Source organism: Phyllobates terribilis, unplaced genomic scaffold (genome assembly GCF_046119375.1).
Source record: "Phyllobates terribilis strain yellow unplaced genomic scaffold, ASM4611937v1 Scaffold_94__1_contigs__length_6153435, whole genome shotgun sequence".
NCBI classification, from domain to species: Eukaryota; Metazoa; Chordata; class Amphibia; order Anura; family Dendrobatidae; genus Phyllobates; species Phyllobates terribilis.
In genome coordinates this window covers 4134559-4206647 of record NW_027362854.1, presented here as the reverse complement: position 1 = coordinate 4206647, position 72089 = coordinate 4134559, and positions in this window count along the sequence as shown.

Below are 72089 nucleotides of genomic sequence, written 5' to 3'. Positions count from 1 at the left end.
GTGCATTGCGGAGGTCGAGGTCATCAGCTGAAAACATCTCCATCCCAGAGAACAAACAGCTGAGTGTTTCTCCACCAAACACATCACTGGATACAGATGGACCAGGTAAGATGGAAACTGCTCAGTGTAATAAGACTGGGGGTGAGGAGGATTATACTCCTAATATTATGTACTGGCATCAATTATCAAAAGTGCAGAAAAACTGTCCTTGTTGCCCATAGCAACCAATCACAATGCAGCTTTCATTGTTCCATAGAATGTTAAGAGATGGAATCTATGCTGTGATTCGTTGCTATGGGCAACAGGGACAGTTTTATTATTGGACAGTTTTGATAAATGAGAGCCCAAATATTAGACATTTCCTGCTCATTTACATAATTGTATTTAAAATTATAATATTTTCTTTTAGCTATATTTGTTAACCCCTTCTTGACCGGGTAACATTTCGTTGTTTTTTCCTTCCTCCTTCGAAAACCCATAACTATTTATTTTTTAATTTGTCTCCCAATGTAGCTGTATGCGGACTTGATTTTTTAGTGGACCGAGCTGTAGTTTTGAACATTATTTATTTTAGTATTCAATGTTCTGGAAAATGGGGAAAAAGATTCAAAATGTGGTAAAATTGTGGAAAAAAAGTGATTCCGCCATTGTTTTTTTTCTAGATGTTCATTGAGTGGTAAAAATGACCTGACAAAATGATGCTCCATGTCAGTTACAACTATGATAATGCTGAACAGGCATAGGGGTTATAATTCACTGAACTGGTAGAAGAAAATTAGGAATTTTATAAAAAATAAATTGGTTTGTGTCCCTATATTCTGAGACATTATATCTTTTGGATTTTGATAGCTGGATGGAGCTGTGCGAGGACTTGATTTGTTTTTTTTTGCGTGACAAGTTATAGCTTTTATAGATAACTTTCTCGGGTAGACAAGACATTGTGATTTCTTTTATTACAATTTATTAGATGTATACTGCGCCCTCACAAAAACCCTATTCTGGTCTTTACATTTATTTTCTCCTTTCAGTGTTTACTGTTTGGGTTAATTAATGTTCCGGATGTGGTTATACTAGATATTCAAATTATTACTATTATTATTATTATTATTATTAATGGGGAAGTATTTTTTTTACATTTTATTATTTTTTTAACTTTTTTTTGTTACTCCATTTCTTTAGTCTCCTTTGGGGACTTGAACCTGCGATTTTCTGATCGCTTCTACTAGACACTGTGACAGAACTGTATATAGCTAAATTAACATTCTCATATGAAATTAAGCCAGGCTGGTCTTAACAGGAGGAGGAAAAGACAGGGGCTTTCAGCAGGCTGAGGTAGTCATTTCCAATAATGTGTTCACTAAGGGGTTCAAATTTTTTATATCATCTCAGCAGATGGAATCGATAAGGCGCCCTACGACACAACGGACATGCCGGCACAAGGCCTTGATGATGACAGTTTCCAGATTTCTGACCAAAGAGAACTGGTCCACACAGTCCAACCTATAGACTTTTCCAATCTCGAGTTCTGGAAAGTTCTTGGAAAAGGAAACTATGGAAAAGTAAGTGTCAATTTATATTTGTCCGTGTTCCCCAATGTATCCTGCACCAGATACACAGGAGAGATGTACATATTCATTACAGGATGCTCATATGTAATGATAATTGGGATAAACTAGTGAACTACTACACAGTAGTAGATGAGAGTTTGGTCTGATCTGTTGTGATTTTTCTCCAGGTTGTCTTGGCATCAGATCCAGTCAGTGAAGGACTGCTGGCCATCAAAATCATGGACAAAAGTTCTTGTGAGGACTTAATCTCTACAGAGCTAGAAGTCCTGAGAATGGCTGCCGGATGCCCCTACCTAATGACTATGCGGGCGTTTAGGGAAACACCTACGGAGTATGAAATAGCCATGGACTATATGGTCGGCGGAGACCTGTTTGGCCACATGAAAGATTCAATGATGTTTAACACAAAGACAATAAGGTAAATGTCTTGTACTGAATGTTAGTAATCCGCTGCCGGCACATTGTAGTCTTAGATCAATGGACAACGACAACAGGAGAAACTAATGATGTGAAAAGGACACGTGTGTGATCTCCTCATGTTCTCTGTATGATTGTGCATGTAACCACTGATCCATCCTTTCTACTCCACAGACTCTTTGCGGCAGAGATGGTGTGCGGACTCCAGTTCCTGCATGAATGCGGCGTCATACATAGGTAATCATTTCACCTTCATAAATCTGTCACCTGTGACTCTTTGTTGTCTCCTTACATATCTATTGTAGAAAGTTCTTTCCATGAATTGTCCTCACAATCAGTATCTGATCCTTCTCCCTGCAGTGACCTGAAGCCAGAGAACATCCTCCTTCAAGACACCGGACACATCAAAATCTCAGACTTTGGCTTAGCAGCCATGAATGTATTTGAGGGTGACATAGTGGAATATACTACTGGCACTAAGGGTTACATAGCGCCCGAGGTAAGGAACATCTCTGTGTGATTGATGTCGATAGTAGGATTGAGGGATAATCTGATCCCAATGTATTCTGCTCATATCTAATCACAGACAGGTCCTCATAGTCTCTGTGTGTAAATCCCCTTCCCGGTATATTCAGATTCTCTCCAATCTCATGTTCCCATAGGTAATGGACGGTGAAGGATACAACCATCTGGCAGACTCCTTTTCCTTTGGCGTCATCTTATATATGATGACTGTAGGTGACTGGCCATTCTATACCAGAGGCACAATGGACGAATACCACCAGTCTCTGTATGACGACATCCCTTCTTTTCCACCTGGGATCTGCTGTCATACCATGGATATCATAAAACGGGTGAGTAAGATCAGATGGACAATGATAATAGGGGATTACAAGAAGATATAGAAGATAAGATATGTACAGTCCATAGACATTGTGTAATAATTTATCAGTAATAATACATAATATAATGACTAATGCTTTGTTTTCATTTTCTAGCTTCTCTGCAAAACTCCATCTGCCCGATCTGCCATTACATCGTCCATCAGATCACATCCGTTTTTCTATTCTATAGACTGGAGCGATGTGGAGTCCCGCAGATCCGACCCACCATTCCCATATTACTATGTAAGTACAGCACATACAGACATCCAAAGTGTTATCACTACCCAGTAACACACTTACCCACTATACACCTTATCGCTATATCCCCCTAGTACTGTATATGCTGTATGTGAGGGGCTGATTCTCAGACGTGTATATTTCTCTTCTTCCAGCAGGAGTATTAGGCTGATAAAAATCAGCCCCATTCCAGTAACATCCAGGAATGAAGATTTACATTAATCGGATGAGACAATTACACTGGACTTTCTTATTTACCGGACTGTGACAAACCTACCGAGCTTCCACCACATAAAATCCAAGTAGATTTGAGACCACACATCCAGGGATTTATTCCGATCGCCATATTTGGGGTCAGGAAGGAATTTTTTCCCTTGATATGAGGATGATCCAACAACGAGTCCTCAGGGTTATTTTTCGCCTTCCTCTGGATCAACATAGCAAGTAATTAAGGGCTGAAATTGAAGGATTTCTTTCAGCCATACTTGTTATGTCACCATCTGGACGACTCATCTACAATGTGGTGGTAAGGAGACGACTACAAGATATGGACATAAAGAAGGAAGCGGCTGCTCCTTCTCCTACTTGGCCATGTACAGACAGAAGGAAGCGGCTGCTCCTTCCTCTACCAGGCCATGGTCAGACAGAAGGAAGCGGCTGCTCCTTCTCCTACTTGGCCATGTACAGACAAAGGAGGCGGCTGCTCCTTCTCCTACTTGGTCTTGTGCAGAAAGAAGGAAGCGGCTGCTCCTTCATCTACCAGGCCATGGTCAGACAGAAGGAAGCGGCTGCTCCTTCCTCTACCAGGCCATGGTCAGACAGAAGGAAGCGGCTGCTCCTTCCTCTACCAGGCCATGGTCAGACAGAAGGAAGCGGCTGCTCCTTCACCTTCCTGACCATGGTCAGACAGAAGGCCATATGGCTAATCGCGATGCTGAAGGAATCCAGGAAAACTCCAACTATACAGATCACAAGTCACACATTCCTGCTCTTCTCCTCTCTCATGTGTGATCCAGACCTGGATGTCCAAAAGCGGCAGAAGTGTAAGCCGAGGCCTGAGGAGCGGAATCATCATCATCTGCTCCTTTCCACAGAAAGTGACTATATCTACACACTTTCTTTTTATATATTTGCATAATATTAACAACTTTTATGCATAAAAATAAATATATAAAACATCTATGTTGCTTTTGGTTATATTACAGACATGCTTTTTGGTATTTTTATTAATATCATGATAAGGTTTTTTGCTGCCTTAGGCAGATGACGCAAATGGCTTCCCCCCCAAGAAAAGGAATAGGTGAGACTCTATGGTAACTGGACCTCTAACTTCCTCGTCTGATCCATCAGGTAACAAGCTCTGATGACCACTTCCTTTACAATGTCAGACCCAAGAATAGTCATGGAAACTAATATAGCTTAATTATAATGGGGGCCGTTTGGTTTCAATTAATGAGATACAATAGATGCAGCTTGTAACAAAACCGATGGTTGTTCTACTGCCGTATTCCTGTGTGGCGCCATCCTCTAACAGGGGGCAGACTGTCCATAGCCTACGTATTGCGGGAATTACCGCCAGAACATCAACCTGATTACAGCTCCTCTGCTCCTGTCCTGGGGGCAGCGTTCACATTGTCTTAAAGACACAAATGCATTTCAATGCAGAGAGGGAATGAGAACAGGGGCGCAGGCGTTGAGCGGTGTTAGTGACCCACTGACTCCGCTCACCTTTGTTCCTGTGTACTGGCTGTCAGCATGCTGAATGTTTGCGGCAGGAGGAAGGTGCCAGTTGACTGCAGGCGTTCAATAATGACAATTTTTTTTCTTAAACTGCTCCCACCTCAGAGAGGTAGCGCCCTAGGCGGGTGCCTACCCCTTGTCCCGGGCCTGCACTGGTGGTTCAGTTTGGATCCTCTTGCAGGAATAGTGCCATACACTATTGCAGTCAGTACAATGGAAATCATTGACTTGTCAAATTTAAAGGCTTTTTTGTGCAGAAGAGAAAAAATAAAAATGTGATTAAAGCAATGCTCCTTTGCTCATAGGGGAAATCAGTTTTATCAATCGCTTTGTTGGGGAGCTGTCCACTCCATTTTGGTCTTTCGGTCGTCCCACGTTACTTCTGACTCTCAGAATCCTACAGGATCTTATACACGATGTGGAAGACAATTTCTCTATATAATGAGCCTTGATGTGACTCTCATAGGAATGCAAAGTGAGATTCATTCACCTCTACATCACTAGTCAGAGCTGTAGACACCAGGTTAATTTAATGAAATATCAGACCACCACTTTCAGGCCATATTCACACCTTCAGTGTTTGGTCAGTATTTTACCTCAGTATTTCTAAGCCCAAACCAGGTGAGGAACAATCAGAGGAAAAGTATAATAGAAACACGTCACCATTTCTGCATTTATCACCCACTCCTGGTTTTGCCTTACACATACTGATGTAAAATACTGACCAAATACTGAATGTGTGAACGTAGCATGACATTTATTGCACTAGTCCATGTGCCGTCTGTTTTTTAATAACAGTTCCATGTCTAATCCGTGAGACTCAGAGCAGGTTCTATTCTCATTCATTTTGCAGATCAGACTCAGCCATTAAAGTCTAAGGAAATCCATGTACAACGGATGAAGCACTGAAGACTTTTCTTTTCCTTTAGTGCTCCATCAGTGTTTCATCCATTTTTAATAGATCCATTAATAGTCAATGGATAAATAAAAGTTCAGACAGTCTACCTGCTTCAGTTTTTACAAATGTATGAGGAAAAAATATATCTATACAACACGGATATAAAATGGAGACAATGCGGAGACACATGGGAGAAAAAGGTTCTGTTTTACAAGGATATAGAAATAGACAAGGATTTGTGAATGTAGCGTCCTCTGAAGAATAGGTAAAATCCATCAAGCTAAAGACAAGACAGACTGATAACTCAGTGAGGAATACAATAGAAGCTGCCTATTGAAGTCTATGGAGAGGCTCCGGACATCACTAGGTAGGCTTCATTTCTACACATGAGCTTGATGCATCATCCATTACTTTTTCTGTACATTTATTAGCATTTGTTATGTTTGTAGCATGGTATTCTACAGTTAGCATTACTAGTCGTATATGCCTTTATATATGACGCGCCCCCTGGGCCGTGTGTGTGGGAATACCCGGAGCCGGGTCTCTGTGTGATGTCAGGGGTTGTAGTCTCCGTGGCGGCGACCCGGTCCCGTGGCTCAGGGTGGTCAAACCAGTGGCGGATCTGTTTACTTGGTTTTTAATGTTGAAATGTCCGACTACGCCACCCGTGGATTGCGGTCACTGAGAACCGCCGCTGCGGGGCAGACCGCTGAGGCTGATGTTGTGTGCGCAGCAGGGGGTAGTATAACTCCCCACGGGAGGAGTATAGCCTCAGGGCAGCATGTGTAGATGGTGAGGGTTGTGGTGCATAGGCGCAGCAGAAATGACTCAAAGTCCGTGCTGTGCAGTTCAGGGTCTTTACTGTTGGTGATGAAGGAGACCCTGCTGGGAGTACTGGCTAACATTAGAGGTCTGGTCAGTCTGTGAGCGAATAAGAATCCCCCTGGCCAGGTGGAGGTGTAGGCTTTCCCATCTGACTGCACTCTTCCTGGCTACCTTGCTGTAGTCGTGTAGTAGCCCACATCCCTGAGTGTACCGTGTGGTGCTCACCCGTATGGCTGGTGACTTGCGGCCTTTGGTTCCTTCCGCTCCTCGATGGCGGTGCCGGTCCCTTGCGTGTGACTGAGCCTCCGGGCTTTCTACGGCCAGAGGACCTGAAATCCCCTGCCAGGTGGTTACTGCTGCTGGATGTGAATATCCTCACAGCCTCGGACTCCGGTGTCAGGTTCTCTGCGTCTTCTGCCAGGACGAGCTCTGCTGCTCCAGTCCCTGGCTCTCAGCTCCTGTCTCCTACAGGGCTCCTTGCTGCTCTATCCCTCTCTCTGGAACTAACTAACTAACCTCGCCCCAGATCCAGTTTATAAAGGGCAGGTTCCTCCCCTCCCTGGACTGGGGCAGGAGGCGTTGCATGCAAATGTGCTCCTGACCAGGAAAACCCATGATCGCTCTCAGACATGGTATTTCTACCACTGTGGCAACCAGACCCCCTGGGGTGCCACATTCCCCCCTAGTAAACTTTAGTACTCCGGGACTAAACACCTTTTTTTTTTGAAAACACACATAACAGGGTATAAACAATAACACAACAATATATGTACAAGGAGTTCAGTCTTGATAGGTCACGGCGCTTCCGTAACCAGGTGTCCATGTCACCCAAGATGCATTTTGAGGGATCCGTCCCAAACCCTCCACGTAGGCCCTGGGGTGGCTACAGGGCATCGATGATCCGGTGTTGGACCACGTCTTCAGCCACCTCCACGGGTTTTTGTTCTGTGGTCTGGCACAAAAGGGGCACTTAACAGGTGCAACTATTTACAAGGTACAGTTCCGGTTATTCATTGTCCATAACCTGTCCGTCCATAGACCCTGTCGGGTAACTTGAGAAACATAATCAGTATTCAGGTAACAAACATAAAACATTACAACATTTGCAATATACAGGTATATATCATTTCTCCTAGATTCTCCAGCGAGCTGGCTTCTGACCTCTAGTGCTCCTTGTGGACCTACGTAACACACTATCTGGTGGTGTTCTTTCTGGGTCCCCTGTTTCCACCCCTTATGTAGTGGGCTCGCTAGTGTCTGCAGTACAGGTGTTTGGAGATGTTAGGGTCGGTTGGGCAGCTTTCTGCGTACTCTTTGGCTTACCACGGGCACGGCAGGCTCACTACTAGCAGAGGGTTGATTCTCCTGGGCTGCTGGTATGGAATTCTCTGCCTCCGGGGCCGGTTGCTCTTCCAACACTACTTGCTCTTCTGTAGGCCCTTGAGGGGCTGGCTGGAGAAAGGTAAGGACGGGTACCACAATAGCGTTGTTAATTTGTGTCCAGTACCGGGGAAATTCTCCGAGTACTGTACTGACCAATTCTTCCCTTTCCTCTGCGGGTTGAGGGCTATCTTAGTCTTATTCAGTGCTTTGCAGCTGCTCGGGACACTTCTTCAGGTGGTCTCTAGAGACAGTGGCTGTGTTCTCTCCTCCATCCTTACTGATAACGCATACTTTCGGGTTTTCATGACTTGAGGGCAGTACTGTGTACGAGTCTTTCTCCCACTGGTCATCCAACTTATGGAGCCGCCTCTTCCTCTTCAAGACCTGCTCTCCAGGTGCCAGGGGAACAGAGGGAGCATGCTGGTTGTAAGTCCTCTCTTGCCTTTCTCTTGCTTGAGACAAACTTCTCTCAACACTCTCCTGCACTTTCCGGTACTGCTGCTGCCATTCTGTATCCCAGTCTGCCTCTGGCGAGGTGTCCTCGGGTCTCAGAACTCCCATATCCAGGTCAATAGGCAGCTTACCAGGTCTTGCTCTCATTAGGTAAGCCGGGGTGCAGTTGGTGGAATTTACTGGGATGTGGTTATACAAGTCCACCAGATCAGGCAGTTTTTCAGGCCACAGACTGCGTTCTTCCAGGGGCAACATTTTCAGCAAGTCTATCACCACCTGGTTCATCTTCTCGCACAATTCGTTGGTTTGGGGGTGATAGGGCATTGTCCTTATCTTCTTGCAGCCATAGAGGTTGCAGAACTCCTGGAAGACCTCCGCTTCGAAGGCTGGACCTTGGTCAGTCAACACTTGCTCCGGATACCCGTGTGGATGGCAGAAGTGCTGCTGGAAGGCTCTAGCTGCTGTCTGAGCTGTTAAGTCCTTGACAGGGACCACCACCAGGAACTGGGAGTAGTGGTCTACGATGGTGAGGGCGTAGACGTACCCGGACCTACTTGGAGCCAGCTTCACATGGTCCAGGGCTACCAGTTCTAGTGGCTGCTTGGTGATGATGGGCTGCAGGGGAGTCTTCTGGCTGGCACGGTCCTTTCTTCTCAGGTTGCACGGGCCGCAGTCTCTGCACCATCTCTCAATGGCCCCTCTCATGCCTACCCAGAAGAACCGTTCACGCAACAGGAACTCCAACTTCTTCCATCCAAAGTGCCCTGCTCCGTCGTGGTATGCCTCCAGGACCATAGCCGCGTCTCGTCTCGGGACCCCTACCTGCCAGGTCAGCTCATGTGTCTGGGAGTTAACAATTCTCCGGCACAGCTTCCCTTTGTTGAGAAACAGTTTACTCTTCTCCTTCCACAGCTGTTTGGTCTCTTCCGGAGCGTCTGGGTCAAAGCGGGCATCAGCCTGTGTCAGCATCTCTTTTACCAGGCGGACGGCTGGGTCACTGTCTTGCGTCTCCGCCCAGCTGTAGTGGGGTAAGGGATTGAACAGAGTGCTTGTCCCTTACACAGTGGAAACACTGGGTAATCTCGTGACGGTGGAACGCAGGGAGTTCAATCTCTTCCAGTTCTTCTGGATCTTCCCCTCCGTCCGGCAAGTTCGGCATCCTGGACAGGGTGTCTGCGTTGGCATTTGTGCGTCCCGCCTGGTATTTGATGGTAAATTCATAGTTGGATAGGCGGGCCATCCATCTCTGCTCCAGGGCACCAAGTTTCGCAGTATCCAGGTGTGTCAACGGGTTGTTGTCGGTGTACACGGTGAACTTGGAAGAGGCAAGGTAATGTTTAAAGCGTTCTGTAACTGCCCACACCACTGCCAGGAACTCTAGCTTGAAGGAGCTATAATTTTCGGGGTTTCTCTCTGTTGGCCGGAGTTTCCTGCTGGCATAAGCGATTACCCGTTCTCTGCCCTGTTGGATCTGGGACAGCACCGCCCCTAGCCCGATGTTGCTCGTGTCCGTGTGGAGGATGAAAGGCTGGCCGTAATCAGGGTAAGCCAGGACCTCATCCCCCGTGAGGGCCATCTTCAGCTGGCGGAAAGACTCATCCTCCAGCTTGTCCCATTTGAAGGGTGGCTTCTGATTCTTGGTCTTTGACTGACCCAACAGGAGGTTTTGCATAGGGGCTGCCATTTTGGTGAACCCGGGGATGAATCTTCGGTAGTAGCCTACCAACCCGAGGAACTGCCGCACTTCCTTTATGCTGGAGGGTCTTGGCCAGTCCTTAATCACTGTAATTTTATCAAGGTCTGGAGCTACTCCGTCAGCACTCACCACGTGTCCCAGGTACTGTACTTTTGGTTTCAGTAGATGACACATGGAGGGTTTCACCTTTAGGCCGTAGCCTGCCAGGGCGTCAAACACCTCTGCCAGGTGTTTCAGATGGTCCTCATATGTTTTGGAATACACGATGACATCGTCCAGGTATAGCAGGACCGTCTCGAAATTCCTGTGCCCCAGGCAGCACTCCATCAACCGCTGGAAGGTTCCTGGTGCGTTGCAGAGCCCGAACGGCATACAGTTGAATTCGCTGAGAACCATCGGGGTGGTGAACGCGGTCTTCTCCTTGTCTGCCTCTGCTACAAGAACCTGCCAGTACCCGCTAGTAAGATCCAAAGTGGAGAAGAAGTTAGCAGACTTTAATGCAGCTAAAGATTCCTCTATCCTAGGTAACGGGTACGCATCTTTGTGTGTGATACGGTTGACCTTTCTGTAATCTACACAAATTCTCATGGTGCCATCTTTCTTTTTCACAAGAACTAGTGGAGCTGCCCAGGGGCTACAGCTGTCCCTGATTACCCCAGCCTCCTTCATGTCTCGCAACATCCCCTTGGCATTCTGATAGTGTGCAGGGGGTACAGGTCGGTATCTTTCCTTTATGGGTGGATGGTCTCCTGTGGGGATGTGGTGTTCTACCCCCCTTTACTTGCCCAAAGTCTAGCGGGTGTTTGCTAAAGACTCTTTCGTACTCCTGCACCACCCGGTAGACTCCCTGTTTTTGGTGTGAGGGAGTGGAGTCGGTGCCCACATGCAGCTTCTGACACCAGTCCTCCATTCGTTTCTTGGAGCCGTTACCCTCCTCTAGTTGAGATGGAGGCAAGGGTTTCACGGCCTTTATGGAGTTTTGGTTAACGGTGAACAATTTGGCTAGAGTGGCATACCGGGGCAAGTATACTTCTCTTTCCCCAATGTTTAGGATGCAGATGGGTACCCTCCCATGGCGTACATCGACCACCCCCCGTGCCGTCAAAATGGTGGGCCTACTGTCTGAGTAGACGGGTTCTACCATGGCTTGGTAGTCCCTTCCTCTTAACCCGATTGCAGTCCGGCACCAGATCATCATCTCACTCTTTGGGGGCATGGCGATAGGGAACAGGTCACTCATCCTTACACTACCAATCTCACCACCAGACAGTTCTACCTGCTGCCTTTTCATCAGGGCTCTGATCTCTTTTTGTGGGACACGCTACTGGCTGGAGCTGGCGTTCACCGCAACCTGCTGTAATATGAGAATTATCTCTGCAAGACAATTTTCAATAACATTAGTACCCAAGGTTATCTTAGGGTGGCTTTCACGACGGTCAATGTCCACAATAATCAGTCCTTGCGCTGGCAGTTCAACTTTACCAATCTTTATGGTCACCTCCTTGAATCCCACCTGCGGCACGGGCTGACCATGGCTTGCGATGATGCTCAAATCGTCATCTGGGTAGCGGGTAATATCTGAGTCATTCCAGTACCGCTTAAAGAGCACATAGGGGATGGTGGTTACCTGTGACCCGGTGTCCAGTAGTGCACTCATAGGAATGCCATCCAGCACCACAGGCAAGACCGGTCATCCCCCTATGTACTTATCATGCCAGCTCGATGGGCCTGATGATCTTATGCCTGGGGGTCAGCCCTCTGCCCCAGGTCGGGCCCATTTAAATGACAGTACCTTGCCATATGTCCTGGTTGGTTGCAGTGGCGGCAGATGGGTTGTCAGTCCTGGTCATAGCGGTCGCTGGGCCTTCCTCTGGACGATGGGATCCTCCTCCGTTGGCTCCAAGGGACGTCCTCCAGACTGGAAGCCAGCTGGATCTTTCCTGAGGAAGACACCTGTAAAGACTGCACAGTTCTGGTTAGCGCGGCAACGCTTTTGGTCAGTTCTTGGACCTAATGGTGCAGGTCTACAGCCGGGGCTTTGTCCAAAGCCTGTGCATCAGCTCCCACAGGCTCTGCAGGCAAGGGTGCCGCCTCCTGGTGATAGGTGATAGCAGGGCGCCTGTGGGTTACAGCGCAAAGTCCAAATCAAGGTTCTGCAAGGCCATTACACGCAACTGGGTTCGGTGGGCGCTGGACAGTAGACCCTCAATGAACTGTTCAGTCAACAGCTTATCCTCATTGCGCACGCTGTCAGGGTCTGCCTACTTAATGGCTCTCAGGGCCTCCTGCAAATTCAAAGCATAGTCCCGTATACTGTCTTGTGCCCGCTGTTTGCATCCATAAAATTTTAGCTTGATCTCTGCTGAGGTGCGGGTATCAAAAGTGTCCTTTAGACGGGCCAGTATTTCCTTTACAGTCCCCTTTTCCCTGGCTGACCAGGACTTCACTTCTCTTTGGGCTGCTCCAATTAACTGACCTATCAGGATGCTCACTTTATGTTCCTCGGACAGGGGGGTATACTTTGAATAGGCTATACAGTCTTTCTTTAAAGTTGCTCAGGGTAAGCGACTCCCCTGAGTACTGGGGTAACCATGACGCTCCAGGGATATACGGCATCGTGAACGGCATCACTGCGGCAGCAGCCGCGCTGGCGGTGGGAGCTCCCTCCATTCCTGGTGTCTTCCTCCCCCCTAGTTAACCGTGGCCTACCTTCCATTGCTTCTTCTCATAGGCCGCGGCTCCGCAGGCGATCGTCGGGGTCGAGGACCTTGCGTCGCGCGTTGGTGACGTCGGCGTCCGCTGGGCTCCTTCCAGGACCTTGCGCAGTGTCAGGACGTAAGGTGGGGCTTCAGCTCTTTCGCGCTTTTGGCGTCCACGCCCCTCTTCTTCCCACGCGGCGTCCCAAAAATGGCGCCCAATAGCGGGAAAATGGCTGCGGATGGCGGGAAAACATCTGCGGATGGCGGGAAACTTCACCACGGTAAGTATCACAGTCTTTCTTCAGGCACGCAGTACCCGGTGGTTGCGGGCACGAGATCCTGCCGACTACGCCAAAGTTGATGCGCCCCCTGGGCCGTGTGTGTGGGAATACCCAGAGCCGGGTTTCTGTGTGATGTCAGGGGTTGTAGTCTCCATGGCGGCGAGCCGGTACCGTGGCTCAGGGTGGTCAAACCAGTGGTGGATCTGTTTACTTGGTTTTTAATGTTGAAATGTCCGACTACGCCACCCGTGGATTGCGGTCACTGAGAACCGCCGCTGCGCGGCAGACCGCTGAGGCTGATGTTGTGTGCGCAGCAGGGGGTAGTATAACTCCCCACGGGAGGAGTATAGCCTCAGGGCAGCGTGTGTAGATGGTGAGGGTTGTGGTGCATAGGCGCAGCAGAAATGACTCAAAGTCCGTGCAGTGTAGTTCAGGGTCTTTACTGTTGGTGATGAAGGAGACCCTGCTGGGAGTACTGGCTAACATTAGAGGTCTGGTCAGTCTGTGAGCGAACAAGAATCCCCCTGGCCAGTTGGAGGTGTAGGCCTTCCCGTCTGACTGCACTCTTCCTGGCTACCTTGCTGTAGTCGTGTAGTAGCCCACGTCCCTGAGTGTACCGTGTGGTGCTCACCCGTATGGCTGGTGACTTGGGGCCTTTGGTTTCTTCCGCTCCTCGATGGCGGTGCCGGTCCCTTGCGTGTGACTGAGCTTCCGGACTTTCTACGGCCAGAGGACCTGAAATCCCCTGCCAGGTGATTTCTGCTGCTGGATGTGAATATCCTCACAGCCTCGGACTCCGGTGTCCGGTTCTCTGCGTCTTCTGCCAGGACGAGCTCTGCTGTTCCAGTCCCTGGCTCTCAGCTCCTGTCCCTCTCTCTGGAACTAACTAACTAACCCCGCCCCAGTTCCAGTTTATAAATGGCAGGTTCCTCCCCTCCCTGGACTGGGGCAGGAAGCGTTGCATGCAAATGTGCTCCTGACCAGGAAAACCCATGCTCGCTCTCAGATATGGTATTTCCACTGTAGTAACCAGACCCCCTGGGGTGCCACATATACATATATTTTCACACTTTTTGAATGGGCTATGTATGGACTAGCTTTGGTTGTACTCAGGGCCTATTTTAGAGATAGTGGGGCCCCAAATGCTAACATATTGCACCATCACACAGAAATATTTTGGTTGTATTTACATGCGCTGAGTTCAGGCCATTAAACGTCCGCGATCGACAATATTGAAGTCATTCGACGCTTGTTTCCCGGCTTCTTTACACCGGCTGAGGAAGAATGATGGGGACAGAACAGTCACTAGTAGATCAATCTGTCCCCCTACAGCAGGGGTCTCAAACTCGGCTGGGTATATGGGCCGCACATGGAAAAAATTTGAATTTGGGGGGCCGCATTCTTTGTTCAATGTGACATTTTTAGTGATACCATTTTTTTTGTATACACCTTTTGAACATTTTTGCCGTGTTTATTTTTTTATGGCTTGGGTCGTTATGGATGTGGCGATAATAAACGTGCACTTTTTTGTGTTTACTTTAGTTTACATATAAAATAGCATTTTTAGTGCCCAATATTTTTTCATGCTTTATTTTATTTTTTATTTTTTTACAATTTTATTTCCCCCAATTGGCCACATACAGTAATATTGTCTTACAATTAGCATCATATAGTAATAATGGAAAACATCTTGTAGTAATGTTCCCCATCCAAGTCCCCATCTTGTACTAATGTGCCCCATCCAGGTCCCCATCCTGTGGCTATGTGCCCCATCCAGGTCCCCATCCTGTGGCAACGTTCCCCATCCTGGCGCCCATCTTGTACTAATGTGCCTCATCCAGGTCCCCATCTTGGGGCTATGTGCCCCATCCAGGTCCCCATCCTGTGGCAATGTTCCCCATCCAGGTGCCCATCTTGTGGCTCTGGTCCCCATCTTGTGGCTCTGGTCCCCATCTTGTGGCTCTGTGCCCCATCCAGGTCCCCATCTTGTGGCTCTGTGCCCCATCCAGGTCCCCATCTTTTGGCTATGTGCCCCATCCAGGTCCCCATCCTGTGGCAACGTTCCCCATCCTGGCGCCCATCTTGTACTAATGTGCCTCATCCAGGTCCCCATCTTGGGGCTATGTGCCCCATCCAGGTCCCCTTCCTGTGGCTATGTGCCCCATCCAGGTCCCCATCCTGTGGCAACGTTCCCCATCCTGGCGCCCATCTTGTACTAATGTGCCTCATCCAGGTCCCCATCTTAGGCCTATGTGCCCCATCCAGGTCCCCATCCTGTGGCAATGTTCCCCATCCAGGTCCCCATCTTGTGGCTCTGGTCCCCAACTTGTGGCTCTGTGCCCCATCCAGGTCCCCATCTTGTGGCTCTGTGCCCCATCCAGGTCCCCATCTTGTGGCTATGTGCCCCATCCAGGTCCCCGTCCTGTGGCAACGTTCCCCATCCTGGCGCCCATCTTGTACTAATGTGCCTCATCCAGGTCCCCATCTTGGGGCTATGTGCCCCATCCAGGTCCCCATCCTGTGGCAATGTTCCCCATCCAGGTCCCCATCTTGTGGCTCTGGTCCCCATCTTGTGGCTCTGGTCCCCATCTTGTGGCTCTGTGCCCCATCCAGGTCCCCATTATGTGCCCCATCCAGGTCCACATCTTGAGGCTATGTGCCCCATCCAGGTCCCCATCCTGTGGCTATGTGCCCCATCCAGGTCCCCTCTTGTGGCTATGTGCCCCACCCAGGTCCCCTCTTGTGGCTCTGTGCCCCATCCCGGTCCCCATGTTGTGGCTCTGTGCCCCCTGTGCTGTTCTTCACACATATAAAATAGAAAAAAAAAAAGATGATTCTCACCTGTCCTCCGTTCCCTCGGCGGCCTTCCTGCAGATGTGGCCCGCAGGCACCACAGAGTCCGACCCCTTGACGATCCCGACCTGGTCCAGGAGGAGCCGCCGACAGCAGCGCTGCATTGCCGCACAGAGACTGTCTCCCAGCACAGCATTTTCAATGTCAGCCGCCGGCCAATCAGAGGCCAGCAGCTGACATCTGCATATGGCAATGACATCATACTCGCTGCGCCGACACGCAGATATCAGCTGCTGGCCTCTGATTGGCCAGCGGCTGGCATTGGAAATGCAGTGCTGGGAAACAGTCTCTGTGTGGCAATTCAGCGCTGCTGTCGGCGGCTCCTCCTGGACCAGGTCGGGATCATCAAGGGGTCTGTGCCTGCGGGCCGCATAAAGCAGCCTCAGGGGCCGCATGCGGCCCGCGGGCCGCGTGTTTGAGACCCCTGCCCTACAGTATCATTTTATTAGCAGTACATCTGCAGTTTTCACTGGGCGATGTGCTGCTGAGAACAATGAGCTTTGTTTTGGCATAAACAATCCAATCACTCGATGAATAGGCAGCATTGTGCTCCTTAAGTACAATATGCCCCATAGTCCTCCATATAGTATAATGTGCCCCATAATCCTCCATAGAGTATAATGTACTCTCCATAGTTCTCAATACTGTATAATGCAGCCCTCATATAGTACAATGCACTCCCCATAGTCCTCAATACAGTACAATGCAGCCCCCATAGAGTATAATGCTGCCCCATAGAGTACATATACTATAATGCACCCCCCATAGCCCTCCAGCCTTGTGACCACCATGTTCTCAATGATGTAAAAAAATAAATACAATACTCACCTCTCCCCGTTCCCCCACTGCTCCGATCTGTGCAGCATGTCTGCTTGGCCTCAGCAGCTCCACTGCCTAGCACACAATTAAGTGACATAAATGATGCGCCCCCTGGGCCGTGGGGAGACCCGGAGCCGGGCCTGTAGATGCTGGGGGTTGTAGTCACTGTGGCAGCGACCCGGTCCGTGACCCAGGGCGGTCAAACCAGGGTAGTCTATGTGTCTCAGTTATTGATAGTCTGACTATGCCACCTGTGGATTGCGGTTATTGGTAACTGCCGCTGCAGGGCAGTCCGCTGAAGCTGGTGGTATGCGCAGCAAGGTAGTGTAACTCCTCACAGGAAGAGTGTAGCTTCAGGGCAGCGTGTATGGATGATGGTGGTAATAGTGCCTGGATCAGTAATAATAACACGGAGTCTTTGCAGTGCAGTCCTAGGGTCTTTACTGGTGGTAATTATATAGGCCCCAACGGGAGTACTTGCTAGGGATGAGGGCCTGGTCAGTCTGGGAGCAATCCTAGAATCCCCTGGCCAGGTGGAGTTGTAGGCCTGCCGTTCCGACTGTACTCTTTTGGCTATCCCGCTTATAGTCGTGTTGTAGCCCACGTCCCTGAGTGTAACGTGCTGCTCACCCGTATGGCTGGCGACTCGGATCCCGTGTATTCCTTGCTCCTCTGTGGCGGTACTGGTCCTTTCGTGTGGCTGAGCCTCCGGGCTTCTGTGAGCCAGGAGACCTGCAATCTCCTGCCTTGCGGTTTCTGCTGCTGGATATACAATCCTCACAGCCTCGGACTCCGGTGTCAGGTCTTCTGTATCCACTGGCCAGGACGAGCTCTGCACAGCTCCAGTCCTCAGCTCCTTGCTCCTTAGTCCTAACTGACTCCTGACACTGAACTAGACTCTCACTAGACTGACTAACCCCGCCTCCAGATCCAGTTATATAGGGCAGGATCCTCCCCTTTTCTGGTCTGGAGCAGGAGGTGTTGCTTGTAGTGTGTTCCCTGACCAGGAAATTCCTGTTTTGATCCCAGACATGGTATTACTACCACTGTGGCAACCAGACCCTCTGGGGTGCCACATTCCACCCTAGTAAATTTCAGTACTCCGGGACTGAACATATTTTGCAAAAATACAACAATTAACAATACATTAACATATTTACAACCATTAGAGTCTTTAAAGGTCACGGTATCATCCGCAACCAGGTGTCCATTTCACTGAAACAAGGTGCAATCTGAGGGACCCGTCCCAAACCCTCAACGTAGGCCCTAGGGTGGCTACAGGGCATTGATGATCCGGAGTTGGACCACATCTTCAGCCACCTCCACGGGTTTTTGTTCTGTGGTCTGGCACAAAAGGGGCACTTTACAGGTGCAACTATTTACAGGCAGAGTTTTTGGTTATTCATTGTCCATAACCTGAAAGTCTTTTTGGACCCTGTAGGGTAACTGGAAAAACATATTCATTACACACTCAAAACAATTCAACATTACAGTTATAGTTATAGTTACATTTAAATTTTCCAACGAGCAGGAATTTGACCTCTGGTGATTCTGGTGGACCTGCGTAACACACTGTCTGTCTGTGTTCCACTCTGGTCCCCTTTCCCTACCCCTGGTGTGGTGGGCACTGTTTGACCTGCACTACTGGTATTTTGAGGTGTCACTGGTAGGTTGGGCAGCTTCCTACGGATCCTTTGGCTTACTGTGGGTACGACAGGCTCGCTACTAGCAGAGGGTAGATTCTCCTGGTCTGCTGATGAGGAATCTTCTGTCTCCGGGGCCAATGGTTCTTCCAACTCTACTGAGACTTCTGTAGGTGCTTGAGGGGCTGGTTGGAGAAATGTAAGGACAGGCACAACAATGGCATTATTCACTTGTGTCCATGACCGGGGAAATTCTCCGAGTACCGTGCTGACCAATTCTTCCACTTCCTCTGCGGGTTGAGGGATATCTTGGCCTTCTTCAGCGTGCTGTAGCTGCTCGGGACATTTCTTCAGGTGGTCTCTGGAAACTGTTGCTGTTGTCTCACCTCCGTCCTTACTTATGAGGCACACCTTGGTGTTATCATGACTTGATGGTAGAATGGTGTACGGCTCTTTTTCCCACTGGTCATCCAACTTGTGGAGTCGCCTCTTCCTCTTTAGGAATTGCTCTCCAGGTGACAAGGGGGCAACAGGTGCATGTTGATTGTAAGTCCTCTCTTGCCTTTCTCTTGCTTGGAACAGACTTCTTTCAACACTTTCCTGTACCTTGCGGTATTGCTGTTGCCGCTCAGTGTCCCAATCTGTGTCTGGTGAGGCGTCCTCTGGTGTCAGAACTCCCATATCCAGATCGATGGGCAGCTTACCAGGTCTCGCTCTCATCAGGTAAACTGGTGTGCAGTTGGTGGAATTCACTGGGATATGATTGTAGAGGTCCACTAGGTCTGGCAACTTTTCTGGCCACAGACTGCGTTCCTCCAGGGGAAATGTCTTCAGTAGGTCTATCACCACCTGGTTCATCTTTTCACACATCCTGTTGGTCTGGGGGTGATAAGGCGTTGTCCTGATCTTCTTGCCGTACAGGTTGCAGAACTCCTGGAATACCTCCGCTTCGAAGGCCGGACCTTGGTCAGTTAGCACACGTTCTGGGTAACCATGCGGGTGGCAGAAGTGCTGTTGGAAAGCTCTGGCTGCTGTCTGAGCTGTTTGGTCCTTGACTGGCACTACTACCAGAAACCGGGAGTAGTGATCTACGATGGTGAGAGCGTAGACATAGCCTGACCTGCTTGGGGACAGCTTCACATGGTCTAGGGCTACCAGTTTGAGCGGCTGCTTGGTGATAATGGGCTGCAGGGGAGCCCTCTGGCTGTCACGGTCTTTCCTTCTCAGGTTGCACGGTCCGCAGTCTCGACACCACCTCTCCATTGCTCCTCTCATGCCGACCCAATAGAACCGTTCACGCAGCAGGACTTCCAGCTTTTTCCATCCGAAGTGTCCTGCTCCATCGTGGTACGCTTCCAAGACCATAGACGCGTCCCGCCTCGGGACTACCACCTACCAGACCAGCTCATGCGTCCGGGAGTTGACAGTTCTTCGACACAGCTTCCCTTCATAGATGAACAGCTTACTCTTCTCTTTCCACAGCTGTTTGGTCTCCTCTGGAGCATCTGGGTCAGGGTCTTTCACACAGTGGGAGCACTGAGTTATCCCATGACGGTGGAAAGCGGGGATTTCTATCTCTTCCAGTTCTTCTGGGTCTTCTCCCCCATCTGGCAAGTTAGGGATCCTGGACAGTACATCTGCATTGGCATTCTTGCGCCCAGCCCGGTACTTGATGGTGAACTCATAATTGGAGAGTCGGGCCATCCATCTCTGCTCCAGGGCACCAAGTTTCGCAGTGTCCAGGTGTGTCAGAATGTTTTTGTCTGTGAATACAGTGAACTTGAAGAGGCGAGGTAATGTTTAAAGCGCTTTGTCACTGCCCATACCACTGCGAGGAAATCTAGCTTGAAGGAGCTGTAATTTTCAGGGTTCCTTTCTGTGGGCCGGAGCTTCCTGCTGGCATAAGCGATTACCCGTTCTCTGCCCTGCTGGATCTGGGACAGCACCGCTCCCAGTCCCACGTTGCCCGCGTCCGTGTGGAGGATGAAGGGCTGGCCATAATCAGGGTAAGCCAGGATCTCGTCCCCCGTGAGGGCCATTTTCAGCTGGTGGAAGGACTCATCTTCCAGCTTGTCCCATTTGAATGGCCGCTTCTGGTTTTTGGCCTTCCTGGACTGGCCTATCAGGAGGTCCAGCATGGGTGCCGCCATCTTGGTGAGGCCTGGAATAAATCTTCGGTAGTAGCTTACCAACCCGAGGAACTGCCGCACTTCCTTTACGGTGGAGGGTCTTGGCCAGTCCTTGATTACTGTGATTTTATCGGGATCTGGAGCTACACCGTCAGCGCTCACCCCGTGCCTCAGGTACTGTACCTTGGGCTTCAGCAGATGACATTTTGAGGGCTTCACCTTTAGACCAAAGCCAGCCAGGGAGTCAAACACTTCCGCCAGGTGCTTCAGATGGTCCTCATACGTCTGGGAGTATACAATGACGTCATCCAGGTACAGCAGGACTGTCTCGAAATTCTTATGTCCCAGACAGCACTCCATCAACCGCTGGAAGGTTCCTGGGGCGTTGCAGAGCCAGAATGGCATGCAGTTGAACTCGCTGAGGCCCATCAGGGAGGTGAATGCGGTCTTTTCCTTATCCGCCTCTGCTACAGGAACCTGCCAATACCCACTAGTAAGATCCAAAGTGGAGAAATAGTTAGCAGACTTTAATGCAGCTAGTGATTCCTCTATTCTGGGTAACGGGTATGCATCTTTGTGTATTATGCGGTTGATTTTACTGTAGTCTACACACATTCTCATAGTGCCATCCTTTTTCTTTACAAGAACTAATGGAGCTGCCCAGGGGCTACAACTGTCTCTTATTACCCCAGCCTCCTTCATTTCTCGCAACATCCCTTTGGCATTTTGGTAGTGTGCAGGGGGTACAGGCCAGTACCTTTCTTTAATGGATGGATGGTCTCCCGTGGGGATATGGTGTTGAACCCCTTTTACCTGCCCGAAGTCAAGTGGATGTTTACTGAAGACCCTTTCGTATTCCAGTACCACCCGGTACACTCCTTGTTTTCGGTGTGGAGAGGTGGAGTCAGTGCCCACATGCAGCTTCTGGCACCAGTCCTCCATTTGTTCCTTGGAGCCGTTATCCTCTGCCTGTTGGGATGGAGACAAGGGTTCCACTGTCTTTATAGAATTCTGGTTGACAGTGAACTGTTTGGCTAGAGTGGCATACCGGGGCAAATGGACTTCTCTCTCCCCAATGTTTAGGATGCGGACGGGTACCCTCCCATGGCGGACATCAACCACCCTCTGGGCTGTCAAAATGGTGGGCCTACTGTCAGAGTAGACGGGCTCTACCATGGCCTGGTAATCTCTACCCCTTAGACCAATAGCTGCCCGGCACCATATCATAATTTCACTTCTTGGGGGCATGGCAATAGGAAATGGGTCACTCATCCTGACACTGCCAATTTCACCACCAGACAGTTCTACCTGTTGTCTTTTCATCAGGGCTCTGATCTCTCTTTGTAGAACCGGCTGCTGGCTGGATCTGGCGGTCTCCGCAACCTGCTGTAACAAGACAATTATCTCTGCAAGACAATTTTCAATGACATTAGTGCCCAAGGTTATCATGGGATGACTTTCTCAGCGATCAATGTCGACAATAATCAGTCCTTGTGCTGGCAGTTCCACTTTGCCAACTTTATGGTCACTTCTTTGAACCCCACCTGAGGTACTGGTTGACCATTGCTGGCATAAATACTCAAATGTTCATCTGGATGGCGGGTAATATCAGAGTCAGTCCAGTACCGTTTGAAAAGAATGTAGGGGATGATGGTCACTTGGGATCCAGTGTACAGCAACGCGCTCATTGGAAAGCCGTCCAGCACGACAGGTAGGACCGGTCGTCCTCCCACATATTTGTCTCGCCAGCTTGATGGGCCTGGTGGTCTTATGCCTGGGGGTTGGCCCTCTGCCCCAGGTTTTGCTCGTTTAAATGACAGTACCTTGCATAATGTCCTGGCTGATTGCAGCGGCGGCAGATGGGTTGTCCGTCCTGGTCGTAGCGATCGCTGTTCCTCCCTCTGGATGGTGGAATCCTCTTCTGTTGGCGCCACGGGATGTCCTCCGGACTGGAAGCCAGCTGGATCTTTCCTTTGGGATACACCTGCAAGGACTGTACAGTTTTGGTTAGTGCTGCTACACTTTTAGTTAGCTCTTGGACCTGATGGTGCAGGTCTGTTGACGGGGCACTGTCCAGAGTTTGCGCATCAGCTCCTACAGGCTTCGGGGAAAAGGGTGCCACCTCCTGGTGGTAGGTGATATCTGGGCGGCGGTGAGCTGTAGCGCCACCTGGTGCTGGTTCTCGTAGCACCCGGATGGCCCTGTCCTTAAACTTAGCAAAGTCTAAGTCAGGGTTTTGCAGAGCCACTATGCGCAGCTGGGTTCGGTGGGCGCTGGACAGTAAACCCTCAATAAACTGCTCAGTTAACAGTCTGTTTTCATCACGCACACTGTCAGGGTCTACCTGTTTGATGGCCCTCAGCGCCTCCTGCAGGTTTAAAGCATAGTTCCGTACACTGTCCTGTGCCCGTTGTCAGACCATGCCCCGTTGAGATGGTTGAGGGAAAAGAGGGGTAACAATGCCAGGGTAACTAGATGGTTCCTAGCTCTTCAGGATTTCAACTTTCATGTAGAGCATAGGCCTGGGAAGTTACATGGGAACGCTGATGCCCTTTCCCGTTTTAGGTCAATTAGGATTACCATAATTTTTAATATCTGCCAAATGCCAGAATAAGGAGAGAGAGAATGTATTAAGGCATTTAAAAAAACGGGAAAGGTTTATCCTGATTTCATGTCAGATATTGAGAAAAACATGCATATGTGTCTTTTTATATAGTGTATGTAAACTTCTGGTTTCAACTGTACATCTTGGGCCTCTTCCTTGTATAATGTGCTCTATTCTGTGCCCTTTCCTGGTATTACAGTTATATGAAAAAGTTTGGGCACCCCTATTAATCTTAAGCTTAATGTTTTCTTAAAATTGGTGTTTTTGCAACAGCTATTTCAGTTTGATATATGTAATAACTGTTGGACACAGTAATGTTTCTGCCTTGAAATGAGGTTTATTGTACCAACAGAAAATGTGCAATCTGCATTCAAACAAAATTTGACAGGTGCATAAGTATGGGACCCTTATCATTTTCTTGTTTTAAATACTCCTACCTACTTTTTACTGACTTACTAAAGCACTTTTTTTGGTTTTGTAACCTCATTGAGCTTTGAACTTCATAGCCAGGTGTATGCAATCATGAGAAAAGCTACTTAAAGTGGCCACTTGCAAGTTGTTCTCCTGTTTGAATCTCCTCTGAAGAGTGGCATCATGGGCTCCTCAAAACCACTGTCAAATGATCTGAAAACAAAGATTATTCAACATAGTTGTTCAGGGGAAGGATACAAAAAGCTGTCTCAGAGATTTAACCTGTCAGTTTCCACTGTGAGGAACATAGTAAGGAAATGGAAGAACACAGGGACAGTTCTTGTTAAGGCCAGAAGTGGCAGGCCAGAAAGGCAGAGAAGAAGAATGGTTAGATCAGTCAAGGACAATCCTCAGACCACCTCCAGAGAGCTGCAGCATCAACTTGCTGCAGATGGTGACACTGTGCATCGGTCAACTATACAACGCACTTTGCACAAGGAGAAGCTGTATGGGAGAGTGATGCGAAAGAAGCCGTTTCTGCAAGCACGCCACAAACAGAGTCAGCTGAGGTATGCAAAAGCACATTTGGAGAAGCCAATTTCTTTTTGGAAGAAGGTCTTGTGGACTGAGGAAACCAAGATTGAGTTGTTTGGTCATACAAAAAGGCGTTATGCATGGCGGCAAAAAAACACAGCATTCCAAGAAAAACACTTGCTACCCACAGTAAAATTTGGTGGAGGTTCCATCTTGCTTTGGGGCTGTGTGGCCAATGCCGGCACCGGGAATCTTGTTAAAGTTGAGGGACGCATGGATTCCACTCAGTATCAGCAGATTCTTGACAATAATGTTCAAGAATCAGTGATAAAGTTGAAGTTACGCAGGGGATGGATCTTTCAGCAAGACAATGATCCTAAACACCGCTCCAAATCCACTCAGGCATTCATGCAGAGGAACAATTACAATGTTCTGGAATGGCCATCCCAGTCCCCAGACCTGAATATCATTGAACATCTGTGGGATCATTTGAAGAGGGCTGTCCATGCTCGGCGACCATCAAACTTAACTGAACTGGAAATGTTTTGTAAAGCGGAATGGTCAAAAATACCTTCATCCAGGATCCAGGAACTCATTAAAAGCTACAGGAAGCGACTAGAGGCTGTTATTTTTGCAAAAGGAGGATCTACTAAATATTAATGTCACTTTTCTGGTGAGGTGCCCATACTTATGCACCTGTCAAATTTTGTTTGAATGCAGATTGCACATTTTCTGTTAGTACAATAAACCTCATTTCAAGGCAGAAACATTACTGTGTCCAACAGTTATTACATATATCAAACTGAAATAGCTGTTGCAAAAACACCAATTTTAAGAAAACATTAAGCTTAAGATTAATAGGGGTTCCCCAAACTTTTTCATATAACTGTATGTTCCCCATCCTGAGCACCTTCCTGGTATAATACACTACATCCTGAGCACCTTCCTGGTATAATGCACTACATCCTGGGCATCATCCTGGTATAATGTACCCCATTCTGAGCACATTCCTGGTATATTGTACCCCATGCTGAGCACATTCCTGGTATAATGTCCTGCATCCTGAGCACATTCCTGGTATAATGTCCCTCATCCTGAGCCCTTTCCTGGTATAATGCACTCCATCCTGGGCATCATCCTGGTATAATGTACCCCATTCTGAGCACATTCCTGGTATATTGTACCCCATTCTGAGCACATTCCTGGTATAATGTCCCCCATCCTGAGCACATTCCTGGTATAATGTCCCTCATCCTGAGCCCTTTCCTGGTATAATGCACTCCATCCTGGGCATCATCCTGGTATAATGTACCCCATTCTGAGCACATTCCTGGTATAATGTACCCCATTCTGAGCACATTCCTGGTATAATGTCCCTCATCCTGAGCCCTTTCCTGGTATAATGTTCCCCATCCTGGGACCCTTCTTGGTATAATGCACTCCATCCTGGGACCCTTCCTGGTATAATGCACTCCATCCTGGGACCCTTCCTGGTATAATGCACTCCATCCTGGGACCCTTCCTGGTATAAGCACCCATCAGCCCAAGGGTGCTTTTAATTAGTGTTGGTTTCTACCTGCCCACTTAAATTTGTAGGTTTCTATCCCAAGAGAGGCATGTTTGCCCATTTATATTGTAGCCTTATAGCCCAAGAGCGGCATGTTTAAGAGGTTAGTTAACCATCATGCGGAGGCTACCTTGTCGTGGTTGATGGGCATACATGAATTGGCCAATTTGTGCGCTAAGAGCCTTCATTTTTTGTAAGTACATTTTATTTAGCAATAATGCAGTTTAGCTCTTATGTTCTCAGTGTCTCCATATGTATTGGCCCTTGCAGTGTGTTGCTGTGCTTTCTTATTGTACCCTTCCTGGTATAATGTCCCCCATCCTGTGCCCCTTCCATTAATAATGTTTGCTGTTCTTCTCCAATACATTTAAAAATAAATAAATTATTCTTCTTCCCTTCCTCCACTCCCACAACTCGCAGCGTATTCTTTTATAGCACTTGAAGGAACTGGCATCTAACTTCGTCTTGCTGGCATGGTGCATGACGTCACGGTCATGTGCCGCCTGTGACTGGCACACCAACGTCAACAGCCGGCCTCTGATTGGCTGGCAGGGTGTATTGCGGTGAAGGGACACAGATGGTCTCTGCGTCTCAATACATTTCAGCTGAATGTGTGTCCTTGCATGCACCTCTAACTGAAATAGGTGCTGGTGGCGGCCGACCCCCCTCCTGCACGGGCCCGGTCGCAACCTCTGTGACCGATGTCGTTCCGCTCCTGGAAGGGATATGCTGATGTTTACTATTGGATTCTATCATGTATGTGAGAATAAAAGGCTTCTTGAGATTGATGACACTGCCATATCTAGCAGCCAAGACTTCTCAATAATAGCGGACAATTGAGGCTGCTGGGATCTAGATCAATCACACAACGACACGTGTACAATGCAATAGTGTTTTTATTAGCAAAATCATAAGAATCATTAACCTGAATTACATCGTGATTTACCAATAAAGAAGGTCAGCTCCTGATTTTACATAATGATCAGTAATGGCGCCATCATCCCATTCTCTCACACATTTACACTGCTGCACTGCCATCTAGTGATGAAAAATAAAAAGTAGAATACCAACACAGTTTATTGTCAAATTGGCCATACAGAGTCACTATTGGTGGGATCATATTATTAACATGGCTCATTATAGACTGCAGGTTATTAACAAGTTAATGACACGATGGTTGGAACCAAAGATCTCAAATTTCGACTCATCAGACCAAAGCACAGATTTCCACTGGTCTAATGTGCATTCCTTGTGTTCTTTAGCCCAAACAAGTTTCTTCTGCTTGTTGCCTGTCCTTAGCAGTGGTTTCCTAGCAGCTATTTTACCATGAAGGCCTGCTGCACAAAGTCTACTCTTAACAGTTGTTGAAGAGATGTGTCTGCTGCTAGGACTCTGTGTGGCATTGACCTGGTCTCTAATCTGAGTTGATGTTAACCTGCGATTTCTGGGGCTGGTGACTCGGATAAACTTATCCTCAGAAGCAGAGGTGACTCTTGGTCTTCCTTTCCTGGGGCGGTCCTCATGTGAGCCAGTTTCTTTGTAGCACTTGATGGTTTTTGCAACTGCACTTGGGGACACTTTCAAAGTTTTCCCAATTTTTCGGACTGACTGACCTTCATTTCTTAAAGTAATGATGGCCACTCGTTTTTCTTTACTTAGCTGCTTTTTTCTTGCCATAATACACATTCTAACAGTCTATTCAGTAGGACTATCAGCTGTGTATCCACCAGACTTCTGCACAACACAACTGATGGTCCCAACCCCATTTATAAGGCAAGAAATCCCACTTATTAAACCTGACAGGGCACACCTGTGAAGTGAAAACCATTTCCGGTGACTACCTCTTGAAGCTCATCAAGAGAATGCCAAGAGTATGCAAAGCAGTCATCAAAGCAAAAGGTGGTTACTTTGAAAAACCTATAATATAAGACATAATTTCAGTTGTTTCACACTTTTTTGTTAAGTATATAATTCCACATGTGTTAATTCATAGTTTTGATGCCTTCAGTGTGAATGTACAATTTTCATAGTCATGAAAATACAGAAAAATCTTTAAATGAGAAGGTGTGTCCAAACTTTTGGTCTGTACTGTGTATGTATATATATATATATATATATATATACACATACGCGGCTGCTGATGTTCTCGGCTGTCCCCATCAGTCCCATAGACACTGAATGGAGTGTGGCAGTGCGCATGCCTGGCAACGGCTCCATACTATTTCCTCCATAAGAGAGGATAGGGATCCCCACTCTAGTGATTGGTGGGGTTCCCAGTAACTACCATCACCGATCCTGCAGATCCTTTCTCCTGTCAATAGGTTTTTTATGTTTTACATGGTCCAATAGAGAGATCAGAGGTGCGATATAGTGAACTAACACATGTAAAGCCTAAATTATATAAAATGTGAAACCACCAGACTGTGACCGTAGCCAAACATCTTCTAACCTTCCTTACAATTCCTAAAATTGTTGACCAATGTTTTTCTTTAAAGGGGTTCTCCAACCATAGACACTTATGACATATATACTTCGAAAACTCTTACCAACACTTATCAACCATTTGCAGTCCAAAAAGACCCACAGTGGCCAAGAAAGTAAGGAGAAAGTTTGGCCAGTTTTAATGGCCTGTCTCCAATAGGTGGATGTCCCCAGGTAAATATCATTACTGGCAGATAAACCCTTTTACCACTTTGAAAATCTAACACTCAGAGCAGCGATTCATCCGCAAAACAATTTTATATTACATCCATTTATAATCTACATAATAAATTGAGCAACTTTGTTACTAGATAGAATTGCTTGTCTTGCACTGGCCCTGAGTTATACCTTATTCTCTTCCATATCTCCATTGATCATTCTTAATTTTACTGCATAGCCTGCTTGTTCAGTGTCTGGACATCAATTATGCTCTTTACTTTATTTGTATTCTTGGCATCATACAGTCATCTGATGTGTTAGAAGGGGCATCATTAAGTCAGTTATTAGTGGAAATAAAATTCAATGCTGGATCCCTGCGGATCCATTGCCATATGGCACCCCTGGATCCCATTGACGCAAGCCGCTGAGTGGTCTTCGAGGTCTGCATTGTTTGGATGGTAGGAATAGCGCTGCATGCTGCACCTTTTTTGCCATGAAAAGCAAATGAATGCATAATGGACCTACAGACGGAGGGCCGGAGCACAGAACAGGACCCTACAAAAAGCAGTACAGCAGAACTAAGCTGTAGCTAATCATGTGTCACCCCACACCTTTACATTCAGTAGTAATTCAGTGTGAATGCAGCTTTGAGCTATGATACAAGTACAGAATCATTTTTTACAAACTTATGCTACATTTGAAGACGTTCTGAAGATTGATGATCTGGGTAAACGGGTGAAATGGTGTATAAAGGTGAACCTATGCGTCACATGGATCAACAGCTGCAGCTCAATAACTAGCATCTATCTCTAGGCGGACATCTTCAGTGTCACATTGGACTTCCACACTACACTGGGCCTTACTATAATAGCTTTGTACCTGACATCATTAGTGATGACTGCACTTTTACTGTGTCGTGTCATAAACAGACTCCCACTGGAGCGAACATGGTCTGCACATAACACAGCTGGCCATGGGAGGAAGCGAAAGAGTATACAGACAGGACAGCACAGGATGGCAGCTGATTCTGTGAGGTAAAACATTTCCCTGCCTGTTTAAAAACTTGTTTTACCTCACATAAAGAATCGGCTGTGATCCCTGGCTGTAATGTCTGTATACTCTTTTGCATCCTCCCCGTCCAGGAGATGTGGTATGTTCAGACCATGTTCCTGTATGGTCAGACATTACACAGTACACAGCAGGGGCATATTTCTAAGATTATCTCAGCACAGGAACATTTTATTTAAACTCATCCAATTGTGGAACTTATTATTATTCCAAGATCTATTGATTAAAATGAATTTTGTTTGTGGGAAAATGCCTTTAAATAATTGAAAGAGGGTTACAATTGCTCCTTTGAAACTTGATGCAGGTAATCTTATATGAGAGTAATGGCGTATTCACACATCTGTGTGTCATAGATCGTGATGCACAAGCTGTTTGCGAGTCTCCTGCCCCGATCTTTGACAGCCTCATATAAGTCTATTAGGCCACATTGGCAGAAATGGAAGCTGGCACGTTTAGGTGGGCTGCACTGTGGGAATGAAGAGCCTTGGGATTCCCAAACGTTTTTTATTAATATCAATGCGTTTCTGCAATGGACCAGGGCCTTTCTCAAGGTATAAAAAAAAAACAAGCTCTTCACTCCCGCAGCACGGCCCACCTAAATGTGCCAGCTTCCATTTTTGCCATTCCACCTCTTGAAGAACCTTTCCTCCAGCCACAGGGCAGCAGCGGCTTTCTACACCATTATAGCTGTGGTGACTGCACACAACACCTCTAGGTGAGCGCTGCCATCAATTATCCCGACCCCTTATCAGACGCTATTGCCCTATTTTGTGTGCGCTCCTGTCCTTCTCCACAACGTCTCTATTAGGCACCTTCACACGTTCAGTAAGTTTCATCAGTGACGTGTTTCTATTATACTTTTCCTCTAATTGTTCCACTCCTGGTTTTGGCTTCCTAATACGGAGGTAAAATACTGACCAAATTACTGAATGTATGAACATGGCCTTAAGCTCTTAAGTTCGGGTCAAGAGGCCAGCAACTAATCTTTGAATCATTTTGTGCTCAGACCATGACACGCCTTAATGTGTAGAGTCACTTTCATCTTACAACTAAATAAAAACTACGTATTGTTTTAAAGGGGTATGCTACCACTTATCAATTAGGAGAAGGCATCAATATAAGTCAGTAGTATCAGATTGATAGGTGTCCAAATCCTAACACCACCAATCAGCTGTTACCAGCTCCAGCATGGAATCAATGGGGTGGCAGAGTGTTGGAACTCTACCAATCTGATCTTGGTGGTCCATCCTAAGTATAAGTGATCAATATCATAACAGTGAACACCCCTTTTAACTTTTTTTTGCAAATACTTGCTTCTCTCATCCTGAAATGCAGCATGTTTTTGGATCAAATCACATGTGGCATTTTTGTTGCATACATTTTTTCGACTAAAATTCAATTCTTACATTTAAAGGGGTTGTCTTATCCTAAAGAGGACCTGTCACCAAATTTTTCATGTTTTTTTTTCTATTTTATCTTTCATTTGCGGAGATATTAGCAATGAAAGTATTTGGCGCCTAATGAGTTAAAAAAAATTAAGTCCAAGTAGATGTTATCAGAGTTTTCACTGGGGGTGCGAAATTCTTCTCCCTGCATGATGCTGACCAATTATAAGCAGACAACAACACTGAAAAGAAAGATGATCACATCCCCACCATAGCTTAGAGCAGATTTCTCAGTGTCTAAGATGTAAGGATACAGACCTGATCTCCTGGGCTAACCTCCTGCATGATTAGAGCACACAACTGACTAATACCTTTCAGTTAAGGTCTCTGTGGGTGAAGGGGCAGCACAAGAGAGTTTAGTTGTGCAACATTACAAACCTTTCTAACAGCTTTCCTCCTCTTATGGCACTCTCACCTCTGCTGTACTGCGCCTATCCCAAACTGCCTGTCCAGAAATGAGAGCACAGTGTCAGTATCACACTTAGATCCGTTGTGCTCAACTTGTACTCATTCTGCAGTGAGATTAGAGCAGACTGTCATTACATTTCACCATAGAAGTAACCCAGAACACACTGCTCCTGTGTGAGGTGTAATAACAGCCTAATATCACTGCAGAGAGAATACAAGTTGCTTTAGCACAGAAGACATAAGTGTGATACTGGCACACTCCATAATCAGGAGTCAATAAAAGGGTTTGCAATGTGACACAGAGAAACTCAGCTGTGCGGCTCCTTCCTTGTCTAAGAGCTGTTATCTCTGCTTTCTAATCATGCAGAAGGTTAGACCAGGAGATCAGGACTCTCCATCATTATACATCTTAGGCTAGGTTCCCACGATGAGCTTTTGGTGAGTTTTTGATGTTGCAGAATTTCTGCACCCATTAAGATAGGTTACTTGCATTATTTCTAAAATATGCAGCGTAAAAACTCACTAAAAACTCATTGTGAGAACGTAGCTTTATACCCTAAGAAACCCGCTTTGAGCTATGGTGGGGGCGTGTTCTTCTTTTCTTTGAGTGTTGCTGCTTGCTTATGATTGGTCAGCATCATACAGGAGAAATCTGCAGCATATTTAAGGATTTCTCACAAGCCTCATTTGGGTAAATGCAAAAAGGTAAATAAAATGACCAAAATTTCCACAACAAAAGTGTAGCTCTACCTGCAGCGTATTCACACCCAGACTATAAGATTATGGCCGGTCTCTGGGTGGTTGTTTTTTTTACACAGTAGTCAGAACCTACAACATTGTGGTGCCGTGCATTACATGGGCTATACTAAGGGAGTGCCTGTCAGCATAGAGCGAATACGTCCATATACCGACCAGCAGAAAGTGTAAGAGAAGAACTATAGAAGGATGGACCATAGTGGAGCATTCCGGACTGGAGCAACATAAGGAGCCAAAAGGCTTCCCCCCGGTATTCCATGCTATGTGCTTCTTATAAAGTGACATCTCTCCATAGACCCCTCTGTGAAGACCACCCCCTTATCCAGATGATACATTCTCACTTCCACCATATATAATGCATACTGGCCATTTTTTTTTTTTTTTCAGAAAATCACCAATTTTGGGTCGTCAGCTGTAAAAGAAGAAATGCTTTACACCAGTGCTGGGAACCTATGGCAGCGTGCAGAGGGGGCAGCAGAGCCCTCCTGGTGGGCACCATGGCCGCAGCACTAGCGCTACTGGATCGGGCCGGCGGGGGAGAACTCTGAGCCGCCGAGTGCCGGCACCAGCTCCGCTACTGCAGCTAGATGTGCGATCTCTCTCGGACGGAAACGCATCTAGCTGAAGTGTATTGCAGCGCACGAACTTGCCAGGCCCGTGAGCTGCAATACACGCTGCCGGCCAATCAGAGGCCAGCGGCTGCCGGCCAATCAGAGGCCAGCATGACGTCGGCCGGTCAATCAGAGGCCAGCGGCTTCCGGTCAATCAGAGGCCAGCATGAATTCGGCCGGACAATCAGAGGCTAGCGGCTTCCGGACAATCAGAAGCGGCTGCCGGCCAATCAGAGGCCGCTGGCCTCTGATTGGCCGGCAGCGTGTACTGCAGCGCGCACGGGCCTGGCTAGTACGTGCGCTGCAATACACTTCAGCTAGATGTGCCGACTACAGGAGAGGACGCTGCGCGGGAGAAGAAGGAAGGTGAGGAGGACGGTTTATTATGTGTTTTTTTTTTTTTTTTTTAATATGGGATGCACAGCGGCTGGGGGGGGGGGGGGAGCATGTATACCAGGATTGAGGGCAGGGCCAGCATATATACCAGGATTGAGGGGAGGGCCAGCATATATACCAGGATTGAGGGGAGGGCCAGCATATATACCAGGATTGAGGGGGGGCAGCATATATACCAGGATTGAGGGGAGGGCCAGCATATAAACCAGGATTGAGGGGAGGGCCAGCATATATACCAGGATTGAGGGGAGGGGCAGCATATATACCAGGATTGAGGGGGGGGGCCAGCATATATACCAGGATTGAGGGGAGGGCCAGCATATATACCAGGATTGAGGGGAGGGCCAGCATATATACCAGGATTGAGGGGAAGGCCAGCATATATACCAGGATTGAGGGGAGGGCCAGCATATATACCAGGATTGAGGGGAGGGCCAGCATATATACCAGGATTGAGGGGAGGGCCAGCATATATGCCAGGATTGAGAGGAGGGCCAGCATATATGCCAGGATTGAGGGGAGGGCCAGCATATATACCAGGATTGAGGGGAGGGCCAGCATATATACCATGATTGAGGGGAGGGCCAGCATATATACCAGGATTGAGGGGAGGGCCAGCATATATACCATGATTGAGGGGAGGGCCAGCATATATACCAGGATTGAGGGGAGGGCCATCATATATACCAGGATTGAGGGGAGTGCCAGCATATATACCAGGATTGAGGGGAGGGCCAGCATATATACCAGGATTGAGGGGAGGGCCAGCATATATACCAGGATTGAGGGGAGTGCCAGCATATATACCAGGATTGAGGGGAGGGCCAGCATATATACCAGGATTGAGGGGAGGGCCAGCATATATACCAGGATTGAGGGTAGGGCCAGCATATATACCAGGATGTGGGTGAGCACATTCTTTATTTCTGCAGTCTCTTACCCCTGCTCCTGTCTGTGGCTGCTCTATGCTGCCCTCGTCTGCTCTTTGTATCAGTTGTTTGTATCAGTAAAACCTCAATATTTAGGATAAATTGCCGTGTTGGCACTTGGTGATAAATTAGTGGGTTTTGGATTGCAGTTTGGGCACTCGGTCTCTAAAAGATTCGCCATCACTGCTTTAAACCAATCAATGTGCAAATATCAACATTTTTGAGAAAATACAATACATTTGATCAGATGTCAAAAAATATTCCAGAAAAAAAAAATTGTGATCAGAAATCATAAAGAAAAATTAACTCTTTAATACCATTTTTACCAAAAATACATTGTAAAAAAAAAGAAGTGTAATTTTCTAAAGTACAATATTTATTTCTATTTTTCTCAAAAGAATTTTCATTTTAGTCCCCCCAAAAATTGAAAATCAATGTAAAAAGTGTATTTTAATACAAAAAAAAAAATCAGGGTAATTGTTCAGTTGTATTGCCAGTTTTACAGCACGACCCGTAGCGATTTACGATCCCACAGGCCGATGAGCTACAATCTTCCTGAGAAAGGATTCATCAATGTATCAGATGCTTTCTTGCATGTTTCTACATGGAGCAATACACATATGTTCCATGTCCCTTCCTCTAAGAAACCTTCAATGAACCCTGATAGGATCTACAGAGAATAGACAAGACGTCCTTTACAGTGTTACACACTTACTCGATACTCAGTCTAATTTCATCATTCATTTTACTTTCTGCTTATAAATGCATTCATTAAAATAATGAATATCTGCATTGAGGACAGTAGAAGAACGAGTTTGTGTTTGTTCATCAAGATGCATTATCTTGGTCTCGTCTTGGCACTGTAACTGTTGGTAGGTAGGCAGAGTACTGGAGAGGCTGCTCCCGTCGTTCAGAGAGTTGTTCCGGTGCGGTGTTCTGTTGGTAGACTGACCGCTTTGTTGGTTTGCTATCAGGTGGTGAATCATATCGGTTATGAGATTGAGTTTATGATCCATTTGAGTTACCTACAAATGTATAAAAAAAAACTTCAAACAAAGAGAATAGCATAGATACAGACCACACTCCATACACATTTCACACTACCCATGAGCGCTGCCTGATATTGTAGCTTATCCCTAACCAAATCAATGGGGCGCTGAGTTGCAATACCAGACACACCCCATGGACAAGAGAGGCACAGTTTTGGGGAGAAATAAAGTAGATTGATCCTTTAATGCAATATTGGTTAGCCATTTAGACATTGTTGTTTTAATTGAAAACTATAGTTGGTGCGATTCGTTTCGCAGCACTCGGTCCATCGGCCACGTCAGTAATCTTTGGATGCTGGACAGGAGCCTCAAGACCTGCCTTCTACCTTCCAAGATTCCCTGCTTCTCTTCTGATTAGCTGCATCTTTATGGTTACAGCATGATGCATATGTGACATTGCATCAGGCCGGCTAATCAGTAGAACAGCTGTGGATGCCGGGATGTAGGAGGTGGTTCTCAGGGCTCCGATGCAGCGGTCACAGATTATGGATGTGGCTGATGGACTGGGTCCTGCGAATTGACTCGCACCAACTCTATTGGAAACCTTTGTCAGATTGAACTACTTAATGAACTCAGAAAGAGCTTTCTGTCCACATCCATGAAAGTAGTAGCCAACACTTAAAGGGGTTTTCTACTACTCGGACATCTCCTTCTCCATATATATATTTTTGCCCTCAGTAAAATAATAACACCTATACTCCCCTCCAGTGTTCCAGCCATGTCGGCATTGGCTCTCCTTGGAATCACGTGACATTGTTATGTCAAGTGATCCCTGCTGCCAATCAGCGCTGGCTTCACTCTTCCTGCCTCCAGTTATATCACATGCCTGTACATCCGGAGGAAGTAAGAGCAGCAACAGCTCTCACTTCCTCTGGATGTATGCAAGTTGGCCAAAGGCGGGGAGAGTAAAGTCAGCACTGATTGCCCCTAGGAATCATGAGACATAATGTCATGCTGTCACGTAAGGTGTGGGAAAGACTAAGTGCAACACAAAGGGAAAAGGGAAAGGGAACCCAGACTAGGGAAAGTGGGGAGTGGAGAACTCCTAGGCTGATCTAGTGTCACCCTGTCTCCACTAATGTCCCTTTATTGGTTCTTCACCAATCGCCGCACGCGTACCTCAGCCTGTCTATCCCTGGCATTAGGCTCAGGCTAGGGAACAGAAAGGATGAGCACTAGTTGATCCCCACTGAACACTAAAGACAACAATGGGGGACAAACAAGGGAAAATCGCTTAGCTTTACTCGACTCCAGACAAATGCGCGCACGTTCTCTAGCACCAGAGAGGAAGAAGTACTGCTCTTGCTCAAGCCTTCACAAGGGGCAATGAATATCGCTGGCACCTCCCTCTGGCTCACAACAGGTATTTATACATCCAGGCCAGGGTGTTAATTAGCCAGAGGAAGCTAGCCCCTGGGTCCTAGAGATACATATTCTAAGAAGTTGTCTGTAAGGCCAAATGAAGAGATCTCCTGCAACCAACTGCAGGATGACTGCCTGTCACTTCTGACACACCCATGACACATGCAATCCCCAGGAGAGCCAGTGCAGACACCGCTGGAATAGTGCTGGCACTGGAGGTGAGTATAGGTGTTATTATTTTACTGGGGGACACACATATGGATTGAGAAGGTGTTGTCTGAGTAATGGAAAACCCCTTTAAGCCTCCATACACAATAGACTAAGCTAATAGTCTAAGGGGACATCCAGACTCTTCCCTGACAGATGAGGTCAGAGGAGGTAAAATTCAAACTGCCTGACCCTTAATGCCCGACCCTTTTGTTATTCAGGTGATAAGCTGCTGCCAGAGCCGTTTGGCAGTGATTTTCACAGTTCTCCACTTTGAAAACACATGAACATTTAACCAAGCCAAACCTTCTCGTGTATGAGAGTTGGGAGAGGTAGTGGACGGCCGAACCAGCAATCAACGTTCAGTTATTGTGTGTGGCCACCTTAACTTGTGTGTGCAAGTCACAGATGACCACAGGTATTTAGACTCTTTGCAGTGTATGAGCAGCGCTGTAGAATTGGTGTCTGGATGCACCATTATGTATTTTACACTTTTTCAGAGAGTGAGGAATCTTCTGTATGTAGTATGTGGTAATTGTCTGTATATCCTGTACTCCATGTGTGTATGTGTAAGTAGTAGCTGTGCATAATATAAATATATATGGTTTTATCTTATTTTCTTACCTTGTCCTCGACACGGTTCAATCTTGACCCAATTGTATTAGAGCCTCGATCTTTCACTTTATCTGGAAATAAATAAAAGTAAAAAAAAGTCATTTTTAAATTTACTATTAGAAATTAGCATTTTTTTGGGTCCACTGGCATTCAACCAAATTTGTGAAACCGTTTACGATTTACAGTTCAGAGAATATAACATGAGAAACGATTTACCTATTCTTCCACAAAGCGATGAAATATGGCATCCTTATTCTGGACAACCTCTTAAAAAAAGGCTTTCCCATTGTTACAAATGACGGCATGTTGCTTGGATTTGCCATCATATGGTGTCAGATTATTACCATTACTATTGTTAATTTCTCTAAAACATAGCATTTATTCCATTTCATAGTGGTAGGAAGTGGAATCTATCCAGAAAGAAACAGCGAGGGCTTCCCCAATGACTGGTCCAGTCTGTAGAGAAAGGAAAAAAAAACTCTGGTGTAATCAAAAAGTATTTTTATTGAAGAGAAATTCCACCTAAAACTTGCAAACTGTCTCTTCCAGTGCAACCTATTAGAAGTAGCAATCCTAGAAGTCAATATCAACCTTTTAACAAGCCTTGCCACATGATTTAGGATAAATGGCAAACTAGAATCTCAATTTTCAGCCATGGTGTTTCGGGGTGTTGCCCCTCAGCAGTGCAAAGCATGAGATCTGATTTAGCTGTGTGAGAGACTTCAGAAGGAAAAACTTTACCCCTTAGATCCCAGTGAGGAGAGTGAAATGCCAGAGTAAGGAGGCTTATAAACCATGCAATGGCTCCCCGGGGAGCTTAAAAGCCTCCTTACACTGGCATTTTTTAGACAAATTATCTTACTTTTCCTCTAAGGATTCAATTTTCTTCCTTTTTTCTATTACTTTATCACTGTTGATGACTCCCACTGATTTGCTATAGCAATGAGATGTGCACATATATACATATATACAGTTGAAACCAGAAGTTTACATACACTATATAAAAAGACACATATGCATGTTTTTCTCAATATCTGACATGAAATAAGTATAAACCTTTCCCATTTTAGGTCAATTAGGATTACCATCATTTTTAATATTTGCCAAATGCCAGAATAATGAGAGAGATAATGTTTTAAGGCATTTTTATTACTTACTGCAAAGTCAAAAGTTTACATACACTAAGATTACTATGTATTTAAACAATTCTGGACTGCCCATATTATGATGCCATGTGTTTGGAAGCTTCTAATAGTTTTTTGGGCAACATCTGAGTCAATTAGAGACACACCTGTGGATGTATTTTAATGCACACCTGAAACACACTGCTTCTATGTGTAGCATCATGGGAAAGTGTAAAGAAATCAGCCAAGATATCAGGAAGAGAATTGTAGACTTGCACAAGTCTGGCTTATCCTTAGGTACAATTTCAAGATATCTGAAGGTGCCTCGTTCATCTGTACAAACAATTATATGCAAGTTCAAACAAGATTGGAATGTCCAGCCATCATACCACTCAGGAAAGAGACGGGTTCTGTGTCCCAGAGATGAACGTGCTTTGGTCCGACATGTGCATATCAACCCCAGGACAAAAGCAAAAGACCTTGTGAAGAGGATGGCAGAAGCTAGTAAGATTGTCAGAGTGACAATTCACAGTGAAACGAGTACTGTATCAACATGGGCTGAAAGACCACTCTGCCAGGAAGAAGCCATTACTCCAAAAGAAACATAAAAAAGCCAGATTAATGTTTGCAAATGCACACAGGAACTCAGACCTTAATTTTTGGAGACATGTCCTGTGGTCTGATGAAACTAGAATTTAACTTTTTGTGCATAATGACCATCGTTAAGTTTAGAGGAAAAAGGGAGAAGCTTAGAAGCCTAAGAACACCATCCCAACTGTGAAACACGGGGGCGGCAGCATCATGTTGTGGGGTTGCTTTGCTGCAAGAGGGACTTGGTGCACATCACAAAATAGATGGCTTCATGAGAAAAGAAGATTATGTGGCAATACTGAAGCAACATCTCAAGATATCAGCCAGGAAGTTAAAGCTTGAGCAGAAATAGGTCCTCCAAATGGACAATGACCCGAAGCATACTGCCAAAATGGTAACAAAGTGGCTTAACCACTTCATGACAAAACCAATTTTTTTTAAATCTGACCAGTGTCACTTTATATAGTAATAACTCTGGAATGCTTCAACATATCGCATAGCTTTCGAGACTATTATAAAGTATCATGCATCACAAAAAACAATGGTAAATTTAGGCTGATATGGTTTGCGTTTATTTATAAAAATATCAGAAACTTGGCAAAAATGTTTTAAAAATTGCACTTTTCAAACTTTGATTGATTATGCCTTTAATCCCAATAGTCATACCACACAAAAACAGTACTAAATAACATTTCCCTCATGTCTGCTTTACATCAGCACCATTTGTAAAATGTTGTTTTATTTTGTTAGCATTTTAGAAGATTTAAAAATGTAGCAGTTATTTTTCATTTTTTTCAAGGAGTTTTACAAAACTTATTTTTATAGGGACCTGTTCAGTTTTGAAGTGACTTTGAGGCTGCGTGCCCACTGTGCGTTTTTCAAGCGTTTTTGCTGCGGAATTTTCAAAGCGAAAACGCTTAAACGCTTGGTAATGCGTGCCCCATGGTCCTCACTGATAACCCGCATGTGCTGTGTGTTGGTATATGCAACAGTTGTGGACTTCTTTGTTTGTGTGAAGGAGGACTTTATGCTGATCTGACAGTAGATGGCGATGTTGTGTAAAGTTTCCTTGTTTACTGTATTGTGAAAGAAAAAAAGTCTCTCTTGTATTTTCTATTTTGTTCTTACTTCCTGGTGCAGTACTGTGTAACTGTGCGTTTTTTCCTTTACCTCATGTTCTGAGAAGTAAAAGCTTGTTATCCCATGTAATCTGCTTTGTGAAGTTTTATACTGCAACTGTGGGTATCCAGAAGCTGTGCAACACTGTGCACATGCTGCGGAAATTTACGCTGTGGATTATCATTGCGGAAAAATCTGAAGCATACCCATTAATTTTGGATAAATTTTGGACTGAAGGCATCAAAACTATGAATTAACACATGCAGGATTATATACTTAACAAAAAAAGTGTGAAACAACTGAAAATATGTCTTATATTCTAGGTTCTTCAAAGTAGCCACCTTTTGCTTTGATGACTGCTTTGCACACTCTTGGCATTCTCTTGATGAGCTTTAAGAAGTAGTCACCGGAAATGGTTTTCACTTCACAGGTGTGCCCTGTCAGGTTTAATAAGTGGGATTTCTTGCCTTATAAATTAGGTTGGGAGCATCAGTTGTGCAGAAGTCAGGTGGATACACAGCTGAGAATCCTACTGAATAGACTGTTAGAATTTGTATTATGGCAAGAAAAAAGCAGCTAATTAAAGAAAAACGAGTGGCCATCATTACTTTAAGAAATAAATGTCAGTCAGTCCGAAAAATTGGGCAAACTTTGAAAGTGTCCCCAAGTGAAGTTGCAAAAACCATCAAGCGCTACAAAGAAACTGTCTCACATGAGGACCGCCCCAAGAAAGGAAGACCAAGAGTCACCTCTGCTTCTGAGGATAAGTTTATCCGAGTCACCAGCCTCAGAAATCACAGGTTAACAGCAGCTCAGATTAGAGACCAGGTCAATGCCACACAGAGTTCTAGCAGAAAGAGAGGAGGACATGGAGTTTAGCGATAAAAAACATAATTTTTATTAATTCAATTTCTTAAAAACTTGCATACATAATTTAACATACAGTTTAAGATGTAAAGATGGGTACCCAGTGAGGGCTGAAGTGCCCAGTCACACAGCACATACACAGGTCGCAGAGATCAGCTGCATTTATTGGACAAAAATGGGGCAGTACTTATACCAGGCACTTTGCAGAGAGAAAAAAAAGGGGAAGGGGGGGGTTAAACATATATTGGTAGTCCATACAATATTACGTGCAGAGGTCCATGTAATAATCTCCCCAATGAATCATAAAGTGCAGGTGTCTTGCGCAAAGAAAAATAAATAATAATAGTAGTAATCCATTCAATGTTCCATGCAAAAGCTCTATGCAATAGATTACCCAGTAGATTGTATAATCACAGTCCCTGCAATAATGTGCCACTAATGACAGGTGAGATACATATACATGGGAGCCCTCAGTAAAGAATGTATTAGGCATGCCATAAAAGCATGAATATAAGAGGAGCTTCCCCAAAAAGTAGAGAGAGAAACAGTCAGAAACAATGCATACCCATGTGTGTGCAGCCAGCACCAGGTCGTCAGCCTATCCCCGAACCCACGCTCTCGCCGTATGGCTTCCTCAGAGTTCTAGCAGCAGACACATCTCTACAACAACTGTTAAGAGGAGACTTTGTGCAGCAGGCCTTCATGGTAAAATAGCTGCTAGGAAACCACTGCTAAGGACAGGCAACAAGCAGAAGAGCTTGTTTGGGCTAAAGAACACAAGGAATGGACATTAGACCAGTGGAAATCTGTGCTTTGGTCTGATGAGTCCAAATTTGAGATCTTTGGTTCCAACCACCGTGTCTTTGTGCGACGTAGAAAAGGTGAACGGATGGACTCTACATGCCTGGATCCCACCGTGAAGCATGGAGGAGGAGGTGTGATGGTGTGGGGGTGCTTTGCTGGTGACACTGTTGGGGATTTATTCAAAACTGAAGGCATACTGAACCAGCATGGCTACCACAGCATCTTGCAGCGGCATGCTATTCCATCCGGTTTGCGTTCAGTTGGACCATCATTTATTTTTGAACAAGACAATAACCCCAAACACAACTCCAGGCTGTGTAAGGGCTATTTGACCAAACTGAGAGTGATGGGGTGCTACGCCAGATGACCTGGCCTCCACAGTCACCAGACCTGAACCCAATCGAGATGGTTTGGGGTGAGCTGGACTGCAGAGTGAAGGCAAAAGGGCCAACAAGTGCTAAGCATCTCTTGGAACTCCTTCAAGATTGTTGGAAGACCATTTCCAGTGACTAACTCTTGAAGCTCATCAAGAGAATGCCAAAAGTGTGCAAATCAGTTATCAAAGCTAAAGGTGGCTACTTTGAAGAACCTAGAATATAAGACATATTTTCAGTTGTTTCCCAAATTTTTTGTGTTAAGTATATAATTCCACCTGTGTTAATTCATAGTTTTGATGCCTTCAGTGTGAATGTACAATTTTCATAGTCATGAAAATACAGAACAATCTTTAAATGAGGAGGTGTGTCCAAACTTTTGGTCTGTACTGTATATATATATATATATATATATATATATATATATATATATATATATATATATTATTTAGAATCATTTATTTTTATTTCAGACATGTAGTTCATACACATTCTAAAATATGTAGATCTATATTCTTTCTATTTGAACAAAGGAAATGTTTGATGCCTAAAAGGAGTTTTCATAAGTGATCTCTTGAGCAGCTCAGAGCTGTGCAGTCTCCTTACTTCCTGATTTCTGGCAGGACGGGCTCTTCTCCCTGAGTGATAGCTCTGATGAGCAAGCACACAGCCACAGACAGTGAGAGCCTAGATACTGGGTGCAGGAATTGTGATTCTACAGGATGGATAAGAGCATCTCGTCAAAAGCCTAAAGGGAGAAGGCAGGGAGCAGCTAACTGGTGTATAGAAATGAATGGGCTGGACAGAGATAACGGTATGTTAGGAATTAACTTTTCTCCTGGAATGTGACTACTGCACACTCTCTACCAAGGTCTACTAGTGGCTGAACTCCAAGGAAATGAGCTTTACACTATGTAAGATAAAAGCTCTCATTGCAGGAGAATGACAGCAGATAGAAAAAGCAAGTCAGTGGCAAACTTGTGTATTTTCATGCTGTTTAACTAATTAAAGCAACTTAGTAACTTGAGAATACCTGTTTATTGACAAAGGTGTTATGAGACTTAATGAGGTTGTCTGGTTTAGAAACCACTTGCACATACTTGGGGCACTATACAGGTTAATAGTGGGGATTCTCCGTTGTAAACCTGAACCCATTTTATGCAGACTAGAGAGCAGTTACATGGAGTCATTCCCACTTTGAAGGTCCCAGTACTTCATTCATTACATAGTCAGCTTATTGATTTCACTGGATACTGTGCAGTACCTCCTGTTTCCTTTGGTGGCAGTGCAGGAGAATTAAATGCTTGTTGCCAGATTTTTCAACAAATGGCTTATCGCTGAGATTGCCAGCAACAGATCATCCTTTAGTCAGCATATTGGGGCCCTTCTAACAAAAAGACATTAACTAATGCAGACATTCTTTTTAAGTACAGAGCATATGCCAGTATACTATCTGCAAAGTAAAAAATAAATAAATTCTTAAGTGCTTAAAAGGAACGTGTCCTCTGTTGTTTAACCCCTATCTGCCCTACATGTATAGTGCATGTTGGGTGCGAGTGTGTGGAGTGGACTCTGCAACTCAACCCGCAATATACCTGCAGATTCCAGCTGTGTTATACTGCCGGTATTTGTCTGTAAAAGCCGCTATTAGAGCAGCTCTGGTTGCTGCTGTTAACCCCTTAGATGCTGCAGTAAATCCCTGACCGTGGTAGTTAAGGTGCGATGTTCCAGAGGTTCACCATTTTGGATGCCCATGGGATGTTGCCTTCCACCCCCCTTCACTAAGTGAAAGTGCTGCTTATGGATTTCAGTGGCAACCATGAGCCTGCTGACCGCCCCCATGGCTGCCATGTTGGTACATGAAAAAGTGGGATTGAAACATCGTATATAACCCAAAAAATGTTATTAATGAAAACCTCAGCAATTAACAAGCCCTCATAAAGCTCTATCGACCGAATCTCTGAAATATTTTCACCATCAAAATAAAACTATACAAGTTTGATATCTGGTTTTTCAAGTTTGCTCGACATGAAGAATCATGTTCACAGGTCATTTTCACTGCACAATGAAACCTTAGAAACAAAACCCAAATACAATGAAAAACGCAATCCCATTTAACTTCACTTGGAATTTTTGTTCCAGTTTTCCAGTATATTGTAGGGTAAAAAAAACAGCCCTCATACAGCTATGTCACACGAAAGGGGAGAAAGAAGGAGAGGAACAAAGAAAAAGCCCAAAAACTAAAACTGTCCATGGTGAGAAGGGATTACATTCAATTTACTTTAAATGTCATTTTTTTTAGATTTTCACTTTTTAACATCACAATCAAAAAAAACCAATCCTGAAGTCTTACAATTTTCACACTGGCCACTAGTCCTAAGAATAGACTCATTGTGAAGGAAGGGTGAGGAGGTGAGCTGTGACTATCATTTATAGTGAATGGTGGCTACTTTATCTGCTTTATATAGAGGTGTCATCTTTCATTGTCATTTTCAGTCATGATAATAAAACTGCTGAAAAATCTTCCGCATACAACAGGAAATATGAAACTAATTTTGGCCAGGGTGATAATTGCAGGATCTGTGGGTGTGTTTTTTTAGTTTAGATGGTTACTATAGTGGAAAAAAAGTAAAAAAAAAATAATACATTTTATGTAAAAAGGTAATTTAAACAATTGGTTATTTTTTGATAACACATTCTCTTTAACTGCTCTTCTCTAATAAGATGGCAATATTGCACCGCTGCAAAAATAGGAAGAAGTAGTTTGTCAATTTTAAAGCAGCTTCTTGGAAACTAATGACTTAGTCATTGATATAACATCCTGACAAAATGACTGTTCACTGTCTGTTTCTGAGAAATTAATTCAAAGGTCACAACCGATATGGCTGCACTTCCTATTATCACTTTTGGAAAGACAGACAGTGGATAATGATTATTTCTATTATATATGATCTACGGTATATTCTGATTTGTTAAAAGTGAGATAAGTGACAAGTCTATTGGAAGTAGCAATCCTAAAAGTCAATATCGACCCTTTAACGAGCCTTGTCACATGACTTGGGAGAAAAGCCAAACCAGAATCTCAATTTGCAGCCACGGTGTTTCAGGGTATTGCTCCTCGTCAGTACAAAGCATGAGATCCGATTTGACTGTATGAGAGGCTTCTCACTGGGATCTAAAGGGTCATTTTTCTCCTTGTGGAGATTGACATGCCTGGCATGCCAGTGTATATATAGATACTCGGCACTCAAATATTCATAATGATAATGCAATTCTTTATTTCATAAAGAAATCCCAAAATTCAATGTAACGTTTCAGCCTTATGCAAAAGGCCTTTTTCAAACACTGAGACATAAATGAAACAGATAAAGAAATCAATATTACAAAATTAACACACCACAATAGAATTTTTTATTTTAATTTTTTTATTATAAGAAAATAACATCCTGTTGTATTGTTGAAATCACTTGAGATTTATTTAAATATAAAGACATTATTATATAATGTCAAATTAATGTGGGAATTCACTTACTTCATTCAAAATAAATTACAATATGACCAATTAAAGTTCAATATCTCATATACAGTTGAAGCCAGAAGTTTCCATACACTATATAAAAAGACATACAGTATCTGCATGTTTCTCTCCATATCTGACATGAAATCAGAATAAACCTTTCCTGTTTTAGGTCAATTAGGATTACCATCATTTGTAATATTTGCCAAATGCCAGAATAATGAGAGAGCGAGAATGCAGTAAGTAATAAAAATGCCTTAAAACAAAGTCAAAACTTTCCATCCATTTCATTAGTATTTGGTACCATTGTCCTTAAAGTGAATGACTTGGGTGAAACATTTGGGATTTCCTCCCACAAGCTTCTCACAATATAAGGCTATGTGCCCACGTTGCGGAAATGAAGCAGAAAATTTCTGCTTCATTTCCGCATGTCCTCTCCCGGAAAAACGCATCCGGAATTCCACGCGGGTTTATCCTGCGTTTATCGCGCGTTTTCCACATGCGGAATTCCACGCGGGTTTATCCTGCGTTTATTGCGCGTTTTCCACATGCGGAATTCCACGCACGTTTATCCTGCGTTTATCGCGTGTTTTCCACATGCGGAATTCCACGCGCGTTTATCCTGCGTTTATCGTGCGTTTTCCACATGCGGAATTGCCTTGCGTTTTTTATTGCATTGCAAAGGTAATTCCGCTTGCGGAAACGCAAAATTAATTGACATGCTGTGGATTATTGCGCGCATCAAAAACGCTGCGGAAAAATCCGCAGCATGGGCATAGAACTTGCGGATTCCCCTTGGGGACCATGGGGGGCAGATTACCTAGCGTTTCACAAGCGTTTACCCTGAGGAAAGTCCGCAGCATATACGCTTGTAAAACGCTACGTGGGCACATACTCTGAGGTCGGAATTTGGGCCCATTTCTCCTGACACAACTGGTGTAACTGATCCAGGTTTGTAGGTCGTCTTGCTCGCACCGGCCTTTTCAGCTTTGCCCATACATTTTCAATAGGACTAAGATCAGGGCTTGGTGATGGCCGCTCCAAAACATTGACTTTGTTATCCTTAACCCCTTATTGACCAATAGACGTCTTTTTACTGATCTGCAGTATAAGAGACTAGCGTTCCCCGACAGGTGACTATCCTGTAGCTGTCACCTGTACATTATAGCTGACAACTTGCTGCATCAGCCATGATCAGTGTTGGCACAGACCATGGACGTTTAACCCCTTCGATTCTGTTGTCAATAGTGATTATAGAATCTAAATAGTTAACACAGTGTGGGGGCTTCCTTTTAACTTTATCGGCACCTTGATATCTTGATTGTGTGGTCCTGATGTTTGCCTTGGCAGTTCATGGCCAAATAACTACCTTTAAAGTATGCCGGCTATAATTGCCTGTTCAGAAGTTATCAAAATCTAGATTGTAAAAATAAACTTTTTCATTCTTGTCATTCCACTTTCCATTACTTCCTGAAAAGAACCAGAAGGGTTAATGAACTATATGAAAGCAATTTTAAATACGTTGAGGGGTGCAGTGTTTAACCCCTTTACCCCCGAGGGTGGTTTGCACGTTAATGACCAGGCCAATTTTTACAATTCTGACCACTGTCACTTTATGAGGTAATTACTCTGGAACGCTTCAACGGATCCCCCTGATTCTGAGACTGTTTTTTCGTGACATATTGTACTTCATGATTTTGGTAAAATTTCTTCGATATCACTTGCGTTTATTTGTGAAAAAAACGAAAATTTTGAAATTTTCAAAGTTTTAATTTTTATGCCCTTAAATCAGAGAGATATGTCACACAAAAGAGTTAATAAATAACATTTCCCACATGTCTACTTTACATCAGCACAATTTTGGAACCAAAATTGTTTTTTGTTAGGGAGCTATAAGGGTTAAAAGTTGACCAGCGATTTCTCATTTTTCCAACAAAATTTACAAAACCATTTTTTTAGGGACCACATCACATTTGAAGTCACTTTCAGTGGTCTTTATGACAGAAAATACCCAAAAGTGACACCATTCTAAAAACTGCACCCCTCAAGGTGCTCAAAACCACATTCAAGAACTTTATTAACCCTTCAGGTGCTTCACAGGAATTTTTGGAATGTGGAAGAAAAAAATGAACATTTAACTTTTTTCACAAAAATGTTACTTTAGACCCAATTTTTTTTATTTTCGCAGGGGTAACAGGAAAAAATGGACCCCAAAATTTGTTGTGCAATTTCCCCTGGGCACGCAGATACCCCATATGTGGGGAAAAACCACTGTTTGGGCGCACGGCAGGGCTCGGAAGGGAAGGAGCGCCATTTGACTTTTTGATTGTAAAATTTGCTTGAATAATTAGCGGACGCCATGTTGCATTTGGGGAGCCCCTGATGTGCCTAAACAGTGGAAACCTCCCACAAGTGACACCATTTTGGAAACTAGACCCCTTAGGGAACTTATCTAGATGTGTGGTGAGCACATTGGGAGACAAAATAAACAAATCAGTAGCAGGTGAAGAATTGGTTTTATTTATTTTTTATGCTGTTCCTCGTGCGGTATAAGTGATGAGATTACTTTATTCTTTGGGTCGGTGCGATTACAGCGATACCAGAATCATATTGGGTTTTTATGATTGACAGCTGTAACACACTAAAAGACACATATTTTGTAAAATCTAGTTTTTGCATTGCCATATTTTGGCCGACAGAGTCATGTGACGGCTTGTTTTTTGCGGGATGAGTTGACGTTGTTATTGGTGCCATTTTCAGGCATGTGACATTTTTTGATCGCTTTCTATTCCAGCTTTTGGGAGACAGAATAAACAAAAACCAACAATTCAGGAATTGTTTTTTTTGTTTTTTTTTTATTCTGCTCCGGGTGTGGTAAAATTGATAAGGCAGCTTTATTCTTCGGGTCAGTACGTTTACAGCGGTACCACATTTATATTGTTTTTTATGTTTTGGCGCTTTTACACAATAAAAGCTATTTTATAGAAAAAATTATTTTTTTGCATTGCTTTATTCTGAGAGCTGTAACTTTTAGATTTTTCGGATTATGGAGCTGTATGGCAGCTTGCTTTTTGCGGGACGAGATGACGTTTTCAGCGGTACCATTTTTATTTATATTCGTCTGTTTGATCGCGTGTTATTCCATTTTTTGTTTGGCGGTATGATGATAAAGCATTGTTTTTTGCTTTGTTTTTTATTTTTATTTTTAACCGTATTCACTGAAGGGGTTAACTAGTGGAACAGTTTTATAGTCCAGGTCGTTACGGACGCGGCGATACCAAATATGTCTACTTTTATTGTTTGTTTGTTTTTTCATAATAATATTTATTGATGGGTACATTATATTTTTATTTTTAGTGGATTATTATTATTTTATTTTTTTTAATATTTTACCAATTTTTTTTTTTTCACTTTCTGGGAGTTTTTACACTTTTTTACTTTGTCCCACTGTGGGACTTTCACTTTTTTTATTCTGATCGCCTGCACAGCATAGGCATGGAGCACCATCCCTGTGCCATGCAGGCTGTCAGCGCTGGACAGGGAGAAGATAGTTTGGAGATGCACTGCACATGTCCAAACAATCTTACTGCTGTCTGGTGACCCGGATGTTGTCATGACGACATCGGGAAGTCATGGCGACACCCGGGAAGCCGCGGTAGACAGCGCTGGAGGCCGGAAGAGGAGGTGAGTATACCGATCACCTCCCCTTGCCTCCGTAATGCTGCGATCGACTTCGATCACAGCATTGCGGAGGTTAATGTGCTGGGAGCGGTGCGGGACTGCTCCCTGCACATAATACCGGGTGTCAGCTGTGACAATCAGCTGACACCCGGCGGCGATCGCGCCCGCACAGCCTGTGTGCGCGCGCGCGATCGCGATGACCTACTAATACGGGTCAGGCTCTTAAAGCCCAGGGCACAGACGCGTATTAGTACGTCATGGGCTTTAAAGGGGTTAAAATGGTAACACTTTTGGGTGGTTTCCAACATATAAGACTCGCAGGCTAAGTGCCCACGAAGCAAAAATGCTCCGGATTTTTTCTGCATCTCCCTGGCAGGAAAAATGCATGCGGATTTTACATGCTTTTTTCCCGCCAGGTAGAAGCGTTTGTCAAGCGTTTTTGCATGCGGGTTGTCAAGCGCTTTTCCAAGCGATTTTAGCATCACTTGGAAAAGTGCTTGACAACTTGGTCACACTATATAAATCCATGCAATAGGCATGGATTTATATAGTGTGACCAAGTTAATAGTTAAAAAAAGAATAAAAATGGTAAACAAAAAACACATTCTACTCGCCTTCCGATAGCCTCCGGTCTCCTTCTCCGGTGCGTCCGGTGTCTTGGGCGGCTCGCGATGGTGTAAAAGGACTTTCCATGACGTCATTTAGTCATGTGACAGGTCAAGCGACCGTCGACATCAACGGTCACGTGACCTGTCACATGACTAAATGACGTCATGGAAGGTCCTTTTACACCACCACGAGCCGCCGAAGACGCACCATACAGGAGACCGGGGGCCATGAGTAGGTAAGTATAATGTTATTTTTTATTTTATTCTTTTTTAGCTACAGGTACTATGGTACCCGGGTCTGGAGGAGAGTCTCCTCTTCTCCAGACCTGGGTACCATCCGCACATTGAATCACTTAATATCCACATGTGTACATGTAGTCATTAAGATATTATGCAATGCAATGGAAGTCAATGGCGGCAATTACGCCGCGTTTCCGCAAAATTAATGGATATGCTTCAGATTTTTCCGCAATGATAATCCGCAATGTAAATTTCCGCAGCATGTGCACAGTGTTGCACAGCTTCTGGATACCCACAGTTGCAGTATAAAACTTCACAGAGCAGATTACAGGGGATAACAAGCTTTTACTTCTCAGAACATGAGGTAAAGGAAAAAACGCACAGTTACACAGTACTGCACCAGGAAGTAAGAACAAAATAGAAAATACAAGAGAGACTTTTTTTCTTTTACAATACAGTAAACAAGGAAACTTTACACAACATTGCAATCTACTGTCAGATCAGCATAAAGTCCTCCTTCACACAAACAAATAAGTCCACATCTGTTGCACATACCAACACACAGCACATGCGGGTTATCATTGAGGACCATAGGGCACGCATTACCAAGCGTTTAAGCGTTTTCGCTTCGAAAATTCCGCAGCAAAAACGCTTGAAAAACGCACAGTGGGCACGCAGCCTCAAAGTCACTTCAAAACTGAACAGGTCCCTATAAAAATAAGTTTTGTAAATTTCCTTGAAAAAAATGAAAAATAACTGCTACATTTTTAAATCTTCTAAATGCTAATAAAATAAAACAACATTTTACAAATGGTGCTGATGTAAAGCAGACATGAGGGAAATGTTATTTATTACTGTTTTTGTGTGGTATGACTATTGGGATTAAAGGCATAATCAATCATAGTTTGAAAAGTGCAATTTTTAAGACATTTTTGCCAAGTTTCTGATATTTTTTATAAATAAACGCAAACCATATCAGCCTAAATTTACCATTATTATAAAGTATCATGTATCACAAAAAACAGTCTCAAAAGCTATGGGATATGTTATTCCAGAGTTATTACTACATAAAGTGACACTGGTTAGATTTAAAAGAATTGGTTTGGTCACGAAGGGGTTAAGCCACTTTGATACCATTTTGGCAGTATGCTTCGGGTCATTGCTCATTTGGAGGACCCATTTCTGCTCAAGCTTTAACTTCCTGGCTGATGGCTTGAGATGGTGCTTCAGTATTGCCACATAATCTTCTTTTCTCATGAAGCCATCTACGTATTTTGTGATGTGCACCAAGTCCCTCTTGCAGCAAAGCAACCCCACAACATGATGCTGCCACCCCCGTGTTTCACAGTTGGGATGGTGTTCTTAGGCTTCTAAGCTTCTCCCTTTTTCCTCCAAACTTAACGATGGTCATTATGCACAAAAAGTTCAATTCTAGTTTCATCAGACCACAGGACATGTCTCCAAAAATTAAGGTCTTTGTTCCTGTGTGCATTTGCAAACATTAATCTGGATTTTTTATGTTTCTTTTGGAGTAATGGCTTCTTCCTGGCAGAGTGGTCTTTCAGCCCATGTTGATACAGTACTCGTTTCACTCTGAATTGTCACTCTGACAATCTTACTAGCTTCTGCCATCCTCTTCACAAGGTCTTTTGCTTTTGTCCTGGGGTTGATATGCACATGTCGGACCAAAGCACATTCATCTCTGGGACACAGAACCTGTCTCCTTCCTGAGTGGTATGACGGCTGGACATTCCAGTCTTGTTTGTACTTGCATATAATTGTTTGTACAGATGAACGAGGCACCTTCAGATATCTTGAAATTGTACCCAAGGATGAGCCAGATTTGTGCAAGTCCACAATTCTCTTCCTGATATCTTGGCTGATTTATTTACACTTTCCCATGATGCTACACCAAGAAGCAGTGTGTTTCAGGTGTGCATTAAAATACATCCACAGGTGTGTCTCTAATTAACTCAGATGTTGCCCAAAAAACTATTAGAAGCTTCCAAACACATGGCATCATCATATGGGCAGTCGAGAATTTTTTAACCACTTCACGCCAGAGCCTGTTTTTGCCTTCGTGACCGGGCCAATTTTTTCAATTCTGACCACTGTCAATTTATGAAGTAATTACTCTGGAACGCTTCAACAGATCCCACTGATTCTGAGACTGTTTTTTTCATGACATATTGTACTTCATGATAGTGGTAAAATTTCTTCGATATCACTTGCGTTTATTTATGAAAAAATCGGAAATTTGGCGAAAATTTAGAAAATTTTGCAATTTTCAAACTTTAAATTTTCATGCCCTTAAATCAGAGAGATATGTCACACAAAATAGTTAATAAATAACATTTCCCACATGTCTACTTTACATCAGCACAATTTTGGAACCAAAATTTTTTTTGTTAGGGAGCTATAAGGGTTAAAAGTTGACCAGCGATTTCTCATTTTTCCAACAAAATTTACAAAAACATTTTTTTTTAGGGACCACATCACATTTGAAGTCACTTTGAGGGGTCTTTATGACAGAAAATACCCAAAAGTGACACCATTCTAAAAACTGCACCCCTCAAGGTGCTCAAAACCACATTCAAGAACTTTATTAACCCTTCAGGTGCTTCACAGGAATTTTTGGAATGTGGAAGAAAAAAATGAACATTTAACTTTTTTCACAAAAATGTTACTTTAGACCCCATTTTTTTTATTTTCGCAGGGGTAACAGGAAAAAATGAACCCCAAAATTGTTTGTGCAATTTCTCTTGAGCGCGCTGATACCCCATATGTGAGGGAAAACCACTGTTTGGGTGCACTGCAGGGTTCGGAAGGGAAGGAGCGCCATTAGACTTTTTGAATGCAAAATTTGTTTGAATAATTAGCAGACACCATGTTGCGTTTGGAGAGCTCCTGATGTGCCTAAACAGTGGAAACCCCCCACAAGTGACACCATTTTGGAAACTAGACCCCTTAGGGAACTTATCTAGATGTGTGGTGAGCACGTTGGGAGACAAAATAAACAAATCAGTAGCAGGTGAAGAATTGGTTTTATTTATTTTTTACGCCGTTCCTCATGCGGTATAAGTGATGAGATTACTTTATTCTTTGAGTCGGTGCGATTACAGAGATACCAGATTTATATCGGGATTTTATGATTGACAGCTGTAACACACTAAGACGCTTTTTTTTGCAAAATCCAGTTTTTGCATCGCCATATTTTGAGAGCTATAATTTTTCCATATTTTGGCTGACAGACTCATGTGATGGCTTGTTTTTTACGGGACGAGTTCACATTTTTATTGCTACCATTTTTGGGTACGTGACATTTTTTGATCGCTTTCTATTCCGTTTTTTGGGAGGTAAAATTAACAAAAACCAACAATTCAGAAATTGTTTTTTGAGGTTTTTTTTTATGCCATTCTGCGTGTGGTAAAAGTGATGAGGCAGCATTATTCTTCAGGTCACTACGTTTACAGCGATACTACACTTACTGTATATTTTTTTATGTTTTGGCGCTTTTACACAATAAAACAATTTTATATAAAAAAATTTTTTTGCATTGCTTTATTCTGAGCGTTATAACTTTTTTATTTTTCGGCTGATGGAGCTCTATGGCGGCTTGTTTTTTGCGGAACAAGATGACGTTTTCAGCGTTACCATTTTTATTTCCATTTTGCTTTTTGATCGCATTTTTTTCCACTTTTTGTTTGGCAATATGAGGAAAAAACAGTTTTTTGCTCCGTTTTTTATTTATTTTTATTACGGTGTGCACAGAAGGAGTTAATTAGTGTAACAGTTTTATAGCTCGGGTTGTTTCTGATGCGGCGATACCAAATATGTGTACTTTTTTTGTTTTTGCATAAATATACGGATTTATCGGTTTAATATTTTATTTATTTATTTTTATTTATTTTGTGATTTTTTTTTTTTAGTAGTTTGAAAACATTTTTTTTTTTACATTTTTACTTAGTCCCTGTATGGGACATTAATTTTTATTTTTCTGATCGCTGATCTCATGTAATGTAATAGACATATATTACATTACATGAGATCTTTGCTGACTGTTTCACAGTCAGTGTCTCCTGCCAGGCTTCAGCTGCAGGCTGAGCCTGGCAGGACACCGTATATGGCAGATCTGGAGGCGGTCATGTGACCTCCAGCTGCCATAGCAACGCCAGGTCCTGGAAGGTATCAGGGGTCGTCGGAGAGTTAAGTAGACGACCCCCTCTCCTCCTGCTGTCTTCTATATGCCGCGATCACTATAGATCGCGGCATATAGAAGACAGCAAAGGGTTAACATCACTGGGACCACTAGCAAGTAACTAACTGTTACTATGAGTGGTCGTAACCATGGATACCTAAGCTACTGCAATGTCCTGCACATGGGGGTAAGAAACATAGCTAATCAGAAGAACTATACTACATTTCTAATTGGAGATATTTGCAAACATTATTATTATTATACCTACTACATATTGGGACAGGATCTTGGAGATGGGAATACCCCTTTAGCCACACTTTGACTGACTTTCCTCTGATGTGGAATAGACACATCACTTTTAGGTCTGGGGTGGAGGATAGTGTAAATGGACATAATGGGTTCCCCGGCTCTATGCCTAGTTTACAGTAATTTAGTTTCATTTGTTGACTGACCCATCTGGTTTTCGCATTTCAGGTTCTTTTCCGGACTGTAGCAATGATGGTCCCCAACTATGCTCTGATTGCGGAGATCTGCCTTTATTCTTACGGTTTTCTGCACGCTAAACCTCTCTCGGTGAAGATGGTAATGACTTACCGGCTGTGCTCGGAGCCGCTCTCGTCCCAGTTCCATTATGATTATGGGATGCGTGCAGTAAAGGCTGTGCTGATCGCTGCTGGCAATCTGAAGCTGAAATTCCCCCATGAAAATGAAGATATTCTTGTAAGTTCTGAACTGTTGGTCGCTTTACATCTCGTATAGGATAGCATTACCATCTTACCGAGAAGCATTTGGATCACAAAAATTAGAGCTGTATGATTTTATAGTAGCAGACAGAGACTTGTCTTATTATTATTACACCTATTACATATTGGGATAGAATCTTGGAGATGGGAATACTCCTTTAACACTTTCCAAATCTCTCTCCACACCTCTACTGTGTCCATTTTGGAAAGTAGGAGAATGGGACATCAATATTAAGGAGTTTGCAGAAATGAGGGCATCAGGTGTTGTGATTATACATAGGAAATGAACAATCTCATATAGGTTTGGGGGAGAATAATCCCTTTGATGAAATCTTATGTTTCTTTTGTAAACCTAGTATTTACTTAAAAGTTTGTGAACCCCTCAAAAATTTCTGTATTACTGCATAAATTTGACTTAAAGCTACATCAGTCTGTGAGGTCACAAAGGAACTCAAGGTAACCTCTAAGCAACTAAAGGCCTCTCCTCACATTAGCTAATGTAATTGTTCATGAGTCCACCATCAGAAGGACAATAAACAACAATGGCGAGCATGGCAGGATTGCAAGGAGAAAGGTAATGCGATTTAAAATGTCACTGCTAAAACTCACCTGGGCACATCAATAGGTAACTGGAATAATGCTTTGTGGAAGGATGAGGCCAAGATAGAGATTTTAAGTGAGAAGCTATATGTTTGCAGAAAGAAAATACTGCATTACAGCATAAGAACCTCCTATCATCTATGAAACACAAAGATGGTAATCGTAACATGCTTTGGGCCTGTTTTGCTGCACTTGGCCAAGGACGGCTGCCATCATTGATGGAACAATGAATTCTAAAATCTATCAGCAAATGCTAAAGGAAAATATCAGGATATCAGTTCATGTACGGAATCTCAAGAAAACGTGGGTCATGCAGCAAGACAATGGCCCAAAGACACAAGTCGTTCTACAAAAGAATGGTTGAATAAACATAAAGTTTTGGAATGGCCGAGTCATAGTCCTGAGCTTAATCCTATAGAAATGTTGTGGAAGGACCTGATGCAAGGCACTGGGACTCTTTACCTTGAGGTTATCCGGCAGCTCAGAACGTCCCGCGTAGCCGGGATTCATGGTAATGGCTACGAAGCAATTTGGGTTAAGCTTCAGTTCTGATCCTTCGAAGTTGAACATGTCCATCTTCATCTGGATGGCTCTCTGGATGCGGAGAATCTGTTGGGCCACCATGGACAACACCTCCAGCTCAATACGGTTAAACTCATCAAAACACGCCCATGCTCCCGATGATGCCAACCCTTTGAAAAACTAAAAAAGTATATACAGTACAGACCAAAAGTTTGGACACACCTTCTCATTTAAAGATTTTTCTGTATTTTCATGACTATACCCACCAGTGTATAACATCAATCCCCACGCCCCCCCGGTGTATAACATCCGCCCTCCCATGCTGTGTGCTGTTACTAACATATGACAGAACGGCTGGTGGTGCAGAGCTCTCTGATACCAGCGCGGTCCTGTAATAGGAGCCACCGGGGTAACAAGTCTGGATATTAAATTTCTTCCCTCCTAAATCTTCCCCCATCACATGTGAGTGATATTATTAAGGAGTAGAAGGAACTGCAGCAACTCAGGAGACCCCGGAACATTACAGAGCGGGGTCACTGAGTGCTGAGGAGCAGAGGGCAGAACGCTTTCCTGACTCCATTGGTAACATCACCACAAACACTGCGCCCCCGCCAGGAGCTTCATGGCCGAGCAGCTGCATGCAGCCTTACATCACCAAGCACGATGCCGAGCGTCAGATGGAGTGGTGTGAAGCCGCCACCACAGGACTCTGGAGGAGACCTGTTCTGTGCAGTGACGGATCACACTTCTCTATCTGGCATCTGATGGACGAGTCTGGATTTGGTGAATGCCAGGAGAACGTTACCCTATTAACTGCATTGTGCCCGCTGTACAGTTTGCTGGTGGGGGTATGGCCTTGTTTTTAGGGGTTGGTCTAGGCCCCTTAGATCCAGTGAAAAGATATCTTAATGCTTCAGCACAAGACATTTTAAACAATTGTAGCTTCCAACCCTAAGGGAATAGAAGAGCAGAACTGTTTCATACACGTTCTCAACCTCAACCCCACTAAACACCTTTAGGATGATTAATTAGAACAAATACTGCACAATGGCAGCATAAATATGTCACCGCAACATAGGGAAGAACAATGTCAGTCACACATCAATTACATTGCCATATGTCTGCTCAGGCTTAGAATGGCTGACCATTCAGAGAATTACATAATACCTACAAAGAAACCGAACAAAAGGTCATTAAAGGAATTGACATAAAACCCTTTATTAGTACATCCATGGTTATGGAAGGACACCGCACAGAGGAGGGCACACACACCATTGATAGAAAATATTACACACCGCACCTAGGCCATCCAAAACACTGACTATAAAGAATATCAATTGTGGCAATGAGTCATATACAGGGGATGCCGACACCTACAGATGCAAAAACATTCCTATATAGGGACCACCATCTCAATATGCAGAAATGACTACTGCCCCATAGACGTCATTGTAAGTACACCCCAAGATTGCTTTACTGTCCTATGAAAACTCAAAGAAAAGGGGGGGATATAACATAGATATGGAAATAGCAACAGCTATTTCAGTTTGATATATGTAATAACTGTTGGACACAGTAATGTTTCTGCCTTGAAATGAGGTTTATTGTACTAACAGAAAATGTGCAATCTGCATTCAAACAAAACTTGACAGGTGCATAAGTATGGGCACCCTTATCATTTTCTTGTTTTAAATACTCCTACCTACTTTTTAATGAATGACTTACTAAAGCGCTTTTTTTGGTTTTGTAACCTCATTGAGCTTTGAACTTCATAGCCAGGTGTATGCAATCATGAGAAAAGCTACTTAAAGTGGCCACTTGCAAGTTGTTCTCCTGTTTGAATCTCCTCTGAAGAGTGGCATCATGGGCTCCTCAAAACAACTGTCAAATGATCTGAAAACAAAGATTATTCAACATAGTTGTTCAGGGGAAGGATACAAAAAGCTGTCTCAAAGATTTAACCTGTCAGTTTCCACTGTGAGGAACATAGTAAGGAAATGGAAGAACACAGGGACAGTTCTTGTTAAGGCCAGAAGTGGCAGGCCAAGAAAAAGATCAGAAAGGCAGAGAAGAAGAATGGTGAGATCAGTCAACGACAATCCTCAGACCACCTCCAGAGAGCTGCAGCATCAACTTGCTGCAGATGGTGTCACTGTGCATCGGTCAACTATACAACGCACTTTGCACAAGGAGAAGCTGTATGGGAGAGTGATGCGAAAGAAGCCTTTTCTGCAAGCACGCCACAAACATAGTCGGCTGAGGTATGCAAAAGCACATTTGGAGAAGCCAATTTCCTCTTGGAAGAAGGTCCTGTGGACTGATGAAACCAAGATTGAGTTGTTTGGTCATACAAAAAGGCGTTATGCATGGCGGCAAAAAAACACAGCATTCCAAGAAAAACACTTGCTACCCACAGTAAAATTTGGTGGAGGTTCCATCGTGCTTTGGGGCTGTGTGGCCAATGCTGGCACCGGGAATCTTGTTAAAGTCGAAGGACGCATGGATTCCACTCAGTATCAGCAGATTCTTGACAATAATGTTCAAGAATCAGTGACAAAGTTGAAGTTACGCAGGGGATGGATCTTTCAGCAAGACAATGATCCAAAACACCGCTCCAAATCTACTCAGGCATTCATGCAGAGGAACAATTACAATGTTCTGGAATGGCCATCCCAGTCCCCAGACCTGAATATCATTGAACATCTGTGGGATCATTTGAAGAGGGCTGTCCATGCTCGGCGACCATCAAACTTAACTGAACTGGAATTGTTTTGTAAAGAGGAATGGTCAAAAATACCTTCATCCAGGATCCAGGAACTCATTAAAAGCTACAGGAAGCGACTAGAGGCTGTTATTTTTGCAAAAGGAGGATCTACTAAGTATTAATGTCACTTTTCTGGTGAGGTGCCCATACTTATGCACCTGTCAAATTTTGTTTGAATGCAGATTGCACATTTTCTGTTAGTACAATAAACCTCATTTCAAGGCAGAAACATTACTGTGTCCAACAGTTATTACATATATCAAACTGAAATAGCTGTTGCAAAAACACCAATTTTTATAAAACATTAAGCTTAAGATTAATAGGGGTGCCCAAACTTTTTCATATAACTGTATAGTGACCACCATCTCAATATGCAGAAATGACTACTGCCCCATAGACGTCATTGTAAGTACACCCCAAGATTGCTTTACTGTGACAAGATCAATTGTGTCCTATGAAAACTCAAAGAAAAGAGGAGGGAATATAACATAGATATGGAAAGAACATAGGAATGGGGTGAAATGTATGAAGGTGCTCTGCATATTGAGCTGTGATATCTGTAGAGGGACGGACTCCATATTAACATCCTGTATATGGATTTAGAATAGGAGGCCATAAAAGCCCCTGTAGGTGTAATGTGGAGGGGGCACAATACCTTTCTCCATGTAGTGTATGATAAATAGAACATGGTATTGGAAAGTTTGGTGCCAGCCATGATGTTTGCACAAACCTGTTTGGATCATTTCCATGCCCACGTCACGAGCGTGCCCCTCTATGGTGACGAGAGCCCCCAATGTGCTGCGAGTCTGCTGGGACAATTTGCCTCCTCGCACAAGCTCCACAATATCATTTAGCTGGAGCTGCAGATTATCATAGGAGTTTTTCAGGCCCTACAAGAAGGATGTAACGGTGAAATCATCTGCAGAAACATTCATAGAACATACATATTGCAAGGGGGCTGAAATCTATACAGATTATAAGCTGCAGACTAGATTGAGAACTCCACAATATGCAGGCACTTTATAATGTACACAACAATTTTACAACATATCTTTATAGAAGTTGGAGATCTGGATTGAACCCAGAGCTCCAAATACCCAGATGTACCTCTATAAAACCCTGCCACAAACAGCATGGAAAACTCAATGCAGATGGATTCATTTTATGCTGGTATTATGGGAAATCCCATACAATGTCTTCCCTTATTGGTAGATATGACGAGAGTAGAGATGAGCGAATGGATTTGCAGGACTCTGGTCCAACAGTCGGGTCAGTATTCCACGGCCGCAGGACCGGAGCTCCATGAAACGGCATCTCCGGCTCCTCTTTTGATGTCGATGTCATAGTTGTGGTGTGAGGCACAAATGACATCACGCCTGGCCGGCTAATCAAAAGAGGAGCCAGGGATGCCGGCATGTAAGAGGCGTTTAGCAAGGCTCCCATCCAACAGCCACAGTCTACTAACCTGCTCTCTTAGACCAAGGTCCTGCAAATTTAGTTGCTCATCTCTAGACAAGATGCATGAATCAATGCAAAATCCCAACAATACTATGGAGCCTTTTGGGTACCTTCAAGATATTGAGCCGCTGTACAACTGCAACCCCCAGGAGAAGACCCCTGGGCAAGAACAGTACATGGGCTCTTTGCAGTCTAATAACGTGCTGTGAAAGAAGCTACTTGCATCTTTTGATGTGAATGTGGGTCCCCTTACCTCTGTTGCACCAATGGTATATCCGCCCCTGGAAACTCCTATAAGCTGCGTCCCTGGGTATGACAGTCTATTAGCAGGAGAACACATGAAGTCTGTCTATGAATGTATATATATGTATTTCTCCCAGAAAATTATTACAATTACACATGTTTTGTTGTTCACATGTTTATTTAATTTGTGTGTATTGGAACAACACAAAAAGAAGATATTGGTCAACAATTTTGGTTCTCAAGTCCTCAGACAGTTCTCTTTTCCTCTTTCTGTTCTCCCTACTTAGTGTGGCACGTAACAACGCAAAGATTGAGTCAACTTTTCCCCTTTGTATCGGGTTTCAGGTGTGATTTTCATATTGCCCACACCTGTTACTTGCCACAGGTGAGTTTGAATGAGCATCACAAGCTTGAAACAAAATTGTTTACCCACAATTTTGTAAAGATGCCAACAATTTTGTCCGGCCCATTTTTGGGGTTTTGTGTGAAATTATATCCAATTTGCCTTTTTTTCTCTGTTTTTTTTGTGTTGTTCCAATACACACAAAGGAAATAAACATGTGTATAACAAAAAATACACATGCAATTGCAATAATTTTATGGAAAATACTTCAAGGGTGCTAACACTTCCGGCCATGACTGTTTCTAGTGAAGCAACCTTGATCAGTAAAGGAGCTTATGCCGTACCTCGGGGCCACTGCCGATAGCTTCATGCCCTTCACTTGTCCAGAACATCTGAGACACACAGAGCACGACCTGTCCCGGCCATTCCCTCACCCAGTCTTTTCTTGCAGTCTCAGGGTATGCCTTTTAAAAAACAAAGTTAAATTACGTTGACAGAAGCATTTAAGAGAGGGACAACCTTACTAGTATTATCTAGCAAATTCATTTCTACCGATTGCAGGTAGAAGATCTGCTACCTGGCTCTATTGCAAGAGATACATCATCCACAAATCATTCACTGCTGCCAAATAATCTTATACAAATATAAAAGTACTAGATTAGTTCCAATTAATGCTTTTGGTCTGTAGGTAGATCCGTACCATTTGTGACCGAGCAATAACATCATGCACGCTCCTTAACATGACATCTTCCCCTTGGATGAGCCACTTCTCCACGGCCCCCCGAGCCTCGGAGGTGGAGATGGTCTGGATGAGCTCTACGCGTTCCCCCTCGGTGCTGTACATGGCTTTGATGTCCAGGTTAGGAAGGAACTCCAGCTTTGCGATGCCTTCAAAGCCCTTCTTTAGATGTGGTTGGACCCGCAGAGGATCTTTAGTCTCAGAGAGAATTTCTAGCATTTCGTCGTTGGACAGGAAGAAAAAGCTAAAGCGAAAATGCACAATATGATAAAAATGTCATTAAAGTATTGGGTCAGGCGCCATTTGTATTAGTGTCTATGTGAGAAAATAGAAAAGCAAAGCTTTAAAGTAAAGATTCAGTCCCCATACACATTGGATTAAAATAGTTTAAACCTGACGATTGCAGCAGGACCGGCCTACCCACTGATGTGTATGGGGGTCTCCTGACTCTCCCCCGATAGAGGATGTCAGGGCCAGAAGGATCGGGCAGATGGGATTTCAATACCCGGTCTTTTGGTTCTCAGGGGAGATAACCCGCTGCCGGAGGTGTCCAGTACCGACTTTCTCCTCTCTCCCCATTAAAAACACATGACTGTTCAGCAGAATATGTGGGAGTCAGGAGAAGTAGCCAAATAACCATTCAGACCACGGGTATCTCATATCTCATGTGTATGGCTAGCTTAACCCTTTAAGCCCCGGAGCATTTTTCGTTTTTGCATTTTCGTTTTTGCTCCCCTTGTTCCCAGAGCCATAGCGTTTTTATTTTTTGGTCAATATGGCCATGTGAGGGCTTATTTTTTGCGGGACGAGTTGTACTTTTCAACGCCATTACTAGTTTTATCATATCCTGTACGGGAAAACGGGAAAAAAATTCCAAGTGCGGTAAAATTGCAAAAAAAAGTGCAATACCACAGTTGTTTTTTATTTATTTTTTTTACCATGTTCACTGAATTCTAAAACTGACCTGCCCTTCTTATTCTACAGGTCATTACGAGTTCATAGACACCAAACATGTATAGGTTCTTTTATATTTAAGTGGTGAAAAAAAATTCCAAAATTTGGTAAAAAAAAAAATAAAAAAATAGCGCCATTTTCTAAGACCTGTAGCGTCTCCATTTTTCGTGATCTGGGGCTGGTTGATGGCTTATTTTTTGCGTGCCAGGCTGACGTTTTTATTGATAACATTTGGGGTAGATCCGATGTTTTGATCGCCCGTTATTGCATTTTATTGCAATTTTGCGGCGACCAAAAAACATAATTCTGCCGTTTAGAATTTTTTTCTCGCTACGCCGTTTACCGATTGGAATAATTCTTTTTTTATATTGATAGATCGGGCGATTCTGAACGCGGCGATACCAAATATGTGTATGTGGGGTTTTTTTTATATATTTTATTTTGAATGGGGCGAAAGGGGGGTGATTTAAACTTTTATATTTTTTTATTTTTTTTTATATTTTTAAAAACTTTTTTTTTTAACTTTTTGCATGCTTCAATAGTCTCCATAGGAGACTAGAAGCAGCAACTGTCCGATCGCCTCTGCTACATACAGGGGACGAGCAGGTCCCCTGCATGCAGCAGAAATGGTCCTGTGCTATGAGCGCCGACCACTAGGTGGCGCTCATAGCGACAAAATCATGACAACCACAGGCGTCTGCTGCAGACCCTGCGTTGTCATGCACGTCCATCGGCGACCCGCGATCACGTGACGGGGTCGCCGGTGGGCGGGGCTTATGACGCGCTACCCGGAAGCGCGCGTTAAATGCTGCTGTCGGAGATTGACAGCAGCATTTAACTGGTTAACAGCCGCGGGTGGATCGCGATTCCACCCGCGGCTGTTGCGGGCACATGTCAGCTGTAAGAATCAGCTGACATGTGCTCCGTTCAGTGAGGGCTCAGCGCAGCAGCCCTCACTGAACGGAGGGTACGCAAAAATGCGTACTAATACGTCCCCGGGGGTTAAGTGGTTAAAGGGGCTATCCAGTTTTGGGAACTTTTTTATTTAACTGAAATGGGTATTCCCATCTCCAGGATTCTACCCCAATATGTAGTAGGCGTCATAATAATAATATTAGCAAATACCTCCAATTAGAAGTGTAGTATAGTTCTTCTGATTTGCTTTGTCGCTTATCCCATGTGCAGGGCATTGCAGTAGCTTAGGTTACGACCACTAGCAAATAACTGTCACTATATGAGTGGTCGTAACCATGGATACCGAAGCTACTGCAATGCCTTGCACATGGGGAAAGCGACATAGCGAATCAGAAGAACTATACTACACTTCTAATTGGAGGTATTTGCTAATATTATTATTATTACTACGCCTACTACATATTGGGATAGGATCTTGGAGATGGGAATACCCATTTAATTGCGAGTATTTGCGACAATTCAGTTTCATTAAAAATGTTGCACCGTTAGGCTTTTTGTTTCCTGCACATTCAGCTTTGATGTGATCTGTGGTCATAAATCGGCTAAGAGGAGCTGAAAAAAGACAGATTAAAAATAAGTCCAATAGCCAGCGCAACACAGAGCCAATAGAAGGCAAACAGTGCAAAATTATTAATGAAATCCAATTACAAAAATGATTTCAATGCGTTTAAATAAGAAAAAAAAAATTCTTTAAGGAGTATATAGAATCATTGCAACAAGTGAAAGGACTATACCGTGGGAAAAAAGCCTCTTCTTCTCCAGATAGGCATTCAGCCCTTTCATGATTTTATCCAGAAGCACATTGCTGTCCTGAAGTTTTTCCAGAAGTCCGGTCAGAGAAGTGGCGCTTAAAGCCTAAAACAAAGTAGATAGCCCATAAGTAAGATTCCATTATATAGTTATAGAGACTGAAAAAAGGTCACATTCATTGACTATTGTGCCAATAGTTCATATTAAAAAAATAATTAGAACATACAGTTATATGAAAAAGTTTGGGCACCCCTATTAATCTTAAGCTTAATGTTTTATAAAAATTAGTGTTTTTGCAACAGCTATTTCAGTTTGATATATGGAATAACTGTTGGACACAGTAATGTTTCTGCCTTGAAATGAGGTTTATTGTACTAACAGAAAATGTGCAATCTGCATTCAAACAAAATTTGACAGGTGCATAAGTATGGGCACCTCACCAGAAAAGTGACATTAATATTTAGTAGATCCTCCTTTTGCAAAAATAACAGCCTCTAGTCGCTTCCTGTAGCTTTTAATGATTTCCTGGATCCTGGATGAAGGTATTTTTGACCATTCCTCTTTACAAAACAATTCCAGTTCAGTTAAGTTTGATGGTCGCCGAGCATGGACAGCCCTCTTCAAATGATCCCACAGATGTTCAATGATATTCAGGTCTGGGGACTGGGATGGCCATTCCAGAACATTGTAATTGTTCCTCTGCATGAATGCCTGAGTAGATTTGGAGCCGTGTTTTGGATCATTGTCTTGCTGAAAGATCCATCCCCTGCGTAACTTCAACTTTGTCACTGATTCTTGAACATTATTGTCAAGAATCTGCTGAAACTGAGTGGAATCCATGCGTCCCCATCCATCCATCCTGGGTAGGTGTATATGCCCCGCCATCCATCCATCCTGGGTAGGTGTAGATGCCTCTCCATCCATCCATCCTGGGTAGGTGTACATGCCCCTCCATCCATCCTGGGTAGGTGTATATGCTTCTCCATCCATCCTGGGTAGGTGTATATGCCCCGCCATCCATCCATCTTGGGTAGGTGTAGATGCCCCCTCCATCCATCCTGGGTAGGTATATATATGGTCCTCCATCCATCCATTCTGGGTAGGTGTATATGCCCCTCCATTCATCCATTCTGGGTAGGTGTATATGCCCCTCCATCCATCCATCCATTCTGGGTAGGCATAGATGCCCCTCCATCCATCCATTCTGGGTAGGTGTATATGCCCCTCCATCCATTCTGGGTAGGCGTAGATGCCCCTCCATCCATCCATTCTGGGTAGGTGTAGATGCCCCTCCATTCATCCATTCTGGGTAGGTGTAGATGCCCCTCCATCCATCAATAAATCCTGGGTAGGGGTATATGCCCCTCCATCCATCCATTCTGGGTAGGTGTAGATGCCCCTCCATCCATCCATCCTGGGTAAGGTGTAGATGCCCCTCCATCCATCCATCCTGGGTAAGGTGTAGATGCCCCTCCATCCATCCATCCTGGGTAGGTGTAGATGCCCCTCCATCCATCCACCCATCCTGGGTAGGTGTAGATACCCAGGATGAATGGATGGATGGAGGGGCATCTACACCTACCCAGGATGGATGGATGGACAGGCATCTACACTTACCCAGGATGAATGGATGGATGGAGGGGCAAGTGTAGATGCCCCTCCATCCATCCATCCTGGGTAGGTGTATATGCCCCTCCATCCATCCATTCTGGGTAGGTGTATATGCCCCTCCATCCATCCATCCTGGGTAGGCGTATATGCACCTCCATCCATCCATTCTGGGTTTGCGTAGATGCACCTCCATCCATCCTGGGTAGTCTATTCTGGTAGGTGTATATGCCCCTCCATCCATCCATCCATCCTGGGTAGGAGTATTTGCACCTCCATCCATCCTGGGTAGGTGTATATGCCCCTCCATCCATCCTGGGTAGGTGTATTTCACCCTCCATCCATCCATCCATCCTGGGTAGGTGTATATGACCCTTCATCCATCCATCCATCCATTCTGGGTAGGCATAGATGCCCCTCCATCCATCCATCCATCCTGCGCAGTCTATTCTGGTAGGTGTATATGCCCCTCTATCCATCCATCCTGGGTAGGTGTAGATGCCCCTCCATTCGTCCATTCTCGGTAGGTGTAGATGCCCCTCCATCCATCAATCCATCCTGGGTAGGTGTAGATGCCCCTCCATCCATCCTGGGTAGGTGTATATGCCCCTCCATTCATCCTGGGTAGGAGTATTTGCCCCTCCATCCATAGTGGGTAGGTGTATATGCCCCTCCATCCATCCATCCTGGGTAGGTGAATATGCCCTTCCATCCATCCTGGGTAGGTGTATCGGCCTCTCCATCCATCCTGGGTAGCTGTATATGCCCCTCCATCCATCCATCCATCCATCCAGAGTAGGTGTATATGCCCCTCCATCCATCCATTCTGGGTTTGCGTAGATGCACCTCCATCCATCCTGGGTAGTCTATTCTGGTAGGTGTATATGCCCCTCCATCCATCCATCCATCCTGGGTAGGAGTATTTGCACCTCCATCCATCCTGGGTAGGTGTATATGCCCCTCCATCCATCCTGGGTAGGTGTATTTCACCCTCCATCCATCCATCCATCCTGGGTAGGTGTATATGACCCTTCATCCATCCATCCATCCATCCATTCTGGGTAGGCATAGATGCCCCTCCATCCATCCATCCATCCTGCGCAGTCTATTCTGGTAGGTGTATATGCCCCTCTATCCATCCATCCTGGGTAGGTGTAGATGCCCCTCCATTCGTCCATTCTCGGTAGGTGTAGATGCCCCTCCATCCATCAATCCATCCTGGGTAGGTGTAGATGCCCCTCCATCCATCCTGGGTAGGTGTATATGCCCCTCCATTCATCCTGGGTAGGAGTATTTGCCCCTCCATCCATAGTGGGTAGGTGTATATGCCCCTCCATCCATCCATCCTGGGTAGGTGAATATGCCCTTCCATCCATCCTGGGTAGGTGTATCGGCCTCTCCATTCATCCTGGGTAGCTGTATATGCCCCTCCATCCATCCATCCATCCATCCATCCAGAGTAGGTGTATATGCCCCTCCATCCATCCATCCTGAGTAGGTGTATATGCCCATCCATTCATCCTGGGTAGGTGTATATGCCCCTCCCTCCATCCACTCTGGGTAGGTGTAGATGCCTCTCCATCCATCAATCCATCCTGGGTAGGTGTAGATGCCCATCCATCCATCCATTCTGGGTAGGCGTAGATGCCCCTCCATCTATTCATCCTGGGTAGGTGTAGATGCCCCTCCATCCATCCATCCTGGGTAGGTGTAGATGCCCCTCCATCCATCCATCCTGGGTAGGGGTAGATGCCCCTCCATCCATCCATCCTGGGTAGGTGTATATGCCCCTCCATCCATCCATTCTGGGTAGGGGTAGATGCCCCTCCATCCATCCATCCTGGGTAGGGGTAGATGCCCCTCCATCCATCCATCCTGGGTAGGGGTAGATGCCCCTCCATCCATCCATCCTGGGTAGGGGTAGATGCCCCTCCATCCATCCATCCATCCATCCATCCAATCTGGGTAGGTGTATATGCCCCTTCATCCATCCATTCTGGGTTTGCGTAGATGCACCTCCATCCATCCTGGGTAGTCTATTCTGGTAGGTGTATATGCTCCTCCATCCATCCATCCATCCTGGGTAGGAGTATTTGCCCCTCCATCCATCCTGGGTAGGTGTATATGCCCCTCCATCCATCCTGAGTAGGTGTATTTCCCCCTCCATCCATCCATCCTGGGTGAGTGTATATGACCCTACATCCATCCATCCATTCTGGGTAGGCGTAGATGCCCCTCCATCCATCCATCCTGCGCAGTCTATTCTGGTAGGTGTATATGCCCCTCTATCCATCCATCCTGGGTAGGTGTATATGCCCCTCCATCCATCCATTCTCGGTAGGTGTAGATGCCCCTCCATTCGTCCATTCTCGGTAGGTGTAGATGCCCCTCCATCCATCAATTCATCCTGGGTAGGTGTAGATGCCCCTCCATCCATCCATAGTAGGTGTAGATACCACTCCATCCATCCTTCCATCCATCCATTCTGGGTAGGTGTATATGCCCCTCCATCCATCCTGGGTAGGTGTATATGCCCCTCCATTCATCCTGGGTAGGAGTATTTGCCCCTCCATCCATAGTGGGTAGGTGTATATGCCCCTCCATCCATCCATCCTGGGTAGGTAAATATGCCCTTCCATCCATCCTGGGTAGGTGTATCGGCCTCTCCATCCATCCTGGGTAGCTGTATATGCCCCTCCATCCATCCATCCTGAGTAGGTGTATATGCCCCTCCATCCATCCATCCTGAGTAGGTGTATATGCCCCTCCATCCATCCTGAGTAGGTGTATATGCCCATCCATCCATCCTGGTAGGTGTATATGCCCCTCCATCCATCCATCCTGGGTAGGTGAATATGCCCTTCCATCCATCCTGGGTAGGTGTATCGGCCTCTCCATCCATCCTGGGTAGCTGTATATGCCCCTCCATCCATCCATCCTGAGTAGGTGTATATGCCCCTCCATCCATCCATCCTGAGTAGGTGTATATGCCCCTCCATCCATCCTGAGTAGGTGTATATGCCCATCCATCCATCCTGGTAGGTGTATATGCCCCTCCATCCATCCACTCTGGGTAGGTGTATATGCCCCTCCATCCATCCATACATCCTGGGTAGGTCTAGATGCCCCTCCATCCATCCACCCATCCTGGGTAGGTCTAGATGCCCCTCCATCCATCCACCCATCCTGGGTAGGTGTAGATGCCCTTCCATCCATCCATTCATCCTGAGTAAGTGTAGATGCCCCTCCATGCATCCATCGTGGGTAGGGGTAGATGCCCCTCCATCCATCCATTCTGGGTAGGTGTATATGCCCCTCATTCCATCCATCCTGGGTAGGCGTAGATACCTCTCCATCCATCCATCCTGGGTAGGTGTATATGCACCTCCATCCATCCAATCTGGGTAAGCATAGATGCCCCTCCATCCATCCATCCATCCTGAGCAGTCTATTCTGGTAGGTGTATATGCCCCTCCATCCATCCACTCTGGGTAGGTGTAGATGCCCCTCCATCCATCAATCCATCCTGGGTAGGTGTAGATGCCCCTCCATCCATCCATGGTAGATGCGAATACCCCTCCATCCATTCTTCCATCCATCCATCCTGGGTAGGTGTATATGCCCCTCCATTCATCCTGGGTAGGTGTATATGCCCCTCCATCCATCCAGTGTAGGAGTATTTGCCCCTCCATCCATCCTGGGTAGGTGTATATGCCCCTCCATCCATCCATCCTGGGTAGGTGTATATGCCCCTCCATCCATCCTGGGTAGGTGTATATGCCCATCCATCCATCCTGGGTAGGTGTATATGCCCCTCCATCCATCCTGGGTAGGTGTATCGGCCCCTCCATCCATCCATCCATCCTGAGTAGCTGTATATGCCCCTCCATCCATCCATCCTGGGTAGGTGTATATGCCCCTTCATCCATTCTGGGTAGGTGTAGATGCCCCTCCATCCATCCTGGGTAGTCTATTCTGGTAGGTGTATATGCCCCTCCATCCAACCTGGTTAGGTGTAGATGCCAACTCCATTCATCCATCCTGGTTAGGTGTAGATGCCCCTCCATCCATCCACCCTGGTTAAGTGTAGATGCCCCTCCATCCATCCATCCATCCTGGGTAGGTGTATATGCCCCTTCATCCATCCATCCATCCTGGGTAGGTGTAAATGCCCCTCCATCAATCCTGAGTAGGTGTATTTCCCCCTCCATCCATCCATCCTGGGTGAGTGTATATGACCCTTCATCCATCCATCCATTCTGGGTAGACGTAGATGCCCCTCCATCCATCCATCCTGCGCAGTCTATTCTGGTAGGTGTATATGCCCCTCTATCCATCCATCCTGGGTAGGTGTATATGCCCCTCCATCCATCCATCCATCCATTCTCGGTAGGTGTAGATGCCCCTCCATTCGTCCATTCTCGGTAGGTGTAGATGCCCCTCCATCCATCAATCCATCCTGGGTAGGTGTAGATGCCCCTCCATCCATCCATAGTAGGTGTAGATACCACTCCATCCATCCATTCTGGGTAGGTGTATATGCCCCTCCATCCATCCTGGGTAGGTGTATATGCCCCTCCATTCAACCTGGGTAGGAGTATTTGTCCCTCCATCCATAGTGGGTAGGTGTATATGCCCCTCCATCCATCCATCCTGGGTAGGTGAATATGCCCTTCCATCCATCCTGGATAGGTGTATCGGCCTCTCCATCCATCCTGGGTAGCTGTATATGCCCCTCCATCCATCCATCCATCCTGAGTAGGTGTATATGCCCCTCCATCCATCCACTCTGGGTAGGTGTATATGCCCCTCCATACATCCTGGGTAGGTCTAGATGCCCCTCCATCCATCCACCCATCCTGGGTAGGTGTAGATGCCCTTCCATCCATCCATTCAAACTGAGTAAGTGTAGATTCCCCTCCATCCATCCATCGTGGGTAGGGGTAGATGCCCCTCCATCCATCCATTCTGGCTAGGTGTATATGCCCCTCATTCCATCCATCCTGGGTAGGCGTAGATACCTCTCCATCCATCCATCCTGGGTAGGTGTATATGCACCTCCATCCATCCAATCTGGGTAAGCATAGATGCCCCTCCATCCATCCATCCATCCTGAGCAGTCTATTCTGGTAGGTGTATATGCCCCTCCATCCATCCACTCTGGGTAGGTATAGATGCCCCTCCATCCATCAATCCTGCGCAGTCTATTCTGGTAGGTGTATATGCCCCTCTATCCATCCATCCTGGGTAGGTGTATATGCCCCTCCATCCATCCATTCTCGGTAGGTGTAGATGCCCCTCCATTCGTCCATTCTCGGTAGGTGTAGATGCCCCTCCATCCATCAATCCATCCTGGGTAGGTGTAGATGCCCCTCCATCCATCCATAGTAGGTGTAGATACCACTCCATCCATCCATTCTGGGTAGGTGTATATGCCCCTCCATCCATCCTGGGTAGGTGTATATGCCCCTCCATTCAACCTGGGTAGGAGTATTTGCCCCTCCATCCATAGTGGGTAGGTGTATATGCCCCTCCATCCATCCATCCTGGGTAGGTGAATATGCCCTTCCATCCATCCTGGATAGGTGTATCGGCCTCTCCATCCATCCTGGGTAGCTGTATATGCCCCTCCATCCATCCATCCATCCTGAGTAGGTGTATATGCCCCTCCATCCATCCACTCTGGGTAGGTGTATATGCCCCTCCATACATCCTGGGTAGGTCTAGATGCCCCTCCATCCATCCACCCATCCTGGGTAGGTGTAGATGCCCTTCCATCCATCCATTCAAACTGAGTAAGTGTAGATTCCCCTCCATCCATCCATCGTGGGTAGGGGTAGATGCCCCTCCATCCATCCATTCTGGCTAGGTGTATATGCCCCTCATTCCATCCATCCTGGGTAGGCGTAGATACCTCTCCATCCATCCATCCTGGGTAGGTGTATATGCACCTCCATCCATCCAATCTGGGTAAGCATAGATGCCCCTCCATCCATCCATCCATCCTGAGCAGTCTATTCTGGTAGGTGTATATGCCCCTCCATCCATCCACTCTGGGTAGGTATAGATGCCCCTCCATCCATCAATCCATCCTGGGTAGGTGTAGATGCCCCTCCATCCATCCATGGTAGATGCGAAT